Below are 72,089 nucleotides of genomic sequence, written 5' to 3'. Positions count from 1 at the left end.
ACTTAAAATTTTTTGGTATTCTTTTATGTTTTCAAATATCTGTTTAATAATATTGAATTAATGTTACATATTATGTATGATCTTCTTTTTCTTAGTTGTTTGGAGGGCAGTAAAGCCATGAACTGAAGATATTAGACTTTCACCCTTCATTTTCTCTCACAGTGGCTTTGTATAAATGATACCTGTTTTTTTTTTTTAATTTAAAAATGTGTTTAATTTTCCTGGCCTGTAAATATCAGGCTTTGTGTGTGTGTGTGTATGTAATGTAGTTAGCATTTGAGTGACTAACTAAAACTCATAGCTTAAGAGTGCCCTTTTTGGGCCAGGTGTGGTAGCACACCTGAAGTTCCAGCTGCACAGAAAGTTCTAGGTAGGAGGATTGGGGGCTGAAGCTGACCCAGGGCCAAAATGCAAGACCCTATCCAAAAAATATCTCAAATTATCACTTGGTAGGCACCTGCCTACCCTGCTTGAGGCCCTGAGATCAAATGCCAGAACCATCAGCAAACAAAACAAAACAAAGAGGGCTCTCTTTTACTGGCACAGTGAAGTTTAATTTTTAACAGATTGTGCTTTCTGAGAGAGAGGTTGGTTTCTTCAGATCCTGTGATTCCCTTTGGTTTCTGTAGGTCTCTGACTTTCCACCATTTTTCTCCCTTCCAAGTTCAAGAAAGTTGCCTTCGAAGTTGCCTTCCTCTCCCCAGAAGTGGCACCTTTCCGGAGTGTTCCATCTGATCCTGGCCTTGTCAAGCCTCTTCAGGGTTTCTCAGCAGTTAGTGCTCGGCCTCCGAATCACAGCCCTATTCTCAGTATTTTCCCACTCAAGATGAGGCCCTCTCTTTGTGAGGTGGTGGCTTTCATTCCTGCTCTTAGGGCCTGGACTCCTCTACTCCTCCCTTTCCATTGCAGTCCTCACCCGACTCTGCCCCACAGTGGGCTCAGGAACCAGTTTTGCTGGTAGTAACATGCTTAATTTCCCTTTTTACGTGTGAATGAAAGCTGTAGACTCTCTGCCTTGTAGTTATGATGTAGACGTGGATTGTGTGTGATTGAAGTTGCTCTGCTTGCCAAATTTTATAAGTTCTATAGGTTGTGGAAAAAAGATTTGGATATAGATGACTATCATTATCCCATGGGAACCCGGTAGGGTGTTAAAAAAGTATTGATTTACTTATTTTGGATGCTTTAGTGCAATTTCTAGTAATGCTTGAAGGACTACTCATGTTTGTGAGCAGGGCACTGTCAGGCATCTTAGGAGCTCTGTGTTCAGGGAGAAGGGGTGAAGCTGCAGGGAGAAGCTGGCCATACTGGGGTAACGCTCATTTCCCCAGAGTAAAAACCTCCATGCTCCTCTCTGGGGGATAAATGCCTGGTTTTGGTTTTGCCCATGGGGGTTATTCAGGGAGGAGAGACTGGGGGTTCATTTCTATTCTATACACATTTCCAATTAACCGTACATATGTCTCTTGCTCCCTGTGTACTATGCCTGTTTTTTAAAGACCTGAGTCTTTCTGATGTTCTGCAGGATTGAACAGATCCTGTCTGTATTTTTAAAACTTCTGCGCCAGTATTTTAATCTGCAGCCCCCTTTGCCCTGCATCTTTAGCTATCATTCCTCCTTCTGCTTCCTGTCTTCCAGAAGTTTATCAAAATCTCACATACGTTGATGTCCTGTCTTTCATTCTCTTATGGCTATAGTGTATCAGTTTTTGTTCTTTCACTTTAATTTTAGTGAGGAAGTGGGAGGGAATAGGAATAAGCAGAGATGGTAAATCTTCCATCTTTAAGTAGAAATCCCTTGGGCTTTTGAGAAAAACTTCCCCATCAGAAAAAGAGAGAAAATGGCAGATGGCTCTGTGGTTTGGAGGTGGCTGGTGCTGGATTTGACCCTGACCTAGCTTCTGGGCCACACAGCAGGCTGCTGTGGTTGTGTCTGAGAACCAAAATTCTGCCTGAGGTCTACATGGCACCTGTGCTGGGGTGGAGTTCAAGGCCATCCTCTGACCCTGGATCTGTAATTTCCTGTTCTACACACTGTTGAAAAATACCATTAGCATAACAAAAATGTGGTTATGTGTTACATTAAAAATGGTGTCACTAAAAATGGTGTCACTAAAAATGGTGTTTAAGGCTGCTTTCTACCTGGTCCTGATCCCTTCTGAAGGACTCACCCACCAGACTGGACTTGGTGTCCACTTTGTTCCCCTCAGAGTCAGGGGAGGTCGCTTGTATGTGTGATTCTGGCTTCTTTCCTTTACTTGCTCAACATGCTAAAGCCCCAGCATGCTTTGCTCATAAACGCCCAGAATTACTGAGAAAAAGAAACCCAAGTACACTAAGAAAACAGCAAGGCAAAGGCAGGGCTGGAGTCCCAACACAGACTCAGGTGAGCTGAGCTCTGTCATCACAGTGTTTGGCTTGGATGCTACAGCAGGTCAGTCAGTCCTCCTAGATTCTTGTGGAGTGGGAAGAGCCTGTGTCCTGGGCCTTTCTATAAAACCACAGCCTTCTGATTTCTACGAAACCAGCTGCTCTCCTGTGGCGGATTGTGCACATATTGGCTTAGATCCTCCTGGGCATCCTGGACCCTTTCTTAGACAGGGTCTTGCTATGTACCCAGGCTGGCCTGAACCTCTCAATCTTCCTGCCTCTGCCTCTAGAGTGCTGAGAAAATAGGCCTGTGCTACCATTCCCGGAGGACACGGTCAATGTGGTTCCAAGGGTCCTTTCTCTGGACTTCAGGCCAATGTGCACTACCATCACAGACATGCGTGGTGCAGTGGAGACAACCTATGTGAACTTGGGCAAGTCATTCTCTTTCTGTGATCCTAAGTGGAGGCCCATTAGCTGTGGGGCTTAAATGTGGTAATATTTGTGGTGTTCTTGTATTGTACCAACCACAAACATTTCTCCAACAAATGTAATTTTGCTTCCCTTTCCCCAGTGACCTGCTGGTCTCTGATGTGCCTTGCTTTTGACCTGTCTGTCTGGCTCTTGGGACATGACAAAAGCATATTCTGTAGCTGGATGCCATGGCCACAGCTCAGGTTCTTGATGACTTCTCTTGTCTTAGAGCATCTAAGTCTAATCTCTTGAGTATGTTTGTTGGCTCTGGGGTCTGTGCCAAATTTCTGGGGCTCCTCCACCTCTGTGTACTCCAGGCTCTCTGCCTGACCCAAATAGAAAATCGTCTCCCCCATTTCTGCCATTTAAGTAGGGTAGGAAAGATACTAATGTAGGGCATGTAACTCAACCAGCCAGGATTTAATCTCAGTTCTGCCATTGATTGGTTGTTACCTTTCAGAAGTTAGTGTTTCCTCATCTCTAAAATGCTAGAAATAGCACCTGCCTCACAGGATGGTGAGGACTAAATGAAGATGGAGTTTTAAGGTTTTTAAAAACTTTTTTTTTTTTTTGTGGGACTGGGGTTTGAACTCAGGGCTTCACACTTGAAAATCATGTGCTCACAAAGCAGGCGCTCTATGGCTTGAACCACATCTCCAGTCTAGCTGGTGTTTTATATGTGGGAAATTATTGGCGAGTGCTGTTATCAATTAAGACATGCTCCCTAGTGGGTTCTAAAGGGCTCTGTTATGTTAGCTAGAAAACACTTCAAACACATAGCTCCCTTATGGTAGCTCATAGCTCCAGATTGATTGAAACATGAGGAGATCAATGATGCTCAAGAACTCCGCCTCTGACTTTATTCACTCATTGTGTAAATATTTACTCACGTCTACATGTGCAATGGCTGTTCTAAGCACCAGAAATACATTAACAAAGCAAATAACATCTGTAGTCTTAATGGAGCATATATTACAGTGAGGGGAATAGGCAATAAACTTAACAAATGAATTACATCATTTACACTGGTAAATATTGTAAAAGTAGAAGATAAAGGAGATTGGAAATATTGGAGGAGGACTTTGCAACTTTACATATGGTGGTCAGGGAAGGCCTCATTGGGAAGGTGACTTTAGAGCCAAGATTTGAAGGAGGTGAGGGAGTGAGCCATAAGGTTTCATGGAAGAAGACATTCCTGTGCAAAGGCCCTGAGGTAAGATCAGGCTTGGAATGTCTAAGAAACAGCGAGCAGGCCAAAGTGGCTGAAAGGAGGTGAGAATGGGGGTGGTAAGAGATGAGACTAAGAGGGAAGGACAGGCCAGGTCTGAAGGGCCTTGTGGGCCAGTGTGATGATGGTTTGCTTGTGTATTTTGTTGTTAATTGTTTATTCAGTAAAAGAAACTATTCTTTAGCCCACATACTCAAGTTTCATAGTTCAGGAGCATAGGTCAGGCTGGAGGCATGGCTCGAGCAGTAGAGCACCGAAGTCCTGAATTCAAACCCCAGAACTGACTGCCAAAATAAAATTAAAAAAAAAAAAAGGCATAGGACAGTGACCAAATTCCATGAATTCAATCCAAAGAAATTTTTACATTCCAAAGCACCTTGCATTCTGAAAGACACCAGCCTTTTTCACCTCCTTAAAATCTTTCCTTAAATCATAATTTCTATACTAAGCTGCATATGCCTTCTCTTTTGGGATAACCACAGCAACCTTAAGGGTAGGACAAATGCTCCAACATTTGAGGTTTCCTAAAGCATTGAAAGCTGCAATGATCTATTATCCTTATCCCCTGACTTTAGTTTTTACTCTGAATGATTTGAGGACTCATTAGAAGATTTTGAGCAGAGGAGAGATTTTACTTGACTCGTGTTTTAAAGGGATCCCTCTGGCTGATGGGTGGAGAAGAGATTTGGGAAAGCAAGGATGGAAGCAGAAAGACTAGTTAGGTGTGAAGTGATACTGGCTTGGGTCTGCATAGTACCAGTGGAGTGATGAGATTTGGGATGTATTTTGAATGCAGAGCAAAAATAGATATTCGATTGGATTGGATTTTGGGTGAAAAAAAAGACGCATCAAAGTCCAAGGTTTTTAGCTTGAGCAGTAGAAAAATAGAATTGCCATTAACTGAAAATTACAGGTTGGACAGATTTGGGTGAGAAAAATTAGGAATTCCCTTTTGGACAGATGAATATGTAAATTTGGAGTTCAAGGGAGAGTTCAAGACTAAAGATGTAAAATTGGGAATTGTCCATATCTCAAGGTATTTAGAATCATAACATTGGCTGTGATTGCCAAAGGAGTTGGCACAGAGAGATGTGACAAGGTGCCCAGGAATATGGCAAGGTGAAAAAGTAGAAGAGGAGCCAGCTAAGTAGACTGGGAAGGAGCAAATCACAAGAGTGGGGTCTTGGAAGAGCGTGTTTCCAAGAGGAAAGGGTGGTCAACTGTGCCACATGCTGTTGACAGGTCCAGTAATGAGGACAGAGAACTGGGAATTTGCAACATAGAAGTCACTGGTCAGAGTTGTTTTAATGTTGTGTTAGGAGCAAAGGCCTGAAGTGAATTCAATAGCTAATTGGAGGAGAGTGATTGGGATGATAGGTAAAGCTTTCAAATGATTTTTCTATGACAGGAAGCAGAGAAATGGGATGTTGGCTAAAGGGAAAGGGAGGTCCAAGAAAGTTTTTCTTTGTAGAGACGTGAAATAATAGTATGATTGTATGCTTATGAGAAAGAGTCAGTAGAGAGGGAAAATTTGAGCTGGGCATGATGGACATGCCTGTAATCCAACACTCTGGAGGCTGAGGCAGGAGGATCATGAGTTCAAGGCCAGCTTCAATTTATAGTTTTAACTATATAGTGAGACACCATGTCAAAAGAGAGAGCAGTTGAAAACTTGTCAGAGAGGGGGAGAGAGAGAGAGAAGAAAAAAAGGAGGAGAAGGAGAAGGAGAAGGAGGAGAAGGAGAAGGAGGAGAAGGAGGAGGAGAAGAAGGAGAAGGAGAAGGAGAAGGAGAAGAAGGAGCAGAAGAACGAGGAGAAGGAGGAGGAGGAGGAAGAGAAGGGGGAGATTATTAGTGGGGAGATATCCTTGTGTAGGTAGCAGATTGGCTTTGGATAGCATAGGTGATTGACTCATAGTCAAAACAGATGAGAGAGTGCACTGCTGGCACAGATGCCATCCCATGTGGCAGTGTGGATGGTGGTGGTGTGGAAGTCCAGGATAGTTCTCTTTCGATGGATTTCATTTCCTCAGTAAAGTGGGAAGCAGCATCACACGGTGATGATAACAGGTGAGAAATAGTCATCTAGGACAAGGGGGAGTGAGAGGACTGGGCAATAGCATGGTTGCCAGGCCACTTTCAGAGCGTCTTTGAGACTCATGGCCATGAATTTAGGATGACAGCGGTCATCATTTTTGTGTCTTTTTCTCCGGCAGATTCAGGTGCATGAGGGCAGACATGAAACAGGTAGAAGGTTGGATTTAAACTGCTTTGTGATTTTTGCCAAGAGAAGAGCATGAAATGGAAGAGGGGCAAAGGAATTAAGATTGTGCTAAGTAGCGCAATTGTACTAATTGATGGAGGAATTTCAATGTGAGAGAGAAGAAGGGACATCTGGGGACTGAGAGACTGGGAAAAGGTGGTAGGAACAATGGGACTTAAGTCCTTGTGGGTCAAAGCATTGCTGGTCTTTGGGTAATAAGGAGGGTGGGCTAGAAAGACTATGAGGTAGAAACTGGGATGCATAACTGAGATTGTTGGCATTAGTTTTTGGTGTGTAGTTGTCTACACAGTGGTCATGAAGTGAGTGGTGGAGAAGGAATCCAGTGTATTGGTACTTTCTGACTCTTCTCACACAGCACTACATCTGTCTGTGTGTGTGTGTGTGTGTGTGTGTGTGTGTTAGCAAGAAAATAGACTCGCTTGATTTTCTTACCATTATAATAAAAAGATAAAGACTTTAAATCTACACAGCTCATAACTCCCATATAGAGAAAGGATGCTCAATTTCTGGCAAGCATGACTTGGGTTTTAAATGTTGGTGGATTTCCATGCAGATGTGCCCAGACAGCTGTTGGAAATATGGTCTAAAATATGGGAGTACCATTGGATTTTTTTTTTTTTTTTTGCAGTACTGAGGTTTGAACTTAAGGCCTCATGCTTGCTGAGCAGGCACTCTACCACTTGAGCCATTCCACCAGCCCTGGGAGCAGCATTGGAGAGCTGGAAATATCTTGCAAATGAAAAGTTGAAGCAATGTGAGTGGACAAGACTGGAGAGAATGTGTTTAGCAAGAAGAGGGCCAAAGATGGGTCTTTCAGGAGAACCCACATTTACAGGAAAGGAGGAACCAAAAGAGCTAATGAGAAGAAGAGGGATGAAATGTAGGAGAGTCAAGATGACACAAGGAGGAATGAGTTTTCAGAGTAAGGGAGTAGCCATGCATGACAAGCAGTGCAGAGTTTGCAGGATCAAGACAGGCAACAGGCCACAGACTGGCAGCTGAGAGTCCACAGTAATCTCTGAACTGGCTGCTGCCAGGACAGGATGGGTTAAATGGGGAGGCGAGGGTGTGGAGGCTGGGTGAATGGACTCTAGTAGTTTGAGGGACAGGGAAAGTGAATGGAAATCCAGATGAGGAGAAAGAATCCATGTAAATGGGAGACTGTGGGGAAAGGGATATTTGAAGCCAGTTTCTAAAGGCAACAGTCAGAACACAGGGGAGGAGTACATCTAAGCAAAGCAAACACGTCTTTGGAGGCAGAAAGAGGCTAGAGTTGAGAGAGGGAGGGTTTTAGGCAAGTCAGGCTAAGAGCCATACTGACTGATAAAAACTGACTGCCCCTTGCCACCATTCTGCAGCCTGAGCCGCAGCTGGTCTCATCCCTTGCAGAACAAAGCCCCACTGTCCCTTATCTCCTGCCACCTCCCTTTGCCTGTCCCTAGCCCTTGCTTTCTTCCAAATGCTACTTAAGGCAAGACCTGCTGAGAGAAGCTGCTGCGCCATTTTTTCTTCTCTGCCAGCCAGCCTGCTTAGTAAACTTTTGGACATGAGATACCTCTCGTGAGCCTCCTTTGTGTGCGGTATGCAACGTTTTCCTAACACTGACAGTGTACCAACAGCCACGATAAGATTGTGCATAGCAAACGTACCCCCTGTTTTGTTAACCCTGCTCTCCTTACATTTTTATCCTATACTGTCCTTTCCTTCCTCTTCACTAAGTGTGGTCACACTCTAACTCTTTGTTTTTTGGAATTCTCATTTTCTTTCTACCATGCTGGTTGCAGGCAAGGAAATGTCACCTCCTCTTGGGACAGGACTGTTTTTTACTATTTAGCTCTTCAAGCATCAAACTTTAATAATTTTTACCTGTTTGGAAGGGGCACCTGTTAGATGTTGCCACACTTCCTTGCTGAGGTGGAGATTGCTAGCTAGCTAGTGTTAAATTAAATTAAATTTGGCTTTAAGCTGCCTCCATGTGTAGTGAACTGTAACCTAATTTAATGTGTAAACAAACTACAGTCTAACTTGACAGTATGTTTTTGTTTGTTTGTTTTTGGGAGCATTGGGGTTTGAACTCAGGTCTTCCCACTTGTAAGGCAAATACTCTATCACTTGAGCCACTCCTCCAGTCTTTTTTGCTCTGGTTATTTTGAAGATAGGGTTTTTGGTTTTTGCTCAGTACTGAGCTCTGGACCTCAGGACTCCTATTTTAAACTTCCTGCCATCAATAGGATGCTAGGTGCATACCACCATACCCAGCCTTTTCTGTTAAGATGGGGTCTTGCAAACTCTTTTTTTTTTCATTTTTCTTTTATTATTCATATGTGCATACAAGGCTTGGTTCATTTCTCCCCCCTGCCCTCACCCCCTCCCTTACCACCCACTCCCCCCCCCTCCCTCTCCCCCCCCTCAATACCCAGCAGAAACTATTTTGCCCTTATCTCTAATTTTGTTGTAGAGAGAGTATAAGCAATAATAGGAAGGAACAAGGGTTTTTGTTTTGCTGGTTGAGATAAGGATAGCTATACAGGGCATTGACTCACATTGATTTCCTGTGCGTGGTGGGTGTTACCTTCTAGGTTAATTCTTTTTGATCTCACCTTTTCTCTAGTACCTGTTCCCCTTTTCCTATTGGCCTCAGTTGCTTTAAGGTATCTGCTTTAGTTTCTCTGCGTTAAGGGCAACAAATGCTAGCTAGTTTTTTAGGTGTCTTACCTATCCTCACCCCTCCCTGGTGTGCTCTCGCTTTTATCATGTGCTCATAGTCCAATCCCCTTGTTGTGTTTGCCCTTGATCTAATGTCCACATATGAGGGAGAACATAGATTTTTGGTCTTTTGGGCCAGGCTAACCTCACTCAAAATGATGTTCTCCAATTCCATCCATTTACCAGCGAATGATAACATTTCGTTCTTCTTCATGGCTGCATAAAATTCCATTGTGTATAGATACCACATTTTCTTAATCCATTCGTCAGTGCTGGGGCATCTTGGCTGTTTCCATAACTTGGCTATTGTGAATAGTGCTGCAATAAACATGGATGTGCAGGTGCCTCTGGAGTAACAGTCTTTTGGGTATATCCCCAAGAGTGGTATTGCTGGATCAAATGGTAGATCGATGTCCAGCTTTTTAAGTAGCCTCCAAATTTTTTTCCAGAGTGGTTGTACTAGTCTACATTCCCACCAACAGTGTAAGAGGGTTCCTTTTTCCCCGCATCCTCGCCAACACCTGTTGTTGGTGGTGTTGCTGATGATGGCTATTCTAACAGGGGTGAGGTGGAATCTTAGTGTGGTTTTAATTTGCATTTCCTTTATTGCTAGAGATGGTGAGCATTTTTTCATGTGTTTTCTGGCCATTTGAATTTCTTCTTTTGAGAAAGTTCTGTTTAGTTCACGTGCCCATTTCTTTATTGGTTCATTAGTTTTGGGAGAATTTAGTTTTTTAAGTTCCCTGTATATTCTGGTTATCAGTCCTTTGTCTGATGTATAATTGGCAAATATTTTCTCCCACTCTGTGGGTGTTCTCTTCAGTTTAGAGACCATTTCTTTTGATGAACAGAAGCTTTTTAGTTTTATGAGGTCCCATTTATCTATGCTATCTCTTAGTTGCTGTGCTGCTGGGGTTTCATTGAGAAAGTTCTTACCTATACCTACTAACTCCAGAGTATTTCCTACTCTTTCTTGTATCAACTTAAGAGTTTGGGGTCTGATATTAAGATCCTTGATCCATTTTGAGTTAATCTTGGTATAGGGTGATATACATGGATCTAGTTTCAGTTTTTTGCAGACTGCTAACCAGTTTTCCCAGCAGTTTTTGTTGAAGAGGCTGCTATTTCTCCATCGTATATTTTTAGCTCCTTTGTCAAAGATAAGTTGCTCATAGTTGTGTGGCTTCATATCTGGATCCTCTATTCTGTTCCACTGGTCTTCATGTCTGTTTTTGTGCCAGTACCATGCTGTTTTTATTGTTATTGCTTTGTAATATAGTTTGAAGTCAGGTATTGTGATACCTCCTGCATTGTTCTTTTGACTGAGTATTGCCTTGGCTATTCGTGGCCTCTTGTGTTTCCATATAAATTTAACAGTAGATTTTTCAATCTCTTTAATGAATGTCATTGGAATTTTGATGGGAATTGCATTAAACATGTAGATTACTTTGGGGAGTATAGACATTTTTACTATGTTGATTCTACCAATCCATGAGCATGGGAGATCTCTCCACTTTCTATAGTCTTCCTCAATCTCTTTCTTCATAAGTGTATAGTTTTCCTTGTAGAGGTCTTTCACATCTTTTGTTAGGTTTACACCTAGGTATTTGATTTTTTTTTGAGGCTATTGTAAATGGAATTGTTTTCATACATTCTTTTTCCGTTTGCTCATTGTTAGTGTATAGAAATGCTAATGATTTTTCTATGTTGATTTTATATCCTGCTACCTTGCTATAGCTATTGATGATGTCTAGAAGCTTCTGAGTAGAGTTTTTTGGGTCTTTAAGGTATATGATCATGTCGTCTGCAAATAGGGATATTTTGACAGTTTCTTTACCTATTTGTATTCCTTTTAGTCCTTTTTCTTGCCTAATTGCTCTGGCTAGGAATTCCAGTACTATGTTGAATAGGAGTGGAGATAGTGGGCATCCTTGTCTGGTTCCTGATTTTAGAGGGAATGGTTTTAGTTTTTCTCCGTTAAGTATAATGCTGGCTGTAGGTTTGTCATATATAGCTTTTATAATGTTGAGGAACTTTCCTTCTATTCCTAGTTTTCTTAGAGCTTTTATCATGAAATGATGTTGGATTGCAAACTCTTTTGCCTTGGCTGGCCTCAAACTGAGATCCTCCCAATTTCAGCCTCTAATGTAGTTAGGATTACAGCTTGAGCCTCTTCACTTGGCCTAAACCGTTCATATTTTTGATGAGCTTCTGAAAATCACATTCTAACTTAGACCTTTCTCATGACTTCAAATTAACTTTTGAATTTTCTGTATGGGTCTTTGGAACATCTCAAAAGGGTACTTCCTTTTATTAAGAGAGTTATATTAAACTAATTGAACTTATTTGATATATTAAATTATATGAGAAGCATTGTCAAATAATAAGTTATGCTAAACCTTCTTTGAGTTATATTTGTATAGCTTTATCATTTTGTATTTTAGAATTTTATGAAATTCTTAGAAACCTAATATCCCTGATGCATTATTGTGTTGGTCAGCTTGCCATTGCTGTGACAAAATACCTGAGACAAATAACTTGAAGGAGGAAAGGTTTCTTTTGGCTCACAGTTTCAGAGATTTCAGCCTAAGATGGGCCAACTCCATTGCTTTGGGCCTGAGGTGAGGCAGAATATTATGGTGGTGGGCACTTGTGGCAGTCAAGAAGCAGAGAGAGAGAGAGAGAGAGAGAGAGAGAGAGAGAGAGAGAGAGAGAAAGGGGCAAGGACAAGCTCCCAAGTACCCACTCCTTTGAGCTATGTCCCTATTCTAAGTTTCCGTCACCTTTCAAAAGCCCATCAAATTACGAACCTGTCAATGGATTAATCCACTGATGAGGTCAGAGTTCTCATGATTCAATCACTTCCCAAAAGTCCATCAGCTGGTGACCAAGCCTTTAGTACATGGCCTTTGGGGGCATTTCAGAGTCAAACCATAACAATATAATATTAGATATTATATTGAATGTATATTATATTAAAATGTATGCAACAAAAATAAGAGTTCCCTTGTCAACTGCAGCAGCTCTTATCAGATCTTTAACTATGGCCATCCTAAATCTGTCATTCACAGACAAATATTGTTTATTTTGCTACTTTCCTAAGCATCTGTAAGCCTGAAGCATTTGTCCTCAAGGAGATTCATGGAAAAGACTCTGGCAAGTACAAGTGTCTGACAACTTTAAGAGCATACCATTGGCCTGGGTAAGAATTCCCAGAAACTCTAATGAAGAAACCGACTGGGTCATAAAACTGCCAACCCAACATTAAGCAGAATTAATTAACTTCCAAGAAAATGATTTGGCTGGTTTTCATGCTAAGAGAGCCAGTACTGATATCCTAAAGTTTTGCAATTTGAATGAATTCCATTAAGACTGACCCAAGTCAAATTACCTATGGTAACCCATTTCATAAACAGTGCTCTACAGCTGAATTGGGCAACTATGATTGGTATTTAAGAGGATGTAAATCCAGTATGAGGTGTGCACTCAGAAAGAGCCTGGAGAGTTGCCTCATCCTTCCTGAGTCCTTAAAACTGTCTTTTTAACAGGGCCTGGTGGTGTGCAACTGTAAACTCAGCACTTGGGAGGTTGAGGCAGGAGGATCATGAGTTTGAGGCCAGTTTGGGGTACCTAGTGAGACCCTGTCTCAAAAGAGAAAAAAGCTTCCATTGTTAAAAACTCTCTATTGCATGATGAGTCATGGAAGAAATAAAATTATCCAAACGTATGAAAAAATATTGGTGGGGTGACTAGTCTAAAACTGTTTTAGTTTATAGCCATTGTTTGGTTTGTCAAACCCATAAGTCTGGTAAAACAATAAAATTCTCAGGTGATACAATTTTGGCACCTATTGGGTCATGGAAACATTACAGAGGGATTTATTCTGTTGCCATCTTTAATGCACATTTCCTTGTTGTACAGAAGCATCCCATGCAAGAAGGCTGATGCTGTAACAGTAACTAAAAGATTAGAAAATATGTTTCCCTTCTGAGGCACTTCTGGACAAATCTCTGATAGTGGAAGTGCTATTTCATTGGGCACGTTGTGAAATAGTTAAAGTATTACAAATACAATGACATTAGGCAAAGCCAACTGAATAGATTGCCTCAGTCGAAGGTATTACCCATTGATGGCCATCAGATCCACTCCCACTGGAAAACATAGATTAAGCCCTTACGAAATGGTTACTGAGGGCTGGTGGGGTGTGGCTCCAGTGGCAGAGTGCCTGTCTAGGATGTGCAAGGCCTTGAGTTCTAACCCCATGATAGCCAAAACCAAAAAAGGTTTGGTATGATATGGTTACTGGAAGGCTTATGCCCTTATAATAGAACCTCATGCTTTTTCCACTCTGCTTTTTTTTTTTTTTTGCAGTACTGAGGTTTGAACTCAGGGTCTCGTGTTTGATAAGCAGGTTTTCTACCACTTGAGCTGCACCCCTAGCCCGTTTTGTTTTAGCTTTTTTTTCTTTTTTTTAATGGGGTCTCAAGTTTATGCCTGGATAAGCCAGGACCTCGATCCTCCTATTTACTCTTCTCGCATAGCTAGGGTGACAGGTGTGAGACACCAAGCCTAGTTTTTATCAGTTGAGATGGGGAGTGGGACCCTGGAGAACTTTTTTGCTCAATCTGGCCTTGACCCCCAATCTTCCTGATCTCTACCTCCTGGGTAGCTAGGATTACATGTTAGGTCTCGACTTGACATCACTTAGGCCATCTTAAACTCTGCTTGACCCTAGAGTTGTTTGGCTCCCGTAGAGGCAGAGCCCTTCAAGGGAAAAGTCTTGTTTCCCAGCACCTGTGGAGAGCACAAGGCCTAGCTCCTTGAGTACCCCTAGCAGCTCCTATTCTTGTCATTGGTCCATGACTGAAATGCCCTGGTTCCCAGCATCTGTATAGACCCAGTTCCTTGACTGCCCCTAGCAACAGATGATGGACAAGTCACAATGAAAAATTCCCTCCACCCTTTACCAGGTCCTTCCTTTCCTATAAAACTCCCAGTCTGTAAGTGGTAGTGGGCTCTAGCTCTCTTATTAGAGACTCCCTCTGCAGGTTTCTTCTCCTGAATAAACTTGTGCTGATGGTGAGCCAACTCTTTATCTATCTCTCTGTGCTTTTCAGTCTAACATTAGAGACGTGCTGGCTCTCTCAGTCTTTTAAACTCTGACATGATTCACTCGTCCAAGGTTTTAATGCATTATGCTAGAGCATATAGGTAAAAGAAACTAACTGATGACAACTGGACTTGTCTTGATTTAGAACCCAGATATTGGTCTTTTGGAAACACCACTAGATAAAGGCCTTCTTTGAACACCATTGGAAGGGACCATACCAACCTCTTTACAGCAAAACTTCGGGGTCTTGAGTCTTGGATCCATATCTCTCAGCTCACAAGGGCTCCTCCAGACTGCTGGAACTGGGTACTTACTGGAGAACTTAAGGCAAAACTGACCAAGAAGTTCTTCCCCAGAAGTGGCTAGCATCCTAAGACCCTTTTTCCAAAACTGTGGATCAAAACCTCTCTGCCATCATGAAAACCTCACGTTTTTCCCTTCCTCCCTATTTCCTACTGTGCTAATGCCTTCCCTTTCCTTGCAGGAAGATCCATGGGACCACCGTTGGTGAGAGGCTTTATAGCAAAGGCCTCTAGTAAGAAGCCAGGGACATTGCTGGATTTCTGGGTAAATGCTCCAAACTTGGGAAACAGATCCACCAATGCCTGTGCTTGCAGGGGTCACTGTGCAACCCCAAAGGAAGAGTGGAAAGCTGTCGCTCAGTGATACGAGTTTCTCCAAAAGCAGAGCCTGAAACAAAATCTTTCATGTGGGCAGATTATGTGGGGATGTTGCTTCAGGGAGCAAGAGGAAAGAACCAGAGTGAAGCAGGGAAGGAAAAATGTGTCAGTGAGTTGGCCACTGCTATGGGTGACTGGTGCTCACCCTAGGGGACTTTATAGAAGGCCTCATCAAATGCACCTCAAAGATGTGTCTGCTTGGGGGATGAAAGAGAAAGAATTTATCGATTGGTTCCTCTCCCTGCTGGTTTAAGCCTTAGGCTTGAAGACTAGGTCTGTGAGCTTTAAGCCTCCCTGAATTTTGGATTGTGATTTCCAGGTATTAAATGGTATCAGGGATAGACAACAGTACATAGCACTGGGCTCAAGGCAAGCCACTGTCAGACTGCACAGGTAACTGGTTGACCTCTGTGTAAAACTAGTTGCCAAAGCAGTGCCTGGAAAAAAGAGTGTGGCCAAGAGAACTTGAAGAAGTTCACAAGAGGAGTCCAAAACAGCTCACTCCTGTGTGACCTACATTGTTCTTGCCCTCCATAAAGACTAACCCACCACAAAGTCCCCAGTCATCTCTGTGACAACTTCATACCAGACCAACAGCAGAGCAGGCTGTGGTCCTTGCCAGTGCAGCTGGTCCCAAGATGAAACTGATGTTTATTATCTCTTCCCAACATCATTGTAGACTTTTCTTCTCCATCAGCCAGCACTGATTGGTGTGGCTTTGTTGCCTGATGGGGAGATCTGGTCCTTTATCCCCAAGGAGTTTAGCCTCAGCTGCCCTTGGTGGCCAGCAGCTGCTGTAGTATCTTGTTGGCCAATGATTAGCAGGCACAGAAGCTCTGAGTATCATCATAATCCTCGTTGCTCCCCTCAGATAGCAGCATCTCTATTGCTTCAAGGAAATTCGAATCAAACATCAACCTCTGACAGCAATCTTTGCTTGCTTTCCCACTGGCATAGGATTCCCAGAGGTCCAGGTCATACATAGAGCTTCAAGTTCAGTAGCAGCCTTACAGTGTTGCCTGGTGAGGTATTTTCCCACTCCTCCCACCTGCAGGTGCCTGGGCCCCTAACATAACAGAAAAAAGGACTGTAGCAATGGAAAACACCAAGTGTGTAAGTGGGCCATTGTGGATGACGGTGGCAAGACCAGCCCTATTTCTCCCTCTTACTCCTTGGACCCATGTGGTTCTGTTACTGAGGAAACCATCCACTGGCCAGTGAAGACATCTCATCGTGGAGTATGCACCCCAACCCTTAAGTGACAGGCTGCTATCACTAAGCTGTGTTTTAGTGAGACATTAACAGTCATTTTCCTAAGCTGTTTGCTTCTGGTGCTGAAGAACATGGTAAAATCAGGTTGTTCAGGATCTGTGGAGGTCTTGGGGCTGTGTAGCCATTGCACACTTTACCAAAAGAGGGGCTTCTTAGTAGAAGTATTATTTTTTTTGGCAGTACTGGAGTTTGAACTCAAGGCCTCATGCTTGCTAGACAGGTGCTTGAGCTACCCCGCCAGCCCTAAAATGGGCTTCTTGTTCTGAGATGATGACATATTCTCACTGTGCTAGGTAGGAATTTGGTAAGACTTATGATGGCAGTACTGTTTGAAGAACTATGGACAGGGAGGGGCCCCAGAGAAAATACACTGCCCTTTGGGGTGAGGAAGGACAGTCAGGAAGAAAGCCAGAATGATTATTCTGAGGCTCCTGGAAGTGTGATCCAAGTTTTCTGAATTATAAATTTGAATACGGGAGCTTTCTCTTCAGGATCAGGAAAGGTAGCCCACAGGGGATGTATAGGCTGAGTGGAGAACCCAAGGAATGGATTCTGGAGGGAGACTCCTACCACAGGGCTAGGAGCCAGCCCTCATTGCAGAAGGCACATCCAGGGCCCATGGGACAGTGGGAATGCTGGCTGTGTGCTATGCCAGCCTCACTGAGAGGCATCAAGGGCCCAGTTTCCTCCTTGTGTAAAATGGGGCAATTATTTCTACTGGTAACAGTAGTAATCAGTTATGTATGTAAAGAGCATTGCCTGGTATGCACACTAGGCTTTTGTTTATTTTTGAAAGTAGCTTTGCTGAGTGACTAAAGAGGTCAGAGTTGATGACTTCGACTGCCTTTGGTTAGTTTTTTGCCAATTCTCATAATGTCGGTTGTATAGCTTCTATGTTATAGTATAAAATTAAAATTAAGTTTCTCTTTGCCTTCATTAGAGTCTAATAAGTATAGTAGGAGACCCAAGGAGCTTGGAGGGCTTGGGAAAGCTGCACATGGAGAGGTGCCACAGCTGCTGGCTGCTGTGTGCTACAGAAGCTGCCTGCAGCTGGAATTAGGTGTTGCCCAAGTCTCCTGCTGAAGGAGACTGCTGGGAGCCCCAGAACCTGTAAGGGGGTACCTTCCTGTTGCATCCTCCAGGCCCTCCAGTGAGAAGGCTAAGCATTGGGGCAGCTGGCAAAGGGTTGATGTCGGGGTCTGGCTCCGTTATCACAGTGCTGAGGGGCAATACTTGATCACTAGCAGGCAGAGCATAGAATCGGGGATCCCTTAATTATATCTGTTTTAATCCCTTTGGTAGCTGAGTTCCAAACCGAGCTTCCAGAAAGGAAAACCTTCAGGCACAGGAAGGAGGCAAAGGGACACAGAAATTCACAAAGATTGCAGGTCAGCTACTGGAAAAGGCTTCTCTCCTGGCAATTCTCTTGGGGAAGGGAGGAGCCCACAACAATTTTTTTTTGTGCTTTGTTTTTGTTGTTGTGTTTTGTTTTTATTGATACAGGGTCTTGCTCTGTTCCCCAAGCTGGTCTTGAACTCATGATCCTCCTGCCTCAACGTCCCAAGTGCTGGGATTATAGGTGTGTACCACCAGCCTTACAATAATGTTTGAGCCCTCAAATTAGATGATTGGCCTAAAAACCCTACAGCTAAAATTTATAAAGGTTAAGTTAAAAGTCACCTGCAACTCAACTAATACACACACACATACACACACACCTCAACTTTGAGTAGAAGGTAAAGTTGTTTCTATCTTTCAGAAATGTATAAATGATTATAAATTATGGTGAGCGGCCTAATGTTGTAGGAAAAAAACTCAAATAGCAAGGAATGATATTAGGAAGATCAGAAAAAAATCTAATTGAAATCACTTTTTGATTCCACTGAGTTCTGATATCGTTCGTCCTAAGGAGAATTGGTGAGGTGGTGAAAGCCGCCAAGTGTCAGCTTGTAAGCAGTGGGATGATTCTTTCTCAGTAGTGGGCAGGAGACCCTGGTGGGGTAGGGAAACTCCTGCTCTCATGGGTAGGAATGAACAGTGGAATTTATTTTCAGAATTACTGACAACATACACAAAGGTGTCGACAGCATTTAAACTCCTTAAAATATTTCATACAAACAGTAATTCCTTTTCCAATGTCATTATATTGTCAGTGCCACAGCTCGAGTCTCAGCTGTGATGTATTGGCAACATGGGTTTGTAGGTCATTAAAAAAAAATGGCACAGATGTTTAGCATATTACAAAGAAAAACATTTTGTGAAAATTGTGCGTTGTTTGTTCTAGGTTCTTTGCTGTTGCTTGGGGTTTTCACTGTTACTCTGATTTAGTCCCAAGTAGGACTATATCACTGTTGAGGGCTTCTCTAAGACCTTTTATTCCCTTATTTTACAGTTTTTTCTTCCAATCCAGCCTCTATTCTCCTCCACCTAATGAAACAAGTGGCATACATGGACCCCAATGAAATAGACACTGTCCAAGATTCAATCGTGTAAAACGTATGTTCTGTTGCTGTGATGTTAAGAAAAACACGCTTTTCAGGAGGTCTAGTCTATCAAATCAGGGGCACATTGTCTACAAACTATCCAACGGAGCAAGTGACAATTGAGTTACTTCCAAGCATGTTCTCTCAGCGACCTGTGATCCCCCCATGTCCTGCCCTGCACTAAATTCCTACAACGATGCTGCCTGGGACTTTGCTGCAAACACCATCACACATTCAGTCAAGCATCTTTCATGCATTCTGGGAGCCCCACACAGGTATTCAGCCCCTCTGTGTCTGCCCACACACCTACCTGCGCGAAGAGGAAGACAATGGCTAGGGTTTAGAGCCCAGTGAGCCGGCATGTTCCAGATGTTATCTTAATCTTAGCACCCAGCCTGCAGAATAAATGTTATCATTTCTTCAGGTTGGAGAACTGGGGCTGGATGGGGCCCAGAGTGAACCCATTGTATTAGAAGATGTGTTATCTTGGGTTTGTTGAATATGATCTTCACAGTCTTCACAGTCTTTCTTTCTTCTTTCTTTCTTTCTCGTCTTTAATTCATTTATTCACATGTGCATACATTGTTTGGGCCATTTCTCTCCCCTACCCTCTGCCCCCTCCCTCTTCATGGTCTTTCTAAGTACCTGAACACATTGAATAAATATTTCAAGATGGGAGACATAACTTCTGAGGCATTTAATCATTACCTTGTTCAGTGCCAAATGGAGGGAAGTTTTCAACACTACTCTTAAAAAATAAGAATATTATCCTTTCTTATTTTTCCTCCCGAGAACCTGTAATTTGTTTAGTATGCTATTCCCGTTTCCCTTACAGCTATTCCTTCTCTTATCATATGCTAATGAACTTGGTGAATACTACATATCTTAACATATCTAATTTTAATTCTGATCTTATCTGGAACCTCTATCTTGCATTCTTCCATATTTTTGTAAGGAAACACTTCCAATATTATTACTTTTAAATCTGACTGACTCATGCAAGCATATGACTCCATTACGTATTCTGGTAAAATTGTGTTGGATCATTTACATGTGGAAATTGACATTATTTTATCATCCATCATTTTCTTTCTTCTTTTATTAAAGTTAGGGTATGAAAAATGACAGTCTCTGACACCTGGGTGCTGGCCTAGCACTTCCATTGAGGCTGCAGTGTTCTCTTGTTGCACGTAAGCAAGTTCTCAGAACTCCACTATCAGATAAGGTCACTGACGGTGGTGGTTCTAATAAACAAGAACACTGTGTAATGCTGTCTGAATCCAGACAGAACATGTGAGTTCTGCAGACTACAGAGATGGCCAAACATCCCCTGTCCTGGCCAGTATCAGAGTCTGCTGCTGTTTTACAATTGTCCATTTAGCCTTGGGCTAGCCTTCCATACTTCTAGATAAAATATATTAAATTTCCAAACATAGAACATTTCCCACAGTCCAATCCAAGGCAAAGTGGTGCTTCTGTGAGTCTTTCCAAAAGTTGCTTAATAAAAACCTAAATTCTATAAGAAATCCTTTCTAATACCCCCTTACTGAGATGCCCTGCTTTCTTCTTGGTGTGAGCGCTCCCTCCTTGCAATGAACAATGAACCATGCTGTGTTCCTGGGTGTCTTTGGTTGGGAGTCATTGACAGATATAAGGGTGTGTTTGTACTTATGTGTAGGTGCATTATATTACCTATGAATTCCACTTCAAGATAGTAAGTAGACATTACAGAGCTTTCGTTATAAAAAGACACTGTGGAGGGTTTTTTTTTTTCCCTATAATCCCAGGTCTCAGGAGGTTGAAGCAGGATGATCTCTAATTCAAAGCCAGTCTGGGCTTCATAGTGAGATCCTGTCTCAAAATAAGTAACATTAAAAAAAGTTTTCTGGTGGGGAGAAGGGGGAGAAATGACCCAAACATTGTATGCACATATGAATAAAAGAAAAAAAAAGTTTTCTGATCACAATGGGTAAATCATGGTGTGTTATTGTTTGCATACACATCTGGAGTGTGAAATTAGCTTTTGCTGGAGATGTTATGTAAATCACACCCCTTTCCCAATTGTCCACAAACTAAATACAGAGCCAATTATTCTGTTTTGCAGCTTAAGAAAAATCAACTGGGAAAGACCAGCTATGAGTTCATCTTTCCTTCTGGTCTCCATCCCTTTTGTCATATTGGACATTATTGTCTGGACAATAAATCTTGTTATTCCATTTAGGAATAATCTATCTCTATCATCTATTTGCTTTTCAGATGTGTGCTTTTCCTTCTGTCAGCACATCTGTTGTCTCCACCAACCTGCCAGGACCTTACTGTTAAATTGAAGAAGTTTTTATGACTTTGTGGAATTAAATTGCCATTTTTTTCTTACTTTTCAAAAGTTAGTTGCTAAAAAGGAGGGAAAAGACACGTAGGAAATTCTGAGAAACCTGATGACTGAGATAAATGCTGTTTTTGGAGTGGTAAGTGTGCTCTGCATCTGTCGACTTTTGCCACTTGCTGTTCCCTTGGAGCATGCGTGAGAGCAATTTATCAAAGAAATTTTGCTTTTAATAGTGTGCAGTGGGAAGTAGTTTAGATTTTCTGGGGCTAAACGTTAATATATGATTTAGTAAGTTCATGGTGTATTTCTATCCAATCATTCTTCTACCCCAGATTCTTAAGGGCGGGGATCTTTGTTTTCTCCTCTGATGCCTCCATCCGGGAGTTTAGAAGAAGATAAATAATTACACGTGCATGAAATGACTGAAACAGCCAATCATGCAATCCATCGTTCATCTCCCTCCTCCTTCCCTCAACTGAGTGTGTGAACTCTGATCACCAGGACCCGTTGGCCCTCGCCCAGGATGGCCAGCGTGGAGGAAGGGCTGCCTCTCTGGGACCTCCCCTTGGCCAGCACGTGCTGAGCGCACCCTGGCCTTGGAGCCTGTCCCAGGCCCAGAGGCGGGGCGCTTGGCACAGGGCGCCCGCTGGAGAAATGGTGGCTGCAGCCTCCAGGGCTGTGTGCCGCGGTATTCACAGCCCCTCTAGGGAAGAGGTGATCCATCATCAGGCCTGAACCCCCCATTTGACAAAGAGGTGGCAGCGGAGTGTAGGGGACTTAACAGGAGACAGGTTGGCAGAACGAAGCTCCTTGCTCTGTTTGCCAGCTAGTTCTGTGCCCTTGGCAACTTTTATACTTTAATTTCAAAATTTTAAGAAATCAAGTGCATTATCTATTTCCTTTCTCTTGTACACAAACAAAACAAAAAACACAGTAACAGCAGCAACAACAAAAATCCTGTCACAGCCCCCACACCTCCAGAGTCTGTTGCTGGGCGTGGACAGGTGATTGCAAGTGTGAAGCTGTATCTCTCAGATGTTCTTAGATTTCCAAGGGGAAGCTAAGAACTTTCTTTTAAATTAGAGTAAATTAATTGTGCGAAGGGGTTTCATTGTGATATTTCCATATGTGCATACTATAGACTTTGATCAAATTCACCCCTCTATTGTACTCTCTTAACACCCTTCCTTCTTCGCCTCACCTTTTAAAACAGCATTTAATGGGTTTCATTATGATATCGTGGAGGTCCTCCTCGTGGGTGTCAGCTGGAGAAATGGTGTGCTCTCCTTTCCCCTCCTGTTGGTTCCCCCAACCAGGCAGTCCCCTCCTTTATACTCATGTCCTATTATTAGTATCATTTTAGGTCTTGATTCCACATATAAGCAAAAACATGCAATATTTGACTTTTTGAGCTTGGTTTATCTCACTGAACATGATGACCTCCAGTTCTACCCATTTTCCTGCAAACAACATAATTTCATTCTTCTTTATGGTTGAATAATACTCCGTTGTGCATATATGCTACATTTTCTTTATCCATTCATCAGTTTTTGGGCACCTAGAGGATTCCACAGCTTGGCTGTTGTGAACAGTGATGTGATAAACACGGGTGTGTAGGTGACTCTCTTGAATGGTGACTTATACTCCTTCAGATATACGCCCAAGAGTGGTGTAGCAGACTCATATGGTAGTTGTTTTAGTTTTTTGAGGATCCTCCATTCTGATTTCCATAGTGGCTGCACTAAATTCCATTCCCACAAACAGTATATACAAGCCTCCTCCCATTCTTAACAGTAATTATTGTCCTTCCTTCCTTCCTTTCGTGGTACTGGGGTTTGAACTCAGGGCCTTGCACTTGCAAGGCAGGAGCTCGACCACTTGAACCACTCTCCCAACCTTTTTTGCTTTAGCTATTTTCCAATAGGGTCTTGAGTTTATTCCTGTGCCAGCCTGGACCTTTATGCCCTATTTAAGTTCCTGCATAGCTGAGACGTTAGGTGCATGTCACCACACCCAGGTTTATAGTGGTTGAGATGGAGACTCATGACCTTTTGCTCCAGTTGGCCATGCATTTCTCTAGATCTCTGCCTCCCAAGTAGCTGGGATTACAGTTGTTTGTTTTCTTGATGATAGCCCTTCTGATTGGCATGATATGAATCTCAGTGTAGTTTTGATTTGCATTTTCTTTTGAATAAGGATGTTGAACATTACTTCATGTGTTTACTGGTCATTTGTGCTTCTTCCTTTGAGAACTGTCTGTTCAATCAATATGCCCGTTTATTAATAGCATGATTTATTCTTTTAGTGCTTAATTTTTTGAGCTCTTTATATATTCTGGATATTAATCCTTTGTCTAATGAATAGTTTACAAAGATTTTTCTCCTATGAGCTGTCTTTAGGAACTCTTTTTGGAAGACATGGGCGAAGGCAGGTAGGGCAGGGCCCCCCAGGAGGGGAGAAGGGATCTACATTCTCAAAGAATTTCAAATAGAGGAAAAAGCAGCCTGCTTACTGAGAACACCCTCAACAGTGCAGCAAGCATCACCTCTACACTCCTGGGGAAGGCAGCCCATTGTAGTAGGGAGCTGAAGGGGAAGGAAAGAAAAGGAGAGGGAGGGAGAGAAAGAGGACCTGTGGGAATCCAGGCAGAAGACTGAGAGAGGCTGTAAGGGAAGGGATGGGAGACCATGAATTTAGGATTGTTAATACTTCTGTGATCCTGTTGTAGTCACTGGTCAACAGAAAATTCCAGATTCTTATATCTTGCACGGATGCACCCAGGCAGGATATGTAGGCGTAGGGAGGGTGATAATATGAGTTTATTAAAAGTCAGGGAAAGGAGTTACAAATCTCTAACCTGTGGAAGTGGAAAAACCTGAGCTAGGGTGTGACTAATATTCCTGTTTCTATCTGAGGGATAATGGAGGTACAATCACCCCAAGGCTTTGTTTTACTATTTGCAACAGCAAAGGGCAGCACTGGGCTGAGACAAAGAGTTTAGCATGGAATGTGCTAAGGATAAGTTGCATAAGGTCTGAGGTTCCATGGCCTATTTTTCTATGTCCTGGCCTGCCTCCATCCCTTTTGGCTTCACAGGCCAGCAAAGAGAAGGGAAATTTGATTGGTTTTCCACCTGGCGTATGGTAGGCATTCAATAACCAGGGCTAGTGAACTAAATAGCTAACTCCGGCACATACACTCATCAGATGAAAGCAATGCTTCTTGTGGTTCAGGGATGAATATTTAGACTCATCTTGCTGAGGCACTGGTAAAATTCTTAGCTGTATGACTTAGGAGGAATTCTTTGTCCTAAGAATGTTTAATTCTCCTTTTTCTCCCATCATCCAGGCACCTTGTTGATGCAGATTGAGCCACACTGTGGGGCAATGCAGGAGCAGTTTCACTAGTCTTGACATCCATTCCCTCCCAAAGTCCCAGGGCCATCTTTGGAAGGAATGGGGAACAAGAAAGGGGACTTTGCTGGCTATTCCCTTTCTGGAAACATCAGTGTTTGGTGTCTGTGTAAAAATACACTCCTGGCTTTTCTTCCTCGTCACTGGCTACTTTTTCTTGGTCTGCCTTATGAGTGTTTCTCTTCCTTTTTCCAGTCAGATTCAGTACCTCCCAGAGTTCTGTTTTTTTTTTTTTTTTCAGAACTGGGGCTGGAGCTCAGGGCCTCATGCTTGCTAGGCAGGTGCTTTACCACTTGAGCCACTTGGCCAGCCCTGGAGTCCTGTTCTGATCTCTCTTCCCTGCACCCTCTCCCACATAACCTTATCCAGCTCTATGGCTTTAATGGCCATGCCACTTGCTATGATCCCCAAACTTCCCTTTTACCCATTCCCTTCTCTTGAACTCCACACTTTTACTAGCTGCTTCTAGAACACCTCAAACTTTGTATCTCAACCAGAATTTATCTCTTCTCCCTCAGCTACTAGATTCCTCCTGGGTGCCCAAGCTTTGGCTTCTAGCCTTCTTGCTCACCCTACCAACCTCCAGTCGAATGTCCCATTGGAAATCATCTGACTCAACTCTGCAATCCCCTAACTTTTCCTGTTTCCGCTCATCCAGCCACTTTCAGCTGCTCTGTCAGCTTTCTTATCCGTCTCCCTCTTCCAGATTCACCTTCCTCCAGGCCTTCCTCCATATGCAGCCATATTCCAAAATAGATATGTGATCATCATTTCAGGATAAAACCAAATTCCATAGTGGCCTACAAGGATATAAACCTTTGTCTGCTTCCCCGCCTTCGTGGCTTACCACTCCCCACTTAAACACCAAAGTTCTATTATTCACTTTGGTTCCCTTCCTTGAATGTTGATACTCTTTCTATGGTCTGGAACTTCTCCAGAGCCCTGTTCTCTTGCCTAAACATTTCTCTATCCCTCCTCCTCTGGCCATGCCCATTCTTCAGGTCCCTGTGGGAGACATCACTTTATAGGGAGATTTCTTTAATTTTCTGGTTTGGCTTGGCTGCCCCTCATCGCGAACTGTACTTAACTTACTAATTAGTGACCTTTCTCCTCCCATTGAACTGCAGTCAGCTTGAAGGTAAGGTCCTGACATCTGGGCCACTGCCTGATTCTCAGGATCTACTAGGAATCTGACATATAATAGATGCTCACTTAAGATGATGTTCTCCTGTTCCATCCATTTACTTGCTAATGACCAAATTTCATTCTTCTTCATGGCTAAATAAAATTCCATTGCATCTAAGTACCACATTTTCTTAATCCATTCATCAGTAGTGGGGCATCTTGACTGTTTGCATAACTTAGCTATTATGAATAATGCTGCAATAAGCATGGGTGTGCAGGTGCCTTTATTGCAACCTGTCTTACATTCCTTCAGGTATATCCCTAGGAGTGAAATTGTTGGATCATATGGCAGTTTTATTTTTAGTTTTTTGAGGAGCCTTCATACTGTTTTCCACAGTGGTTGTACTAATTTGCAGTCCCACCAGCAGTGTATGAGGGCTCCTTTTCCCCCATAATCCTCGCCAACATTTGTTGTTGCTTGTGTTCTTGATGGTAGCCATTCTAACAGGAGTGAGGGGGAATTTTAATGGGGCTTTGATTTGCATTTCCTTTATGGCCAGGGACGGTGAGCATTTCTTCATGTATTTTTTGGCCATTTGGACTTCTTCCTTTGAAAAAGCTCTGTTCAGTTCATTTGCCCATTTCTTCATTGAGTCACTGATTTTTGGGGGGAGTTTAATTTTTTTTTAATTTATTTTTTTACATTTATTCAGATGGGGAGTTTAATTTTTTGAGCTCCTTATATATTTTCATTATTAATCCCTTGTGAGATGTATAGCTGGCAAAGATTTTATCCCATTTGGTGGTATTTAGTGAGCATTTGTTTTCTTGTGCAGAAGCTTTTTAAATTTCATGTAGCCTCATTTGTCAATCCTTTTTCTTAGTTGCTGAGCCATTTGGGTTTTATTTGGGAAGTGCTTGTCTATACCTATTAATTCCAATTTATTCCTTGCTCTTTCCTGCACTAGCTTCAAAGTTTCATGTCATATATTAAGGTCCTTAATCCATTTTAAGTTGATACTTGTACTGGGTGAAAGGCATGGATCTAGTTTCAGTTTTCTGTATGCAGATATTCAGTTTCACAGCAACATTTGTTGAAGAGGCTGTTTTTTCTCCATCATATTTTTTGGCACCTTTGTAAAAAATCAGGTGGGTGTAGCAGTGTGGATTCATAAGGGGTCTTTTATTCTGTTCCACTGGTCTTCATATCTGTTTTTGTGCCAGTACCATGCTGTTTTTATTGCTATGGCTCTGTAGTATAGTTTGAAGTTGAGTATTGTGATAACTCCAGCATTGCTCTTTTTCTCGGTATTGCCTTGTCTATTCAAAGTCTTTTGTGCTTCCAAATGAACTTTAGTGTTGATTTTTCAGTCTCTGTGATGCATGTCATTGGGATTTTGATGGGAATTGCATTGAACATGTAGATTGCTTTTGGTAGCATAGCCATTTTCACAATATTGATTCTACCAATCCGTGAACATGGGAGATCTTTCCATCTTCTGTAGTCTTCTTCAATTTCTTTCTTCAGTGGTTTATAGTTTTCCTTGTAGAGGTCTTTCACATCCTTTGTTGAGTTTATTCCTAGGTTTTGTTTTTTTTGAGGCCATTATAAATGGAATTATTTCCCTATATTCTTTCTCAGTCTGTTCATTGTTAGTATCTAGAAAGGCTACTGATTTTTGCCAAAAGCGACATGTTTTCTATCATGTGTGGACTATAGACCTAATACAATTACAGAAATATTATGAAAAACAGGTCACACTAAGAAGAGGTCACATACAAGAGAGGGAAGATAAAAGAAGGAAGTTAAGAAAGTGAATATGGTTGATGTACTCTGTGTACAAGAATGAATATAGAATTTTTAAACCTGTTGAAATCACCATAAGAAGGGGACTAAGGTAGAATGAAGAAAAATAGAGGAGATGAACCAATTCAGGTTATAATACATATATATATATGTGGAAATGTCACAAGAAAACTTCCTGTGTAGCTATCTTAAACAAAAATGTCATTTTTTTTCTTTTACAAATTAGAGAACAGGAAGTAGATAGGTTCTTTTGGTGGGGGGTTGGTATCAGTGCAGTAGGGGAGGAGATGAGGAGAGTGAATATAGTGTAAATACTGTGTACACATGTATGTAAATGGAAAAATGAGATCTGTTGAAACTATTTCAGGAATGGGGGATGAGGGAGAAAAAGGAGAATGAGGGAGGAGGTAATTCAAGTATGATATATTTAATATATTGTAAGAATTTTTGTAAATGCCACAATGTACCCCCACATAGCACAACATTAAAAAAACCCAACAACAAAAAACAGATGGTCAGTATATACTGAATAGCTGCTTGGATGAATAAACAAAAGAACTGATTGAGCTGATGGCAATATGAAAAGACCAACCAAATGAGAACTGACAAAGGCTATTTAAATATTCACAGCTTGCTATTGCAGGGGAGGCAGCCATCATTGAGTCAGTTTGTGTTTTGAAGAGGATTAAGAAAGCTTTCTGGAGAGAAAAAAGGGAGGTCTAGGGTGCCCTAATTGCAGACTGTTGGCCTGGGTAAACTGGAGGCAGTCTATGGGTTGCATCCTATGGGTTGGTTAGGGTGCAAATTTGGCTTTGTTAGGTTAGGGTATAAATTTGGTCCTAAGTTGAAAATGGAGCAAAAATTAGGGAAGCTGTCAGTTCTTATTAACCAAGAGCTTGCCAGCTGGTTCCAGTCGCTGAAAGTTGTTGTTTGGCTTCCTGGACTGGTTACTAGAGACACTAGCTGACTGATTTTCTACACACCTACAACTGTGTAACTATAAATTTTAGACAACAGGTTGGCTTCCTGGGCTGGCTACTGCAAATAATGGGCTGGCTTCCTGGGCTGGTGCTGCAGATTTATATAGGCTCTGGACATTGCCTGTTCGTATATTCAGTCTCTGAACCTAACAATTATTCAGTACTTCACACCAAGCTCTGTTACAAGTGTTGTAAATATGTAAATGAAGTACCTCATTTACTTCCCATGATATCTCTTTGGGGGAGGTATGCATGAACCCCAATAAATTTGGTGTAAACCAACCTTTGTACTTGGATGATAAATGTGACCTAAAGTGGCCTCTTAGCTTGATGTGTAAACAAATGGTAACATAACTTAAGAATATACCTTGTAAGTAACTGAGTCTTAGTCAATCATAGCAGTTGAATCTCCAGCCAATCAGAGACTGAAAGCTGCCAATTCATAACCATATAAGGCAAGTGCCAACTACAGCCAATCAGGTTATTTCTGTAAGTTACTTCCTTTTCTTTGGCTATATCTATAATCTACACATGGGTGGGGGCCCATTCTGAACCATATTTGGTCTGGAATGCTGCTTGGTTCTAGAACCTTTTGATTTTAATTTTTTATTTTTTTGCTCAAGTAAACTTTGTTAAATTTGGTCTCTGTTTTCTGTAGGGAGTGGAGTATGAGAAGCCTATGAGAACTTGACATAGCACAGCCATGTCAAATAATCTGCAGGCTGAGTTGGCACAGCCCCAGCCACAAAAGGGGGTGAGGGCAAAATACAGCACAGCTGCTTTTCCTAAGAAGTTTACATTCAGAGAGTAGCGATGTCATGCGCTCCCCCCTCCCTAGAGAACTGTTGCTCCACCTCTTTGTTTGCCACAGTATATAATAAACTAGCTGGAGGTGGATGAGGCTGCTGGCTGTTGGCTGAAGCTGAGGCTGATGCTGCGGACGGCGGTTGTGTGTCTCCATCCCAGGTTTCTGCACTGATAACTCTATATATAGGTTTTAAGAAAGCTATGCTAAAGAGAACATGGGACAGTGCAAGTCTAAGGACTGAGACTTTAAGAGTTATGTTAATGCAGTTTTTAGATTTTGTGCAGGAACTTGAAAAGAAGTAAAGGAATAGGAAAGAATAGAAAAGAAGTAAACGCTGCTGTTGTGTGTCTCCATCTGAGTGCCCAGCCCACCTGACCCCAGCTTTCTGCATGTTTGTCTTCTGTCTTTTGTCCTTTCTTAATCTCCTGTCTTCCTTTTAACAGCATTGCCATCCCAGCTTCATCCTGATCATTTCTGCCTTTGAGGGCCATGTTTATCCATAGTTTCTGTCTTCTGCTCCTCCTTAATGCCTTTAGGTCATCCCTGAAAACTCACTGAGGAACTGGGCTCTCTGGAATCTCCTCCAGTCTAGGGTTGCCATCTTCCTGACATGTCATTGTCCTTTTTCAGTTTCTTCCCACAACACTGGTTTCCCAGTTCTTGGTATCTTTATCTTCAGAATTTTCACCTCCAAATCTCTTAATTTACTGCTCCTTAGTCACCAAGGGCTTGACCTCACCAGGAAAGTCCTCATCTTTGATATATAAGCCCTATCATTCATCCAATGTGATTAAAATAACTTCTTATCATTTTTCTTTTCGGGCAGTACTGGGGTTGGAAACTTGCTAGGCAGGTACTCTACCACTTGAATCATAACCCAAACCTTTTGTTTTTAATTATTTTTCAGGTATAGTCTTGTGCTTTTTGCCCAAGGCCAACATCAGATTACAATATTTCTATATACTTCCTCTTGTGTAGCTGGGACCACAGGCATGCACCACTACATCTGGCTTATTAATTGAGATGGATTCTCCCTAACTTTTTGACTTGGTTGGCCTCTAACCTGAATCCTTTAGATCTCCACCTTGGGAGTAGCTAGGATTACAGGTATGAGTCACCATATCTCACCCTGTTAGCTCCCCCAGGTAGTAATTAGTTTTGGATGACAGCATTAGGTAGGTGTCTAAAATGTAAACATTAATAATAACTTTTAAAACCCTCTGAACATTATTTTTTAATATTTAAAAATAACTCACATCTGCACACCCCTGTTTCTCTCACTGGAAAGACTATGGGAAGGGAAAAAGTAATTCAGATAGGGCTATATAGTTATACAGTAGTCAGAGCCTTAATATGAAATTCCTTTAAAATGAAATTATTATTGTTATTTTGGAAAGTCTCCCAAAATCACAATGTATACAGTTGGTGTAACTCATGTCTGAGTGGTCATGTTCTGATATGCAATATATGATGATTAATTTTATGCTAATGGGGCTAGGCTGTGGTACCCAGTTGTTTGGTCAGTCATAAAACTGTCTAGCTGTTGCTATAAAGGTATTTTAGATGTGCTTAACATTTAATTCAGTAGACTCTGAGTAAGCAAATTGTCCTCTCTATGTGATAAGCCTCATGCAATCAGTTGAAGGTCTTAAAAGAAAAGACCAGGGTCCTCTAAGAAAGGAGGATTTCTGTTTTCAGACTGCTTTTGCTCTAAAGACTGAAACATTGCTTTTCCTGGGTCTCTGGCCTACTTGCCCTCCATGCAGATTTTGAACTTGACATCCTTCAGTGTTTATCATCTATCATCTATCTATCTATCTATCTATCTATCTATCTATCTATCTATCTTTCTATCCATCTGCATCTATCAATCATCTCAACATCCTATTTTCTCTGGAGGACCATGACAATACACTAAGCAAGGGCCAGATGTGCAGACAACCCCAGTTGCAGGACAACGGAGGTAAATCTGCATAAATCACATCAACCTCCTCCTGTGGCCACCCATTCTGTACCTTGAATTCCTCTTTCTCAAGCAGGCCAAGGCTCTGACAATGCTCACTTACATTTGTTTGTTTTTGTGGTTCTGGGGATGGGACCCAAGGCCTCACCCATGCTAAGCGAGTGCTCTACCACTGAGCTACACCCTCAGCCCATCATTTGCATTTGTAATATACTTTAGCAGGTGACTTTCAGCTAGTGCAATGTCATTAACATTCAAAGCTTCTTCTTCCCAAGTTGAAGAAGGAAGAGTGTTGACAGGTGAAGACATGTGTTTATTGCAAGGCATCCTGGAAGCAGATCTGTGCTGAACCTCTGGGGTGAAGGCAGAGTCAGGTTTTTGAATGCTAAAGCTGATAAAATTTGGAGAACCCATTTTAGGGAAAAGAATATTAAAAAAAGAAAGCTCACTTTTGGCGAATTTTCTGTGATATGGGAATTGTCAAGATCATGTGATCATGTGGATACTCTGCCAGGGTCTTCAACAGAACATTTAGTGAATGGCTTTGAAGTTCAAACTTTCTTAGTCTTGGACAATTCTGCTTCTGCTTCTGGGCTTTCTTGGGTTGGTTCTTGCGGCTCTGGGAAGGGAAGTCTGGGACTGGCTTGAGGAAGACACATTTCCCTTCCTCTGAGACCCACTCTGTTGCCCAAGTAAGCCTTATCAGTACGGGCTGCTAGAGTCTGGCTGCTCCCTCCCTTTGCAGGCTGCCGTCTCTAGTGCTAGCCAGGGACCATGGTCCGAGCTCTTTTGTGTGCTTCTTCACAGGGCACCAGAGGAACGTGCAAGTGATGTGTGCAGTGCCTCATCTGCCTCCTGGCAAACATCTCTATGCTTCTTCAAGGTTTCCATTCTTTTTTTTTTTTTAATTTTTTTTATTTTTTAAGCTTTCCATTCTTCAAGGAAACATTTCTAGCTGTCTGAGGAGCAATTGCACGACGGCGGCTATGATACTTCTCTTCTTAGGTCTTTCTTGCGCCTCTGGTCAGCATCTCCTCCCTTCTTGCTGACTCTTCAGATGACTCATGCTATCAGAAGCAAGGGCTTTCTCATCGCACCTATGGTTAAGTAATTTTTATGCAGTTTTCCCTCATTTATCTCACTGAATTTACTAGTGTCTCCTTCTGGGAGAAGACCAATAACTGGCTAAATTTTTCTGCAAATCCCAGGAAGCTGACATCCTCAGGCTCTTGTCCAGCTCTGATGCTTGGCACCTTCAGAGTGGTGGAGGTCACTGACATCCCCTGTCCCCCTTTCGTAGCAATTCTTCCCCCACTCTGCTTTCCCCAAGTGAGATCTGGCCAATTCTTTGTTCCTGCCCAGAGCATTCACGCTAGATGTAATACGTGTAAGTGGGCTTTATTGAAGGAGTTAGAACAATGAAGCTTTTTACACCAAAGCAAAAACCAAACCATTTTAAACTATACGTAAATCATCCTCATTTCTTACACCCACCTTTGGGAATTCCTCCTCTCTCCTGACTTGAGCTAAATTGTTTGCCCTGCTTTTTCTTGCCACCAACCCCTCCCCCCTTTCTTTCTCAGTAGACAGAAGTAAATTTCTTCAGTCTAGCTTTTTATTTTGGTGGGGGATTTTGAACTCAGGGCCTACACCTTGAACTGCTCTACCAGCCCTTTTTTTGTGATGGTTTTTTTCAAAATAGGGTCTTGGGAACAATTTGTCCGGGCCAGCTTCGAACTGCAATCTTCCTGATCTCCGCTTCCTGAAGAGCTAGGATTACAGGTGTGAGCCACTAGCCACTAGCACCCAGTTAGTTTTTTTTTTTTTTAAAGCTACCCAAGTTATCTCTCTTGCTATGCTTAATGTGAATAAAAAGCAGAGAAATGAAGAAGACAGCTCAACATTCTGCACTAATGGACCCACTGTCTTTCATAAATTGAAACACTTTGGCTGCAGGCCCACACTAACTCTGCCCTAAGACAGATACACTGAGTCTCCAACAGCTCTCCTTCATCTCCATCTTCTTGGATCCCAAAAGCTGTTACAGAAAAGCTCTACTTGTTCTCTACGTGTGAATGCCAGGAGGCATATGAATGAGACAAACCCAGGGAGAACAGAGTGATAGATAAAAAGTCATCCTTGGAGCTGGCTATATGGGGTCAAGGAACACAATTTTCATGCTGTGTACACAGTGAGCACTCTTTAAGTCCTCACAACAAAAGGCAAAGCACAAAAAGATTCTGTTCCCAGACACCTCCATCCTGCATCATGGTCTCTGCCTGGAGCTTCCTTAGCTTGTCACCACTGGATTCTATAGGGCACAGCTGGTACCTGGCACCCAAGGCCTCTGTCCCACAGGAGCAGTGATGATGCCAGAGGCTGCAGAGGCCATAAGTGGCAGCCAGCGTGCCAGCCCCTAAGCCCAGGTGCCAGCAGAAGAACATGGAAAGGAAGGCCAGGTCCGAGGGGTTGTCTGCCAACAGGGCTGTCCAGAGCGGGGCACACACATGAGCACATAGAGCTGTAGCATCCAGTTGCTAAGCACCAGAGCCACCTAGGTCCTGAGCACCCAGAGTGGGGGATGCTCAAGTGATCCAGACCTCGATGTTGAATACCAGGGCTACCAGGAAGGCAGGCACCATGAACAGCACGTGCACTGGGATCTCTATGGCATCCTTGTTCTCAGTGTGGGCTGCCATCATAGGCATCAACATGTAGAAGGCCAGGGCTGCTCGCTCCAGCTTCAAACTCTGCTGGGCCAGACATGACTGACTTACAATGCCTACCACGCCACTGAACAGAAAGAACCAATACATGGCTGTCCTTGAACACAAATGGCTGCTGAGAGTCCTCCCAGTCTACCGTCACCAGCCAGCTTGTCCCCAGGGAAAGACAACTCACTTAAGATGCCAGGAAGAGTGATAATCACCTTCACTATTCTTTCCAGTGGTACCTGCTGCCACCACCTGTATCTTCGCTTCTCCCGTGGGGACAGAGGTGGCTTGAGGATCCTCTGACTTCAGAGAAGAGCTAGGGACACCAACACTGAATAGTAGATTGAGAAGGAGAGGAAGATCAGAGCTGGCAGCAGGTGTCCTCTGAGGCTTCTCATGGCTTTCGTGTGTGTCATGATAGATGGGAAGAGAGCTGGCCATTAGGCAGCTTCACTGGCTTGCCTCCCAAACCTCTGAACCACAAAGCAAGGGCCTCATGAACCTGGCCTCTTGAGCCTGGCCTGTCCCTACACACACAGAAAAGAGTATCCTTTCTGCAGACACTGTGCAACTCTCAGGGTGGGACATCTGTGAGAGAGGGCTTCAGTTATATTATTGGATTCCTGGCTGAAATCTGCCGAATCTGGGATTTCAGACTCCACATTCTCTGCAGGCATCTGTACCTCAGATGCTGTTCTGACCTTTCTTTCCTGGGCAGCTCATTTTCCAGGAGTACTCGAGCCCTGCAGAGAGAGGGCAAAGAAGAACAGAGGGCTGATTCTGGGAGTGGCAGTTGGTACCAGGCATGTTATCTATTTTTCTCTCATGTAAATTCCTCATCAGCTCTATGAGGTAGGTATGGTGAAACAGGTGAAATTAAGGCTCAGAGGGATGATGAAACATGCACAAAGTGATAGACCTAGCAGCTAGCAGAGCAAGAGCGTGGACCCAGGTCTACTGCTCTTACACAGTCCAGAGTTTGTTCACAGCAAAATGATTGAAATCCAGCTCCAGCACTTGCAGGTCACATGACCATGGGACAGTTACTTTGTCTTCTTGAGCCTCTGTTTTCTAATCTATAGAATGGGAATAGTAATTGCATCATAGTTATTTTTTTCAGTACTAGGATTTGATCTCAGGGCCTTATGCTTGCTAGGCAAGCACTCTTAATACTTGAGCCACTCTGCCAGCCATGTCATAGTTTTTTTTGTGAATATTGAATAGAATGATGTATGTTAAGTGTCTGAGATGCAGTAAATATGCAACAAATGGTAATGAGTATTAATAATTTTACTTTTGCTATTGCTAGTATTCCTTGCTAAATTCCTTTGATTCTGAAATTGTTTGAGTATTTATATGAATGATACCAAAGCCCAAATCATAAAAAGATAGAAGAATTATTTTAAATTTTTGAAAGTTTTTGTTATCAAGGAAATTTTAACATTATATTTATTTATTAAAATTACAGTTAAATACAGTGGGGATACATTGAGACACCTCTTTGAACATCGACTTAATAATGAAAGACAGGACTGTAAAATAGGTACAGTGGGGGAGGTATTTGTGTGTGGGGGAAGGTGAATGAAGGAGATGAAGGTGAGGGTATATGGTGGATGGACTTTGTATACTTACATGAAATAGAACAAAGAAACCTCTTGTAATTGCTTTAAGTAGGGTGGGGAGTGGGTCAAGGGGGAGAGATGGTGGGTGATCTAACCAATGTCAAATGTAAGTCTATTTGGAATTGTCACAATGAATCCCCTCATTCAATGATTATATCCTAATAAATTTTTAAAAATTATATTTAAAACATTTCAGAAGAAAAATTATAAAATTTTACCCCCTATGTAACAAAGTACTAGACTTCTGACAATATAGAGCTCTTACAAGTAAAAAAAAGTTAAAAATGAATACCTCAGTAGAAAAATGGGTAAAGGATATAAAGTAACTATTCTTACTAAGAAAAACTACAAATGCCTAACAAACATGAAATTTAAGATAGTAAGTCTCACTGTTAAGATAATGAATAATAAAAAAAAAGATAACGAATAATAATAAAATCAGCATCTTACTTGTTACAGACTGAATGATTGTGACTCCCCAAAATTCATGTGTTGGAACTCCCAGTGTGATGGTATTTGGAGGCGGGGGCTCTGGGAGGCAATTAGGCTGAGAGGGGCTATGGGTGTAGGACTCCCAAGATGTAGTTGTTGCTCTTAAAGAAGAGGAAGAGAGAGGCTGTCCGTGAGCCCACACTGAGGAAGGCCTTGGGAGCACACAGCAAGAAGGTGGCCACCATCTGCAGCCTTGCAGGAAGCCCTCACCAGAACCCAGCCATGCTGGCACCCTGATCTTGGATTTTCAGCCTCCGGAGTTATGAGAAATTAATGGCTGTTGTTTAAAACACCCATTCTATGATATTTCGTTGTAACAGTCCAAGCTGACGAAGACAGAATTTGGGTAGCAGAAGTGAGGTGTGCTGTAACAGATACCTAAAAATGTGGAGGAGGTTTGGAGGTGGGCAGTAGGTAGAGGTTGTGAGAGTTTTGAGGTGCATACTAGGAAAAGATGCAATTGCCTCAAACTGATTTAAAAAATGTTACTGTGGTGCTGAGGATCAAACTGGGGCCTTGTGTATGCTAGGCTGAACTGACTTTTAGTAGTGATTCTGGTGAGCCCTCACCAGAAAGCTTCTGTTTTCTGAGAAAACACACAACTCTGAACAGGATGCTGATACGAATGTGGATGGGAAACGCCATTCTCGGAGGTCTCAGGCAGAAATGAGGCACGTGTCACCAGACAATGGAGGAAAAGCCATCTTTGTTATAAAGTGACTCAAAACATGGCTGAATCGTGTTCATATTCTAGTGCTTCGTTGACGGTACAACTTGCAAGTGATAAAATTGGATATTTAGCTGAGGAAATTTCTGAGCAAAGTGTTAAAAGAGTGACTTGGTTCCTCTTGACTGTTTATAGTGAGAAGGGAAATACGAAGAAGGAATTGCTAAACAGAAAGGCACCAGAGCTTGAAAGGTTTGTAAAATCCTCAGCCTACTCATGTTGCAAACAGTGGGAAAGCATGTTCTGAAGAGAGCACCAGGGCTGTGGCCAAACAACTTTTGAAGAGGAGACTGGTATGGGTGGGAGCATTAGACCTAATGGGCCACTCTGCAGAACACTGTCAGTTTGAGCTGAAAGGGACAGACATGAGATGAAATGAAGAAAGGCTGTTCGTTCCACTTCTCACCTTCCAGTTGCAAACACAGAATGGCTCCTGTAGGTGAACCAGGAATCATCAGGGTTGCCTCCTTGATTTCAGAAAGGACACTATCACCTTAGTGGTTTTTTTTTTTTTTTTTGAGACAGGATCTTACTATGTAGCCTAGGTTGGCCTCAAACTTCTGATCCTTCCATCTCCATCTCCCAATTAGGATTATAGGTGTGTACCACCATATCTGGCTTGTCAGTTTTAATAGGCAGAACTGCAGCTGCGCAGAGCCTGAAGAATGTGGCCACTTGGAGTCTTGCCCTCCAACTGGCAAGGGTGGCATTGTTTTTGCCCTGAAAAGTTATGGTGGTGGGACCCCTACCCTGTGGGTTCAGAGGACAGGGCATCCAACTAAAGAGGATAATTCTTTAGCCTTAAAATATAATATTTGCCTTGCTAGCTTTTGGACTTGCTTGGGTCTGCTGTTCCTTTCTTCCTTCTGCTTTCTCCATTTTGGAAGGGGAATGTCTAGCCTATGGCCCACCATTGTATTTTAGAAGCACACAACTTACCTGGTTTCACAGTTCACAGCTGTCAAGGAATTTTGTCTCAGGATGAACCCTATCCCAGATCTCACCCATATTCTGACTGAGATAATACTGAGATGAGCCTTTTGATCTTAGAGTCAGAGCTGGAATGAGTTAAGGCTTTTGTGCTGATGGGACAGAATGAATATATTTTCCATGTGAGAAGTACATAAGCTGTGAGGTGGCCAACTGAATGTTCGTGCTCTTCTTCTCCCTGAGTTCATAAAGCTCGTTCGTTCCTCCATGTGATGCATTTAAAGGGTGAGGCCTTTGTGAAGTAATTAGGTTTAGATAAGATCATGAGGGTGTGATCCCACGAAGGGATTAGCATCATTATCAGAAGAAGAGAGCTCACTTTCTACCTCGTGAAGACACAGTAAGAAAACAGGCAATATGGCCAGGCAGATGGCCCTCGCCAGGAACCAAATCTGTTGGCATCTTGATTTTGGAGTTTCAATCTTCCAAAACGCTGAGAAATAAATATGTGTTGTTTAAACCATCAAGTCTATGGTATTTTGTTATGGCATCCTGAGCTGACCAATGCATTGACCCATGAGTTAAGAGTGTGTTATTTAATTTTCTCAAATCTATGAATTTTCCAGTTTTTTTGTTAATGGTTCCTAACTTTACCCCATTGTAGTTGGAGAAGACACATTGTATAAATCTATTTTTTAAAATACATTGAGACTTGATTTGTGATCTAAACTGGTCTGTTCTGGGTGCTGTCCCTGTGCCCTTAGGAAGGACATGCATTGTGTTGTTGCTACGGTTCTGTGTGTGTCTGCAGATCTGCAGTTCTCTATTTCCTCACTTATTTTCTCTTTGGTTGTTTTATCCACTATTGAGAGTAGGGTATTGAGGTCTCCACATATTATTGCGGACCTATTTTTTCATTAATTCTATCAATTTTTGCTTCACATATTTTGAGGATTTTTTGTTTTGTTTTTGGTGGTTTTTTTTTTTTTTTTTAACTCAGGGCCTTACACTTGCTAGATAGGCTCTCTTACCACTTGAGCCACTCCACCAGCCCTATTTTGAGGGTCTGTTATTAGGTAAGTAAATGCTTATAATTATTACATCTTCTTGCTATATAGATGATACAATTTTTTTTGTCAGTACTGGTGGTTTGAACTCAGGGCCTCATGCTTGTTAGATAAGCACTTTACCACTTGAGCCACTTCACCCTAAATAAGCATTTCTTTTTCTTTTCTTTTTTGCAGTACTGGGAATTGAACCTAGGGCCTCATGTATGCTAGGCAAACACTTAACACTTAACCACTGAGCTATATTCCCAGCCTTTCTTGCTATATAAAGCTTTTACTAATATATAATTTGGAACTTGTAATTTTGTTTTTTGCTGTTGTGGATTGAAATCAGGGTCTTGTGCGTGCACTCCACCACTGTGTTACTCCCCAGCCTTCTTGCCAAACTTCTTTTTTTGGTGCTGTCCTGGGGTTTGAAATTCAGGACCTCCATCACTTGAACCATACCCCCAACCCTTTTTGCTTAGTTATTTTTTTGGATAGTCTCACATTTTTGTTTAGGTTGGCCTCAGACTACAATCCTCCTATGGATGCTGGAATTACAGATGTGTGACACCATGCCTAGCTTGTTGGTTGAGATGGGATCTTGATGACTCTTTTCTTGGGCTGGCCTCGAACCTCAATCCTCCTGCTTTCTGCCTCCCAAGTAGCTGGGACTCCTGGGTGGTTGGGATTACTGGTGTGAACAAGCACACTTGACTCTTCTTGTAAAACTTTGATTTAACATCTATTTTTTTCTTATATTACTATAATCATCCAGTATCTTAGCTGCAATAACAGAAAACCTGAGACTGGGTAATTTTAAGGAATAGATTTTTTTTTTTTTTTTAACAAGGGTTGTTACTATTCTGCCGGGCTGGCCTTGAACTCCTAGGCTAAATGATTCTCCTGCCTTAGCCTCCTGAGTGTTGACGGTCCCACCACTGTGCTGGCTCTTCATTTCTTGATGTGTGCTGTGAGTCTTAGGATCAGCTATTCTTTTTTTGTTGCTGTTTGTTTTTGTTTTTTTGAGAAAGAGTCTTACTATGCAGCCTTGGCTGGCCTTGCTCCTTGATCCTCCTGCCTCAGTCTACAGAGTGCTAGGATTACAAGTGTGTACCACCGTACCCCGAATTTTTTTGTTTGTTTAAGGTTTATTTATTTATTTATTTTTTGTGGTCCTGGGGTTTGAAATCAGGGACTCACGCTTACTAGGCAGGCGCTCTATCACCTGAGCCACTCCACCAGCTCCCCCAGCATATTTTTTTAAATGAAATCTTTACTTGATTCATAATTGGAAAGGAAGTTAACTGATATGTTTAAATGTTGTCATTTGTTTTTAAGAGTTTATCTGAGGGGAAAAAATTAGGGAACACCAGATTGAAAAGGTTAAGTATTCTGACAACAAAGCCGTCAGACACAAGTATTTATGGGGAGATGAGGAAACCAATTGTTTCAGTGGTTGTAGTTACAAAGCGTGTTTGTTGTTGTCTCACTGTTCTCCAGACTGGGAAATCCAAGAGCCATGTGTTGGCATTGATGAAGGTCTTTCACTGCATCCTCACATGGAGAACGGAAGGGCAAAAAAAAAACCAATGAATTCTGTGTCCCCATATGGTGGACAAGCAAAGGGCGAACTCCCCTCACCAGACCCTTTTGTACAGGACCTAATTGCATTCCTAAGGGAGGAGCCTAGTGGCCTCACCTCTCAACTATCCCACTGGCAACACCTGAATCTCAGAGAGGATATAGTCAAACCATAACACCCAGTAATGTTCTTTTCTTAGCCAGAATTGGACTTTATTTATTGTCATCATGACTGTGATAGGGCACTCCAGGTAGTAAGGTAATAGGTCGCTTGTCTTTCTTTATCTACCTTTTTTGGCATTTTACAATGAACAGTATTATTTTTGCAGTCAGAAGCTATCTGAAAACTTGAAATCAATTCTGTAATTATTTAATATGTGGAGAAAAGGCTTGCATATGAAGACATCAAAATGTGGCATTTTTTGAATGGTAGTTTTATGGGAAATGTTTGTGTCTCCATTTTTTTGAGTTTTTCGAATATTCTATGCTATTTTTATGTTATGATAACGTTGTTAGTATGAAATACCTTGTAAGTGCTCTTCTCAGTCATTAAAATATTTCTTTATACAAGTATATTTATGTGCCTAGTTATTTACATACACTGATATGAAATATTGACAACTGTTTTTGAGACAGGGTCTTGCTATGTAGCCCAGGCTGGCTTTAAACTCACCATCATCCTGCCCCATCCTCCTGTGCACCACCATGCCTGGCTGGCTTTTTTTTTTTTTTTTTTTGCTGTTACTGGGGGTTGAACTTGGGCCTCGCACTTGCTAGGCAGGCTCTCTACCACTTGAACTACACCCCCAGCACTTTATGCCTGGGCTGTTCTGGACTGTGATCTTCCAATTCGTGCTTTGCCAAATAGCTGGAATGACAGGCATACACCACCAAGCCCAGCCACTGATTGAGAAGGGGTCTCACAAACATTTTCCCTGAGTTGGCCTTGAACTTCGATCCTCTAGATCTCCTTTATTTCTCAAGTAGTTAGGATTACAGGATTGTACCACCACCAATGGCCTGGCTGACAACTTTTAAAGACACCAAAACCCACAAAGACACGTGCAAAGAGTAATATAACACAAAAAATGCCAATTTATAATTAAGTGTTAACATTTTGTCTTGCTCATTTCCAAGGTTTTAAAAAAAATAAGTAAATGAAACATTCAAATCTTTCCAAGCCTACTGCTGTCCCTCCCTTCTTCTATACGGTGAACCAACATCATGATTTGATGGGGAAGTCTTCCTGTCATTCCGTTGTTTTAGATCTAGCTGATCATTTTTATATATTGCTAGTTCTGCAGAAATAAGAAATAGAAGCTCTTCCTTGAGTAAGGCACTGGTCATGCCTCAATTAGAACCCATGTAAGTAAAGTTCCTTTGTAATGAAGTCAGTGCAGTTAAAAAAAAAAAAAAAACCTGGGGGAGGGGATTCAGGAATCATGCAAAAATACAGTTGATGGGAACCATATGTCTGAGTGGCCATATTCCAGCAAACGAGGCGAGTGCACAGATGTGCTGGTCTTAAATTCCTCCCAATTCCTATTTTGTCTGAGGAGCAACTAAAGGTAAACAAAACTAACTTTTATCAACCGCCCACACTAAATGTGGCCACCAGTCCCTAGTGTGTCTGACTCTCCCCATTCCCAAATCGGTGGTCACTAATCGTCCACTGCTCTGAACCTTCTGGTTTTCAAAAGGAGACCTTGTCTGTTAATCACTTTCACTTGGTGACTGATAGACTAATCTTTAGCAGATGAGCTTTAGTCGCTGTGATGTCTCAATCAGTCATGGGGAGCCTCTCATCTCCAGCGGGAAAAGCAGAGGCTCCAGACTTGCCCACAGATAAAGGAGTCTCAGGTATCAAGCAGCAGGTGCTGAGCTGTGCTGTTATTGGGAGGGAGGATTTCCAGACAGTAAATCTGACTTAGGCCCCCTCCCTCAGTTGTTTGTAAGTCTGCCCATTAGAAACATTGAGAGCTTTAAAAAATAACACTAATCCTGGGGCTCAGCACCCCCCCTCTCCACCACCACCCCCGCCAAATTCTGACTAAATTGGCCTAGGGCTAGGCATGGGTATTCATGCTTTTAAGCTTCGCCTGAAGACACGAAAGGACAAACACTGTGTAATTCCACTTATATAAGGTCCCTAGAGTAGTGAAATTCACAGAGATATCAGGTAGAATGGCAGTTTGACGGCTTTGCAGGACGGGGGATGGGGAATTATTACTCAATGGGTTCAGAGTTTCCATTTGAGAAGATGCAAGACCTCTGGAGATGGGCGGTGGTGACGGATGCACAACAATGTGAATGTCTTAATACCACTGAACTGTGCACCCAAGAATGATACCGTTTATGTTAAGAATGTATATTTTACCACGATTTAAAAAAGTGAAGAATGAGACATGCCCTGGTGATTCTAACATGCCACTATCACAGGCACCTCATAACTGCCCCTCCCCCAGATGATTGTTGGCAGGGAGGGTCCTGGAGTTGGCTCCCTGTTCCCTTGGGAGGCTCAGCTGGCTGCTTTTCTGGTTTCAACTTTTATTGCTACTGGAGAACAAATTGTTTACTTGCCTTTAATATTTGGTCTGTCTCCTGCCCAGTACTGGTCCTGAAAGCCTTCTCCATGCCCTTATAGAACTTCTGCCTCTAGCAGCAATAGTTCAGAATAAGTGACCGAGTGGCAACCACTACCAGAAGGGGTTTTATTCTGGTCTGTACCGATATCCACATTCACACAGGCTGCATTTGATTCAGCTCCAGTCTGACTCATGCAGGTATAAATCACGCAGGAATAACCCGCCAGCTAATGTTGAGTAGGGCTAACATATGTCCATAGGGATGACTTGTTCTTTCATCTTCTCTAATGAAATGACATGCTTATCTAGTTCGTAATCCAGATGTTAACAGAGGTCATTTTGTCTTTTGAAAGTATATAAAGTTGACTGAGCCCCTGCCCCCCACACTGGAGGAAGTCCAATTCTCTGTCCAAGGTTTCTGAACATTCCACAGCGTGGGGGCTTCCCACCCACCTGGCTCCGAGGGTCTGAGTGTGTTTGGGTGGTACCTCATTTGCAAACACTTTTTTGCAACAGTTTCTTGTGCTCCGTTCTTGTACTAACCAGAGAGGAGACTCAGCCTCTTTTCATTTATTCCACTTCTACCATCTGGGAAACAAAAGCAAACCACTTACAAATGGCATTTGTTTGCACAGCAGACTTTATTATATGTGTGAGGATGATGATCAAGTATTGCATCATGCCAAAGTAACATCGTCAGTATTACTGACGATATTTCTGCTCTCAAAAATCCTTTGCACTGGGGATGTGGCTCAGTGGTAGGGACTTGCCTTAGCAGGCTGCAGAGTCCTGGGTTTTATTTCCAGAACAGCCAAAAACAAACAAACAAATAAACAAAACAAAACAAAACAACGACCTGGGAATTGAAAGATCTACACTGAAAACTGTAAAGCACCAATGAAAGAAGTCAAAGAGGATATACAAAAGATGGAAAGACCTTCCATGTTCATGGGTTGGAGGAATTAATATTGTCACAATGTCTACACTACTAAAAGTGACCCATGAAGAAAATAATCTTAGATAAAGAAAGGAACAGAACTGGAGGTGTCACACTATCTGACTTCAAAATCTACTAAAAAGAGCAGGGTGTGGTGGTGTACACCTGGAATCCCAGCACTCAGGAAGCTGAGGCAGGAGGATTCTGAGGCCAGCCTAGGGTATGTAGCAACACCCTGTCTCAAAACACAACAAAACCCAACCTAAACCAAACCGAACACATTTTCTTAATACCTACCATACTACAAAGCTATGGTAACAAATACAGCAAGGTGCTGGCATAAGACACATAGGATAGTAGAACAGATACAAAGTCATGTATTTATAAGCCAACTAATTTTTACAATGATACATTGGAGAAAGAACATATATCGGAGAAGGAATGGTCTCTACAATAAACCATACTGTGAAAACTGGATATCACTATGCAGAAAGAAATCAGACCCCCTGCCATATACAAAAATCAACTCAAAATGTATCAAAGATTTAAATGTAAAATCAAAAACGATGAAACTCCTAGAAGAAAACATGGGGAAACACTTTAGGGCATTGACCTGGTAAAGATTTTTTTTTGGATATGATCCCATAAGTACAGGTAGCAAAAGCAAGAATTAACAAATGAGGTTACATCAAACTAAAAGGCTTTTGCACAACAAGATAAACAACCAACAGAGAGAAGAGACAATCTCCAAAATGAGAGAGAATATTTGTCAACTATTCATAGAGAATGAACTCAATTCAGCAACAAGATGCCAATTAATCCAGCTAAAATGAGCAAATTGTCTGAATAGAAATCCCTGAAAAGAAGATATACAAACGGACAAGTATATAAAAAATGCTCTGGGCTAGGGATGTAGTTCAGTGATAGAACACCTGCCTAACATGCGTGAAAGCCCTGGGTTCAATCCCAGCATACACACACACACACACACACACACACACACACCCCGCTTAGCATCACTAATCATCAGGGAAATGCAAATAAAACCACAATGAGATGTCATCTCACATCAGTTGGAATGCTTCTAATCAAAAGACAGAAGATAATACTTGCTGGTGAGGATGTAGAGAAAGAAGAACTCTCATACACTGTTCATAGTGATTTAAATTAGTAAATCACTCTGAAAAACAGCATGGAAGTGTCTCAAAAGACTAGAAACAGAGCTATCATCTGATCCAGAGCCCCACTACTGGGCATATATCCAAAGGAAACAAAATCATAGGAGCTGTGCTCCTATGCTTACTGCAGCATGAATCACAAGAGCCAAGAAATGGGAACGACCTGGGTGTCCATCTGTGGGTGAACAGATAAAGAAAAGGTGGTATATGTGCTCACTGGAATATTATTCAGCACAGAAGAGAATGAAATCCTGTCATTTGCAGCAATATGAGCAAGCCTGGAAGACAATACATTAAGTGAAATAAGCCAGGCACAGAAAGACAAAATGTCACATATAGAATCTAAAAAAGTTGATCTCCTAGAAGTAGGATAGCGGTTACCAGGACCTGGAAAAAGGTGGGGGCAGGGAGGATAGAGAGAGGTCCAGGGGTGCAGGGGTACAGGGGTACACTTGGATAGGAGAAATACCTTCTAATATTCTGTAGCATAGTAGGGTAACTAGTTGACAATTCATTGTATATTTCAAAATAGCTGGTAGAGAGGATTTTGAATGTTCTCAATATAAAGAAATGATAAATGTCTGAGGTGATATCTGTGACAATCTTTGATCTGATCTGTTATGGTTTGCTTTTAAATGTCTCCAAAGGCTCAGGTGTTGAAGGCCTGGTCCCCAGCTAATGGGGCTACTTAAGGTGGAATCTTCAGGAAGGGGGCCCAATGGAAGGAAGTGAGGTTGTTGGGGGCATGCCCTAGAAGGAGATACTAGGACCCTGACCCCTTCCTTTCTTTCTCTTTATCCTTGCTTCCTGGCCACTAGGGGGTGAACAGCTTTGCTCCCCCATGGAATTCCCACCATGGTGTTCTGCCTTGCCATAGGCCCCAACTCAATGGGGCCAACTGCCCATGGACGGAAACTTGTGAAACCATGAGCCGAAATAAATCTTTCCTCCTTGAAAGTTGTCCGTCTCAGGTATCTTGTCATGGTGATGGAAAGCTGACTAATGTAAGATTATCGCATATTGTATACATGTGTTAAAATATCATACGAACCCCCCCCAAAATATGTGCAATTAGGTGTCAATTAAAAGGTTTTAAAAAGTAAAAAAAAAACTTTCAGTAATATCACATGAGTCTATTCTCTTCTTATAAAGTCCCCAAACTGGCAAAAACTAACAAAATCAGGTTAATGGTTAGCATAGGGGGAGCCCTGAAGGGTTTCTGGCAAAATTCTACATTTTTTTCTCTTAATACTGAAGTTTATTAAAGCTTTTAAAAATGTTCAAGAGACAATTTTATAAAATTTTACTTCTTGATTGGATGCTGGCTACCCAGGTGATCTGAGGAAAAGCCATTGAGCTGTACACTTGTGATGTGTGCATGTCTCTGTATTTGTTAAAGCTTACATGAAAAACTAAAGAACAAAGAAGGCTTTTAGCAACCATCTGTACAGGCATGTGGCTTGACTTCTGTCCACCCCAACTCTCGCTTCAGAACCATAAAGAGTTCTTCCACCCACCCAGAAGCTGTATTGCAGAAGTCAGTCATGGCCACAGGGTTGAGGTTTTTATCTATTAACAGAGTTTTCAGGAAGGACCAAGAGAAATGCAGACATGCCCATATGTTGTCAATGGTGAGCTCTGTGTAGACGGCACCCCTCACAAACTCTTCGTATATACTCTCATAGCAGTCACACCAGTGAGAACTAGAAAGATTCATCCACCTGACAATTCTTCTACCTGTCATCCTTATTCCCTCCACTCCTCCACAGCACGGTGTTGTTTGGAACCCCCACACCAATCCGAAGAAAGCCATCCCAGGAGCCTAACAGCCTCTGGGATAAAAGAACATAATTTGGATATAAGAAACCAACCTGGATCTCAGGACACTTCAGTCTGCCCACCTACAGGCATCCTCAAAATGTCAGTCATGGGGCCAAAAGGTCAGCTCAGTCTGGATACCTCCATGCTGCAACCCAAAGTCAGCTACCTGTCCATCGCTGGGGCTCTGGAGCACAGGGATGCCCGACACCTGCAGCATTGATGGTGCCAGAGGCTGGAGAGAGTGCAATCGTGGCAGCCCCAAGGTCAGGTGCCAGTAGAAGGTGACAAGGCTGGGTCTCCAGTGAGTGGGGACCATCATCACATGTAAATTCTGCAGTGAGGTCCTGATCATCTGACTCCCCACACCTTGAACACCTACATCAATGGCTAAGACCCTGCCACAGCTTCATATGCTAGCCACGCTGGTTTTCATAGCCACTACACACTCAACAGGGAGAATTCCAAACCAGGTGAACTGAGGCACCAGTGCATGGAGTAGGACCAGTTCCTCAGGGGCTTCTTAGCCCGCTGCCAACATCTGCCTTGTCCCTGGGGGGACAGAACTCAGTGAGGATGACATGAAGGAGGCAGCTGCTTCTCCCGTCTCTCCCATGAGTACCCGCTGCTGCTGTGTCTGCCCTCACTGGTCCCTTTATAGAACACATTCCAGCAGGACAGGGACACTAGTCCTGAGGAGAAGAGCACAGGACTCCTCACCAGGCCCCACTTCCCCTTTCCCACTTCCAGGAGCGCAATGCTGGTCCAATGGCATGTGAACAGGTAGGCTTACTCTCAAGTAGCTGCTCCAAGGGGACAGGAGGAGGGCTGCTTCCCTACTGTCACTCATGCTTCCTTTAGTGCCAAGTGTGCCTTGGCACTAAACTAATGCATATGAGCGGTAGGTGCCACGGCGATTACCATCAGTATTATGACCATGGCCCAGTACACCAGGTCTCACCAGCCTAGAGCCAAGTGTGATCTGATTAACATGGAAGCCACACTTCAATGGATCTTAGCCCACACCTGATCACAGACAGCCTTAGGATCTCACAGAGTCCTCTTGGGTCCTGTGCTGAGACACACTGGACTCCACCTACCTGAGAATCATTTCTGGTGGCTGCTCTGGCAACAGGTGGCTAGTCAGGGACAGAAGTTCCACCCATGTGCTGTTGGGCACTGATTCTGCAGCTGCCACCCTCAGTGGCCACCCAGGGAGGATCCAGCCAGCTAGGCCAGAGCCTTCCCGCTCTGGCTGTGCCTGTAGTATCTTCTTTCCTGTGGGGACTGCTCTTGATGCTGGCTGAACTGGGTCTCTGGGGCTGCAGCTCCCCAGACAATGAGCTCAACAGCTGTTCTTGCTTAGCTTTACAGATCTGCCAGTTGTCTCCAGGGAACGATGTTTGTGCCAAGGGAGATGGAAGCAACTCTCTTTTTTGGGCAGTACTGAGAATTGAACTTGGCCTTGTACTTGTAGGCAAGTCTCTACCACTTGAGCCATGTCCCCAGTCTCAAAAGAACTTAGTTACTTTTTTCAGATAGTTTCTGAGGCTTTTGCCTGGGTGGGCCTCGGACCACAATCCACACACCTTGGCCTCCCAAGTAGCTGGGATTAAGGCCCTGCTGGGCCTGAGGAAGCAGCTCTTTTCTCAGTGGAGAGGGGACACCTGGAAGTGTCTTTGAGTTCAGCAGGGTTCCTCTGTTCCATGATACTGACTGTTCCTCTAGGTCCTCCATCCCCACTCTTTTGTCCTACATCATAGACCTGCTGCTGTGGTAGACTGCGTGGGGTCAGGTTGAGGACCAGCCCCCTTGTTTTTCTGAAAGTACAAAGTCCCTTGGCTTCCCAGGGTTTGAAGTGAATATTGTTTGTGGGATGAGATGCCTTCCTCTTTTATAGAAAATATTCTCTTTAGTGTCACCTTGTTTCTTTTTACAATGGGTACTCTAGTGGAGTTAAGAGCTAACTGTGAAAGAAGAAATATATACAAGCCTGTAATTCTACTCGGGAGCTGGAGATCAGGAGTTCAGGCCAGTGGAGGGTGGGGGGGGTGGGGGATGGAGAGTTTGCAAGATCCCATCTCAACTAATGGCAGGATGCAGTAGTACACACCTGTTGTACCAGCTACACTGGGAAACACAATAGGAAGATGGCAGCCCAGGCTAGCCCAGCATAGAGATCCTATCTCAAAAATAAGCAGAACAAAAGGGGCACAGTGTGAGCAGTAGAGTGCCTGCCTAGCAAGGCAAGGCCCTGTGTTCAACACCAGTACTGCCAAAAAATGTTCATTCACATACCTAGGATGTAATACAGGTTTTCTTCTACTCCGTGTGTGTGTGTGTGTGTGTGATGTTTTGCCTTGCTAGGTAGGCACTCTACCATTTGAGCCACTTTGTCAGCCATTTTTATTTCTGACATAGGGTCTCACTTTATGCCTGACCTGGATTGCAGTCCTTCTATTTATGCTATAGCTGGGATGACAGGCACACACTTCCATGCCCAGCTTTTTTTCTTGAAATGGGGTTCCCAAACTTTTCACCTCCTCTGTGATAGAGCAATAATGTCGCCATTTTTTGAATCGGTGGCCATTTTATCCTCAGGCTTTACTTCTTGAGAATGGAGCCTCCCCCAGGCAACTTCACCCCCAAGGGCAGCTCCACCCCTAACGGCAGCTCCCCAGTGCAAGCTTCTCACTTCCTCATTCCCTGCCTGCATAAAAGGCCACACCTGGCCAGGATGGCTGCTGTGCCATCTTTCCCTGGCCAGCCTGGCAGCTTGAGTCTGTCATTAAACCTTGTTCTTGGACGTGAAACTTTTCTTGTGAGCTTTCTTTTGTTTTTCCTAACAGTCTGGACTTCAACCACGATCCTCCTTTGTCTCCCAAGCAGCTAGGATTACAGGTGTGAGCCACCACTCCTGGTGGAACTTCTTTTCATTGTTGTTGATGCTATAGAGTTTGAACTCAGTGTTTCGAGTTTGGAAGATGGGCACTGTACTTAAGCCACACCTCTAGCTGTGAACTTCTTAAAGCTCCCAAAAGTTCAAATCATGTGGGAAAATTACCAATTAATTTAGTATGTTTGATTACATAAAATGAAGACTTTCATTTTATGAAGGACATTACAGGAAAGCTAACTGGCAATATATAAAACTGACCAGGTATAAAAATTATCCTAAATGATAAAAAAAAATTCCTGCAGATCAATAAGAAAAAACCCTCATCAACTTCAATAGAAAAATGGACAAAAGACACGAACAGGGAAGCAACGGATGAAGAACCTAAAAGCTAGTATGCATGTGACACGACACTCAAACCACTGATAATCAGAGAAGTAAAAGTGTCTATTTCCATGTATAGCATTTATACTTAGCGGACTGGCAACTGTTAGAAAGCCAGGTAAGAAAACTGAACCAAGAGGAAATTAATCACCTGAATAGACCTATAACACAAAATGAAATTGAAGCAGCAATCAAGAGTCTCCCCAAAAAGAAAAGTCCAGGACCTGATGGATTCTCTGCTGAATTCTATCAGACCTTTAAAGAAGAACTGATACCAACCCTCCTTAAACTGTTCCATGAAATAGAAAGGGAAGGAAAACTGCCAAACACCTTTTATGAAGCCAGTATTACACTTATCCCAAAACAAGGCAAAGACACCTCCAAAAAGGAGAACTATAGGCCAATCTCCTTAATGAACATTGATGCAAAAATCCTCAACAAAATAATGGCAAATCGAATTCAGCAACACATCAAAAAGATTATTCACCACGACCAGGTAGGCTTCATCCCAGGGATGCAGGGGTGGTACAACATACGAAAATCAATAAACGTAATAAACCACATTAACAGAAGCAAAGACAAAAACCACTTGATCATCTCAATAGATGCAGAAAAAGCCTTTGATAAGATCCAACATCATTTCATGATAAAAGCTCTAAGAAAACTAGGAATAGAAGGAAAGTTCCTCAACATTATAAAAGCTATATATGACAAACCTACAGCCAGCATTATACTTAACGGAGAAAAATTAAAACCATTCCCTCTAAAATCAGGAACCAGACAAGGATGCCCACTGTCTCCACTCCTATTCAACATAGTACTGGAATTCCTAGCCAGAGCAATTAGGCAAGAAAAAGGAATAAAAGGAATACAAATAGGTAAAGAAACTGTCAAAATATCCCTATTTGCAGACGACATGATCCTATACCTTAAAGACCCAAAAAACTCTACTCAGAAGCTTCTAGACATCATCAATAGCTATAGCAAGGTAGCAGGATATAAAATCAACATAGAAAAATCATTAGCATTTCTATACACTAACAATGAGCAAACTGAAAAAGAATGTATGAAAACAATTCCATTTACAATAGCCTCAAAAAAAATCAAATACCTAGGTGTAAACCTAACAAAAGATGTGAAAGACCTCTACAAGGAAAACTATACACTTCTGAAGAAAGAGATTGAGGAAGACTATAGAAAGTGGAGAGATCTCCTATGCTCATGGATTGGTAGAATCAACATAGTAAAAATGTCGATACTCCCCAAAGTAATCTACATGTTTAATGCAATTCCCATCAAAATTCCAATGACATTCATTAAAGAGATTGAAAAATCTACTGTGAAATTTATATGGAAACACAAGAGGCCACGAATAGCCAAGGCAATACTCAGTCAAAAGAACAATGCAGGAGGTATCACAATACCTGACTTCAAACTATATTACAAAGCAATAACAATAAAAACAGCATGGTACTGGCACAAAAACAGACATGAAGACCAGTGGAACAGAATAGAGGATCCAGATATGAAGCCACACAACTATGAGCAACTTATCTTTGACAAAGGAGCTAAAAATATACGATGGAGAAATAGCAGCCTCTTCAACAAAAACTGCTGGGAAAACTGGTTAGCAGTCTGCAAAAAACTGAAACTAGATCCATGTATATCACCCTATACCAAGATTAACTCAAAATGGATCAAGGATCTTAATATCAGACCCCAAACTCTTAAGTTGATACAAGAAAGAGTAGGAAATACTCTGGAGTTAGTAGGTATAGGTAAGAACTTTCTCAATGAAACCCCAGCAGCACAGCAACTAAGAGATAGCATAGATAAGTGGGACCTCATAAAACTAAAAAGCTTCTGTTCATCAAAAGAAATGGTCTCTAAACTGAAGAGAACACCCACAGAGTGGGAGAAAATATTTGTCAATTATACATCAGACAAAGGACTGATAACCAGAATATACAGGGAACTTAAAAAACTAAATTCTCCCAAAACTAATGAACCAATAAAGAAATGGGCATGTGAACTAAACAGAACTTTCTCAAAAGAAGAAATTCAAATGGCCAGAAAACACATGAAAAAATGCTCACCATCTCTAGCAATAAAGGAAATGCAAATTAAAACCACGCTAAGATTCCACCTCACCCCTGTTAGAATAGCCATCATCAGCAACACCACCAACAACAGGTGTTGGCGAGGATGCAGGGAAAAAGGAACCCTCTTACACTGTTGGTGGGAATGTAGACTAGTACAACCACTCTGGAAAAAAATTTGGAGGCTACTTAAAAAGCTGGACATCGATCTACCATTTGATCCAGTAATACCACTCTTGGGGATATACCCAAAAGACTGTTACTCCAGAGGCACCTGCACACCCATGTTTATTGCGGCACTATTCACAATAGCCAAGTTATGGAAACAGCCAAGATGCCCCAGCACTGACAAATGGATTAAGAAAATGTGGTATCTATACACAATGGAATTTTATGCAGCCATGAAGAAGAACGAAATGTTATCATTCGCTGGTAAATGGATGGAATTGGAGAACATCATTCTGAGTGAGGTTAGCCTGGCTCAAAAGACCAAAAATCGTATGTTCTCCCTCATATGTGGACATTAGATCAAGGGCAAACACAACAAGGGGATTGGACTATGAGCACATGATAAAAGCGAGAGCACACAAGGGAGGGGTGAGGATAGGTAAGATGTCTAAAAAACTAGCTAGCATTTGTTGCCCTTAATGCAGAGAAACTAAAGCAGATACCTTAAAGCAACTGAGGCCAATAGGAAAAGGGGACCAGGAACTAGAGAAAAGGTGAGATCAAAAAGAATTAACCTAGAAGGTAACACCCACGCACAGGAAATCAATGTGAGTCAATGCCCTGTATAGCTATCCTTAGCTCAACCAGCAAAACCCCTTGTTCCTTCCTATTATTGCTTATACTCTCTCTACAACAAAATTAGAGATAAGGGCAAAATAGTTTCTGCTGGGTATTGAGGGGGGGGAGCGGGAGGGGGTGGAGTGGGTGGTAAGGGAGTGGGTGGGGGCAGGGGGGAGAAATGAACCAAGCCTTGTATGCACATATGAATAATAAAAGAAAAATGAAAAAAAAAAAAAAAGAAAGAAAGCCAGGTAAGGCCAAGCTAGAAGGACTTGGTGCAGGTAGATGTCAATCATTCATCACCGAGGGAAGTGTAGATGGCTGTGACCACTCTTTTTTTTTTTTTATTCATATGTGCATACAATGTTTGGGTCATTTCTCCTCCCTTCCCTCATCCCCTCCCTCACCTCTAGTGACCACTCTTGAAAGAAGCCTGACTCTACTTGGTCAAATTGAGTCCTATGTGTGCACACTCTCTGGTCTAGCAAGTCTGCTTCTGGATATATATCATTGGGAATCCCCACACAGACCCATCATGGAAGGCATATAAATATTTTCATCACAGCAAAAGGGCAGCCTGAGTGTCCACTACAGGTGCTCATGATGGGGTATTATGTGATAATCAGACATGGTGAGTTAGATATCACATAGCAACATGGTTGGATGTTAAAACACAGAGAAGAAACAGAATAAGATATTAGATAGTGCCTGTCACATAAAAATTTAAGTATATGCACATAAACCAACAATACAAATTTTGGATATGCACATTCAAACAAGGGTACCCACTGACCTAATTAAAAAGTTACCTGTGGAGGGAGAGAATGAGAGTAGGGACAAGAGATAAAGGGGAATAAAGGAATGAATAAAATAAGGAAATGTCTTTGTGCAGGCCAACACTAATAATACACAAAAGACAGAGAAACAAGAATAATTCAAACCTCTTCAAACCAAGCGAACAAAATGAAACAAGAACAGCCACAACAATAAAAGAGAAGAAATGACAGGTACACTAAATCTTGACTATATAACAAGTGGTGTAATGTGGGGGTCGCATGAGACAAGGCAGGGAGAGACCCTGTACAGTTAGGAGAATCAGAGCTGACTTCGTGGGGAAGGCATCACGCACGTTTGGGTTAATGTAACCACTTAAACACAGCCTTCTTTCCCAGGTGGCTTGTGTTGGAGAATTTCACTCATAGAAGAAGCTGTCATCATGTGAATAAATGAATAATTAAAGAAAGAAGAAGAAGAAGCTGTCCACCCATACGTAGAGACCTTGGGATCAGATCTATATCACACTACCATGTGGCGAGCTCAGTTCTCACACCAGAGAAGCTAGCTTGGGGGTGGATGATAGAGAGTCGGCGAGATGGGCCAGGTCATATCCAGGGGCTCATTCTACATCTCTGTCCGTATTGCCCTCTGCAATCCCCTTGAAAAGGTCAAGTATGGATGAATAAAAGGAAGGATCCAAGTCAGGAAAGAAGTGGTACAGGAAGCGTGAGATTCTCTGTCACCTGCTTCCAGCAATGGAAGACTCAGGAATAAACCACTGTCCTTCTAAAAATGACTACAAAGTGAGAAGAGACAGCAAACCATGTTAATAATGCTGAAAGCCTTACTAGGAGTGCGGTGAGAGAGAGGAATTAATAGAGTAGAGCAGAGATGGGAAAGGTCCTGAGCTGAAGGACCTCTGCATCTCATCGGAGGCGTGTTCATCCTCTGGGAGAAGGCGGCTAACAGGTCAAGATCTTTGGGCCAGTTCTATGATGTCCTGGAGATATGAGAGTCACCTGCTGCTTGCCCCCTGCCCACTATGTGAACCATGTGAAGTGAGCAGTGCTTTGGGGGAGTTCCTAGAGCAGGAGACACCATGGTCCTCATTGTCCATCAAAGTAGAAATCTAGTACAAGCCTACCCTCTGCTCTAGGCACAGACTCCATAGGGGTGCATCTGGAGAAGGGGTGGGTGCTGGCTCAGAGGGAGGTCCTGTAGAAGATTCTCAGTTCCTGTTCCTGATCTGTTCATGTCCTCAGGTGTTGGGAAAAGGAAGGAAGAGCCTCTCTGGAAGAAGATCCTGGGTCTCAAATTAATTGTCCAGCTAGTCACTTCAGATAGAATGTCCAATAAGCACTCAGGCACCTGAGGCACAGCAGACAAAACAGCATGAGGCAGAATCAACAGAAGCCACAGACCATAGAAACCCACCCACTGGAATCACAGACACTGGAGTTACTCTGTACAGCCTGTAATAAGACAATGCTTACTGTATCCATGGAGATAAAAGCTAAATTACAATTTTTATGTAAGGATGTGGAAATTTTGAAAGCAATCCTAAAGATTTTAAAAATACCAGTTAAACATTGCAGAACTGAGAAAAGTACCATAACCCATCTAAGAACTCAACAGAATAGTTAATACCAAATAATCAGTGGAAAGGAAGATGAGTCAGAAGAAACCATCCAGAATGTAGTCCAGAGAGGCATAAAGACAGAAAATATAGATGAGATAGAAGATACAGGGAGACAAATCTAATGTGTGCTTAATTGGAGTTTCAGAAGAGAAAGAATGGAGTCTTGGCAATATTTGAAGAGATAATGGCTGAGAATTTCCTGGAATTGATGAAATAACCCAATTTACCAATTCAAGAAACCAAAGCAGAGATTCCTACTGGAAACAGGAATCCAGAAAATATGACTGATTCCTGTTGCCTGGAAGAATCTCTAGGAAGCAGGCAGTTAGGCCTGGAATCTCTTCCTGTGGAGCTCTCCTTTCGTGGCAAGGTCTGGATGCACTTGAGGGAGCTGGTGGATTCCTTTACAGAACAGTTTTGGGGTTTGGTCTTTGCTTGTTATTGAACATGAGAGGGGTTTGACCTTATTGAAAAGATGGGGTGGGGAGGGAACCAGTTCCGAGTAAGAGGTTGAAGGAGGGTGAGGCATGAAGCATTTTTAGAGGACACAGGCACTAATACTATGAATAATGTGAGAGCCGTCAGAGTTGTTTCAGGAACTTGTCACGTCACACATCAACACTAATTCTTACAATCCTTAACAATGAGCATTTCTATTCAAACATAACTAATAAGTCCACTGGTGATCAGAAAAAAAAAAAAGTCTGGATCTATGGCTAAGTTAGTACTGGGTTCCAAATCACTTCTGATGGACTGATTTGGAGCTTTGGGGTCTGTGCTTTTTCTGACCTACCCTGCTGCTTCCAGAGCCCCAGTGGGCCTCAGAAAGGCCCTTCCTCTTTAAGACTGGATGGAAGGGAGAGGAGGATTGCAAGGTGGAGATGTTGGTAAATCTAGAGAGAGGAGTCATCAGTTGAAGTGATTCAGGTTTGAGCTTGGTCATTCCTAGGAAAATGGTAAGGGACACTGTATTCAGGCTTTGGAGAATGTGGGAATTCAACAGAGAAATAGCTAGCAAAGAACCTACCACGGGGGAGAAAGAAGAAAGTAGCTAAGGTTAAATAAAAGAGAAAGAGGGCCCCAGGAGACTGAGTATCACCAGTGCAGGAGGACACCGCAGGTGACACACTGAGTAAGTGAGGGGAGGTGGGCTAGGACAGTGACATCGGCAGATGGTAAGATGGGGAGATAGGGGCAGCCAAACCATCAATGACCGCCAGAAGAGATGCCCCCAGTGCAGACCAAGGACACTGAGAAACGAGAAGTTTGAAAAGAAACAGTATATTTCACAGTCTCAAAATATCTTTTCCCCTAAATACTGATTAATTACTAAGGGAAAAAATAGTAATTTTACCGCGTAGAACCCAGCAGACGTCTCCTTAACCAAGTGATTGTTTTAGCGAAATGCTGTTTAGTGAAAGATGTAATCAGACCAAACTCCTGCCAGTGTCTGCAAGGATTAGCGAAAGCAATGACAGTTTTTATAGCCTTTGAGGTAAGACCAACTATATACCCAGTGACCTAGACCAAAAGAGCTCCCCCCAACCCCACCTCGGTGCAAAATTAATCTGTGTGAACTTGCCACCGAGTCTCCGGAGTGTCCTGGGTCACTGGGTTAGCACCTGTGCTTTTGACAGAAGTCTTCTGTAATTAATGGAGTGATTCTGGAGAGGGGGTGTTCAGGAAGGTGGCAGCACTAGAAAACTGCTTTGGGGCTGGAATGCGGGGAGTTCCAGGTCTCCATCTCTATCTGTTCATTTCCATGCCACACACTCAGACGTGCTTTTCGCTGGTTCCCTGACTGGGCTGCTCCTGCGGGTCTGGCCTTCTGCAGACACTGGTGGTGCACGTGTATGGGTGGGCCCATTTGGGGTGCACTTAGTCTTTTGTAGTGAAAAGAATCCGCTGCCTCTCCCACCCTGGCTGGACTGAGAGCAGCACCCGGCCTCCTGCTCCTGCACCCTCCGCTCCTTGCGCAGAACCAGTCTATGCGGACAGGGGTCCCGCAGGCAGATAAAGAATGCAAACGCTCCTGGGAGTCTCTTCTGGGAAGCGCACCACTGCCCTCTAGTGGGAGAGCTTTGAACTTCCCTGAGGTCCCCTACTCCGGCTTGGGCAGACGGATTAAATCCCAGGTGCCAGATCAGGTGCAGCTCAGCCTCTGCTGTGCAGAGAGCTGGACGCCGCGCAGCCCTGGGAGGGCAGAGCGAGCGAGGCTGGTGCAGACCCGAATGAGCCAGGCCCGAGTCAGAGCCAGCCAGGGGGCGAGCACGTCTCCTCCTACATCATCTGCCCGTTGTCCTCCCCTCCTTCCAAGTAGACCGGCACCATTGATTTTCATTATCTCTAAGGGAAAAGAAGGGAGAAGCAAACGTGTAGGTATATGCCAGGAAGACTCTCTTAGTCATCCGGAAATGCAGTAATTCTCAAAAGGATCTAGAGTGATTGCAAAGATTTATGAGGAGGGAGAGAGAGAGATGAGCAGAGTCTTAATACTTTAAGACTCTGGCAGTTATTGAACCAGAACAGAAATAGGATGTTACACTTCCAAATGGGACTGGAGAGGTGACTCAGTGTGTTTTCTAGGCCAAGGTTCATCCTAGCACTGCAAAAATCAAACATCCACAAAACTTAAAACACTTTTAAATCATTGGAGCTATAAAAAGAAGAAGCCAAGGAAATTCTGTCAGTCTTTCAAGAATCAGGAACAAAAGACAAAGGGAATTAAACAGGTGGTAGGACTTCACCTGTCCCTGGGGCCTTGGGGCAGGAGTTAAGCATTGTTAGAGCGCTGTTAAAAACTGGTAAAGCACAGTTATTGGTAGCTTTGTTATAAGCACCCTTTTGAAAGTTTATTTTCCCTGTAAATGTGCTGAGATGTTTGGGACTCAGGAGGGTTGGCTCCTTAATTGACAGTTGTTAGACTCTTCCCCAGGGTCCTGGCTGTTTTAATTGAGGGACTCCCAGCCAGGCAGCCAGACTGCCCTATGCCAGAACTGGCCACTTTGAACCCAAAGCATGGACTCCTGGTTCCTGAAGGCACTGTCAAAGCAAACAGCTTGCACCAGACTTTTGCCACCACAGGCCCTCAGTGAACTCCAGAATATCCTGCAGCATCTCCACCTAGGCCAGAGTGGGAGCATTTCCTGAGGGTCTAGCAGAAGGCCTGTGACTCATGCACACACACTCCTTCATTCACATAAGGGACTACCAAGACCAGTGACAGGGACTTGTGCCGTGATTAGTGCAAACACAATCCTTCACATGGCAGGAAACTGCCATGATTGGTGCAGGCATCCTTGTCACACCCCCTTTCTGGTTATGTGAGCTGGCTGCTCAGCTCATTTTGTGAGCCAGGAAACACTCTCTTACCCTGCCCCTGGTGTTGCAACAGCAGGTCCAATAAAGACTTCTCTGGGCCTAGTGTTCAGTGGCTCATACCTGTAATCCTAGCTACTCAGGAGGCAGAGATCAGGAGGATCATGGTTCAAAGCTAGCCTGGGCAAACTGTTTAAAAGATTCTATCTTGGAAAAACTCATCACACACACAAAAAACGGCTGGTGGAGTGGCTCAAGGTATAGGCCCTGAATTCAAACACCATTACCACAAAAAAAAAAAAGAACGAAAAAGACTTCTCTGGAGTAATCTGCCTTGTTTACTTTTGATTCTTGCCATTAGTAGAGCTGCTGAGCTGGTATGGAGAACAGGAAGTGGCAGCAGAGATTGGGTGGTGAGAGCAGCAGTGGGGTGGGAAGCAGTTCCTGAGGTAGTAATGCCTCTGGGAGAAGCAGAATCAGGATGGCTAAAGTTGACCAGGGGCAGAACTGACAGAAGCTCCCAATTGAGACAAACAGTTTTGAGAGTGAAAGTGACATCAGCAGGCAGTGGTGAAAATGAAAGTGAATGTGACATCTGAAAATGACATTTGAGCACAGCCAATGGTGGCAGAGACACCTTAGGTTCCTGACTGCTGTGGTAACACTTCAGTCTTGGGCTGACTGCTGAGGCTCAGGCCCCTGTGCCTCACCCTTGCTGTCAAAGACCCAGGGTCACCTTCAGCTATCTGCTATCATCCACTGCTGCTGCTTGCAAACACCTGCCAAGGGCCCTGAATAACTGGAGGAGCTTCTCCTTGCTTACCTGGATTTTCTGTCTGCGTAGAGCAGAAAGACTCTGGCCAGCTAGTTTATGGCAATGGCAAAAACATAGATAAAAGAAAAAGAAACACATGTCGTGTTGCTGAGGGTTTGGATTTTGCCCTGGGTTCAGTCCCTGGATTATAGGACAGATGGATTAAATTACCCCACTTAAAAAAAAACAAAAAAGCTTACAACAGCCTACCTATCTATTTTCTGTTTGTAAGCTACCTAGATAAAACAAAATGACATTTTAATTTTGAAAATAAAGAGGTTGGCAAATATGGGGGCCAGGAAACAGAACATTCCCACATCCTTTCACTTGGGTTTAAGCTCCAAAATACACCTGTCACCCGCCCATTTGTTTTTATGCCAGCGCCACTCCCTAAGCCCCACCAAGGTGACGTCCAGCTAGGCTACACCAGTAACTCTCTGACTGGTCTTCCTTAGCTCCTTTGCTTTCGTCCCTACAAAGCAGGCAAAATATTTTCAACATAAATCAGGGCTGGAGATGTAGCCCAATGATAGAGCGTGTGCTTAGCACGTGTGAGGTTCTGGATTCCATCCCCATACTGGAAAAGACAAAAGAAAAGAAAGCATTAATCTGATTTTTAAAACAAATGTGCCACAGGTCTTTTTTTTATAATTATATATATATTTTTTATTGTTTTATTATTCATACAGGCATACAAGGCTTGGGTCATTTCTCCTCCCTGCCCCCACCCCCTCCCTTACCACCCACTCTGCTCCCTCCCTCTCCCCCCCACCCCCTCAATACCCAGCAGAAACTATTTTGCCCTTATCTCTAATTTTGTTGAAGAGAGAGTATAAGCAATAATTGGAAGGAACAAGTGTTCCTGGTTGAGATAAGGATAGCTATACAGGGAGTTGACTCACATTGATTTCCTGTGCGTGTGTGTTACCTTCTAGGTTAATTCTTTTTGATCTAACCTTTTCTCTAGTTCCTGGTCCCCTTTTCCTATTGGCCTCAGTTGCTTTTAAGGTATCTGCTTTAGTTTCTCTGCGTTAAGGGCAACAAATGCTAGCTAGTTTTTTAGGTGTCTTACCTATCCTCACCCCTCCCTTGTGTGCTCTCGCTTTTATCATGTGCTCAAAGTCCAATCCCCTTGTTAAGTTTGCTCTTGATCTAATGTCCACATATGAGGGAGAACATATGATTTTTGGTCTTTTGGGCCAGGCTGACCTCACTCAGAATGATTTTCTCCAATTCCATCCACTTACCAGCGAATGATAACATTTCGTTCTTCTTCATGGCGGCATAAAATTCCACTGTGTGTGGATACCACATTTTCTTAATCCATTTGTCAGTGGTGGGGCATCTTGGCTGTTTCCATAACTTGGCTATTGTGAATAGTGCCGCAATAAACATGGGTGTGCAGGTGCCTCTGGAGTAACCTGCCACAGGTCTTTCAATGGCTTTTTCTGTCATTCAGAAGCTCCACCTTCTTGTTGTAGCCAACATCCTCACTCCTACCTCACCTCCTGCCTCCCTCCAAGATGACTCTCTTAGTGTTCTTCAGACCCACAAACCCACATGCTGTTCCCTCTAGCTGGAATGCTGTTCCTAGTGGAGATCTTTCTTCTCATTGTTTGGGTCTTAACCTAGATGTTCCCCTACTGAAGAACCTTCTGGGCTGGCCTGTGAAAAGTCAGGCCTTTTGCCTAGCTACTCTTTATCACTACTCTATTTATACCACAGTATTTCCTGCAATCTGGAAATATCTTGTGTATGTATTTTCTTATTCATTTCTTCTCCAGTGGATTTTGGTCTGTAGTTAGGCCTTGAACTTGTGATGCTCCTGTCACAGCCTCCTGCATGCTGGGATTCCAGGCATGTGCCACCACACCTTGCTCCAGGAGAATTTCTTTATAAACAGTTTCTTGGTTCTTCTTGGTGTACAATGATAACACGCAGGTAGAGATTTTTTCCTGCTCTTCATGCAGGTGAGCATTTGAAATAATGTTGAATTATAACGATCATGATGAGCATTCTTTCCTATACCTACTTTTTATGGAAGTAGTTCCAGGGTTTCACAGTAAGTAGTAGGATATTTGCTATTGGCTTTGGTAAATATTCCTTATTCTATTTAAAATTGCATTCTTGTATTTCTTTTACTTTCCCAATCTCTTCTGGAGTAACAATTTGAAATTTCAATTTCTTTTGGTGTCAATTGGTATATCTCTTGGGATTCAACAAAATTTCTCTAGACTTTCAAGTTGTTTGGAGTTGTATGTAATATTGTCTTATAATTATTTTTCTCTTTTGTACCTGACATTGTATTCCTTCTTCTGTCTAATATTGTTTGAATTTGGTATCTCTCACTTATCCCTTAATCTATCTTATTAAAAACTAGATTTGGCTTAAAACTACAATGTGACTGAACAATACTTTTATATCCTAAGTATAAATTCAAGAGATTGGAAAGCAGAGATATTTGTGTACCAACGGTCATAGCAGCACTATTCATGAGAGTCAAAAAGTGGACACAATCCAAGATATCATAGGTGAGTGGATTTGGTATATAGATACAATAGAATATTTTTCAGTCATAAGAAGAAATGAATGCTGAGGATGGGGTACACACCTATAATCCCAGCTTTTAAGAGGCAGAGGCAAGGAGCATCTCAAGTTCTAGGAGAAGGTTAGTGACACCCCATCACAAAACAAAATCCAAACCAAAGGGCTGGATGCATGGCTCCAGTGTTAGAGTATGAGGCCCTGATTTCAATCTCTAGTACAGCCAACGATACTAATATAATGAATATATTATTACACACACACAATTTTTTTTTAATTTAAGACATTAAAAAATTCTCCTGCCTCTTCCTTTCTCTAGGCTTTAATAGTTTTTAATCTAACCAGAGAAAATTAGCAATATAATAAACCATCTTCCCATGGCAGCAGTCTACCTGCTGATTCAAGGTCTTAAATACTAGAAGTTTCTCAATTAAAATAATAAAGGATTTTTTCAATTATGAAAGTAAACTATAGAGACTGCTAAAATTTTGTAGAAATACAGAAACAAATTATCCAGAAATAAACTTAACAAAGTGTGTTAGATATACATCAAAAACATGTAAAACTTAATTGAAGGATTTTGAAGAAATAAATGGGGATATGTTCTATGCTTATTAATAAGAATCCTCTGTATTACAAAAATGTCCACTTTCAGCTGGGCATGGGGTGCACATCTGTAATCATAGCAAGAGGCTGAGACAGGAGGATAGTGATTTTGAGGTCAGCCTGGGCTACTTAAAAGGATTCTGTGTCCAAAAAAAAAAAAAAAAGAAAAAAAAAGATGTCTGCTTTCCAAAGTTAATCTATGAAGTCATTGTTGAAATCAAAATCCTGACAAAAATTTTAAAGACCTGAGAAGTTACCTCTAAGTGAATATGAAAATGTAAAGGACCCCAAATAGTTGAGATAGTGAAAAATGTGGGACTATATTCTTATCCAGAAATAAGACATTATCAAATTACAGGAATTTAGAGAGTACAGTATTGCCAGTCCAGACAAATGGAACAAAATAGCAGAAATGGACAGCACACATTGGGAAATCTGACTTAGGACAAAACCAGCTTTGTCAGGAGGGGATGTCCTATAAACAACTGGACCATGGACAGATCATCTCTCCTGCACAAAGAATCAAACTCAGTGGGTGTAAGTCCAGATCTAAAACAATTAAAACTATTAGAAGAAAATGTAGGGACACTTATGACTATGAGTCAAGAAAGGGTGTTTTAGGTCTGGGAGTGTAGCTCAGTGGTAGGAGCTTCTCTAGCATGCATGAGGCCATGGACAGCACCCCTCCCACACACACACAAAGTATTTTGACCAAGTTACCCAATGCACAAACTATAAAGAAGTAAGTTAGAACATACTAACATTTAAATTTTTCTGTGCCTCAAAAGACACCACAAAAAGTTATAAAATAAGCAACAGAGCAGGGTGTGGTGGTGAACACCTATAAATCCAGCCCTTGGGAGACTGAGGCAGGAAGATCACTTAAACTCAGGAGTTCAAGACAAGCGTGAGCAACATATCAAGATTTCATCTTTAAAAAAGAAAAAGAAAAAGAAAAGCCACAGAGTGAAAGACAGTATTTGTAACACATCCATCTGACAATGATTGATACATAAAATATATAAAGATTTCTAAAATGTCAGTAAGCTAAAAACAATCAATCAATAGAAAAGTAGGAAAAGACTATGGAATAAAAGAATAAAAGTTAAAAATGATCAATAAACATATGCACAAATGCCTCACCTCTAACCCTACAGTAATCAGGGAAATGAAATTGGAGCCATGAAGAAATGTCACTCTGTACTCATTAAATTAGAAGATAATTGGTAGATGTGACAAGAGCAGGGGTCGATGAGGACTGGGAGCACCTGCAGCTGGTGCCATCACTTTGGAGAACTGAGCAGTGGCTTCAGTTCATGGAATTCAGGCATCCCTGCCACACTGCAGCCCAATGCTACCCGTGCTCTGCAGAGACTCACAAGTGCACAAGGAGACTCTGACTACACGTTCATAGCAACACTGCTTACAGTAAGAACAGAATGGGAACATTCTAAACTTTTCTCAAGAAGAAAAAAGGTTAATTTTTTTTTTTGAGACAGGGTCTGGCTATGTAACACAGGCTGGCCTCAAACTCCTGAACCTCCAACCTCAGCCTCCCAAGAGCAAGTGCCACCATGCTCAGCATGCTAAATATACTTAATCTGGTACCAACAATATTACACAATTCTATAGTGAAGATGAATTTTATTACAAGCAACAATAGGCAAACATGGAGCCAGGCCCTGTTCTAAGATCTTTATAAATATTAATTCATTTACTAATGAACCAGGCCTAGACTTAGCAACATGGATGAGTCCCAGACTACATCATACTGGTCCACACAAGCAAGTCACAGGAGAAAACGCTTGACTTACCATGTGTGTGGTTTGAACATACTGGCAATTATTGTTAAAACAGTACCATGTAGTGTTTAGGGATTCATTTGTGTACCTCAGGGGTGAGGATAAGCGCTGGGAGTAGGAAGAGTCCCCGGGGGCATTGAGGGGACGTTTCTAATGCTTACTGATGGGTAAATTATTCTCTCTATCTTGATATATCTCTGAAACAGCTCATAAAATATATTTTTTTTAAACAGGGAAAGTCACTCGCTCCCATTTAGCTTATGTTCTTTCAGGTCTTGTTTTTTATTTTTGTGCTACTGGGGTTTGAACTCAGGGCCTCAGTGCTCTGCCACTTGGGTCACTCCACCAGCCCTATGTTCTTCCAGCTTTTCTTCTATTTTTATTTTACATACCTGCGATTATCTCATAGATACAAATTTATATTCTATTTCTTTCATTTAAGAATGTTTCCGCATATTTTTAAAAACTCTTCGAAAAACGTTCTTAATGAGAATGATATTCCATCTTGTGAATGACCATAACATAGATCCACGCCCGGCTTGGTGACTTCAATTTTTAAATCCACTGTGCCCCATGTTTCAGTACAAAGAACATCTGTGTGCAAAAAGCTTTGGGGAAATATTTAGGAATATTCCTTTGTTATATTTTCACTAGGAGAGTTACAGTATCAAAAGCTATCAGCATGCAGACGCTTACTCTGTATTAATTACATTTTGCCAAAAGAGTTGGGTCAGTTCACTCCCCTCCGTCTCCCAAGGCACAGGTCACACACACTTCGGGGTTACGAAATTCTAGTGTCCTTGAAAAACATCCTTCCTCTATTGACGGTGAGGATGCAAGCGCTTTGTCTTGAGGACGCTCCCCCAAACACACATCAAGTCTCTACAAACGCAGAGTCGCTTTACGGGCGGAGGGGAGGCGGACCGCAGAGCCTCGGCAGTGTCACTCAGGTTTGGGGACCGAGCGTCCACTCCGCCTAACCGTTCGCTCTGATCCGAGGGGGACGAGGACGCCGGGGTCAGAGTTTGCGTGTCACTAGCATTCTCTCTGCCACATGAGCCGCCTTTCCACCCAGTGACACTCTAGCCATTGAAGTCGCTCCCACAGAGCGGGCACACAGGGCGCATTCACCCTCCCCAGGCTGGGGCGCCCTCTCCCCGGGCCACACACAGCCTTTTCTTCCGAGAGGCCTGGAATTTGGGGGGAGGAGGGAACTGAGGAAGTGGGGAGGGCAGGGAGAAGCGAGGGGGGGGGGTGCAGTTTCTACACCAGGTGTGGGGGCGTGGGAGGAGTGGGAGGAGCGGCTGAAGGGAGGGAAGGCACCGACCAGAGAAGGGAGAGGGGACAGGCAGGGGAACCGCTGACGGGCGGAGGGGAGGCGGACCCACTGTCGCGTCCCAGCTGTGAGAAGCAGAGCCTCGGCAGTGTCACTCAGAAGGTCTGGGGACCGAGCGCCTTACTGTGCGCTCTGATCCGAGCGGGACGAGGTAGCCCTGCTGGTCAGTGTCTGAAGAGTCACCAGATCCTAAAGCAACCAGAGTTTGGTGACAAGGAAAATCCCCTAGAGGGAGAGATGAAATAGGTAATTGGGAAACTCTGCGGCCCATTAAGTGCGCCATGCACTAAGGCGATGCTCCCCAAACTGGATAGGACATGCAAGTCGTCTGGGAGCTTGTGAAAACGCAGCTTCACCTTCAACTCTGGCACCCTGCCTTTCTCCCCAGCTCCCAAGCCTGTGCTGCCGCTTCAGGACCACACTCAGAAAAGCAGGAGAGTAAGGAACTGGGTGTCCTGTGGAGATATATTTAGTTCATACAGCACAGTGGAAAAATAATATGTATGGAATGAGCCCATTCTGGTTTTTTTGTCTCGCTCAGCGCTAGAGGCTCATGCCTGTAATCCTAGCCACTCAGGAGGCAAAGATCAGAAGGATCGCGATAGAAGCCAGCAAATGGTGTCTGAGACACTATCTCCAAAATACCCAACATATGCAGGACTGGTGGAGTGATTCCACTGGTAGAGCACCTGCCTAGTGAGGTTGAGGACCTGAGTTCAAATCCCAGTACCGCCAAAAAAATTTTTTTAAAAAGTTTGTGTCTCATACAAATGCACAAATACATATGCATACATAGAAAAAAAAAGATGCAGAAAACCAAAAAAATCTTCCAATCTCCAGGAGATGGGTTTGCCAAGTGATCTTAATTCTCTATGTTTTGCATCTGTTTTCTGAATTTTCTTCAAGAAATGTATGTTCCTATTGTAATGTATGATACCTATGGTATTTTGAATTCATAGATGCTATTTATTTTAAGGAGAAATCAGGCAGAAGTTTCCAGATTTTCCTCAACTGGAATCTATGGCTTCTCTGCCCCAGGCTCCCAGAACATCTTCTTCCACACTGCATGGGGAGAGACCCTCAGCCATTACTCCTGTCATCTGGGCTCACCTTTGACCCTGCTGGTGCTTAGCAGTGACCTTTCAGCTTGCTGGAAAAGGTCCATGGAGGTAAACATGGCTATAGCAAACTTGAGGAGTGTTTAAATGGAAGGATGGAGCAAAATGTCCTCCGTGGCTGTTGTGGGTGTGTGTTGCTAGTGTTATGTGGGAGTGTTGAGCCTACAGAGCTTAGTGTTAATAAATGGCTGATATAAATGCCATCTTGCAGGTTATGGCTTCTTCCTCATCTCAACTTTGATCCTCTGAAGTAATATCTCATTATCTCCCAAAGACACTAGACCTCAGAGGAGCAAATAAACTTGCTCAAGGCCAACAGCTACTATGAGGCAGAGCACTGGGTTTTTAAACCCAAATGCCGGGCTCTAAAGCCTAATTTCCTTTTCTTATTCATGTGTGTGTGTGTGTGTGTGTGTGTATTTGTGTTAGTGTGGTGCTGGGGCTCAAACCCAGTTCCTCACACATGCTAAATACTCACTCTACCACTGAGTGACACCCCTAGCTCATAGCATCTAATTTCTTTCCTTCCTTCCTTCCTTTCTTCCTTTGAGATATAGTCTCACCATATAGCCCAGGCTCGCCTTCAACTCTTGGTCCTCCTGTCTCAACATTTTTAGTGCTGGGATTGCAGGCATGCACCACCACAACTGATTTAAGAACCCAATTTCTTAACCACTGTGCTGCTAGACTCTGCCTCAGAGCCCAGCCTCCAGTTCACGTGCAACCACAGGCTCTCACAGTGAGCTTGGGCCAATGACAGCTCTACAGTTCAGCCGGACTCTAGGGAGGGGAGGGCTGTGTGCTCCCTTAGCAAAGCTGGGCAAATGGGAGAGGTGCTGGCAATGATGGGGAAGGGGGAGGTGGCAATGATGTCTTTATTCACTTAAAAGAAGGACTGATAAGGTAATAAGAAATTTAGAGCCAGATTACTGGAGTTAACTGTATGTCCTTGAAGTGTTCTTTTTTCTCCTCTGGACTTCTCTATAAAATAAGAAAGTACTTTGTTAAGATTTCCTCTATCTTTGAAAAGGGCTAGTCTATTACATAAATTACATTTGTTAACTAATAATTAGTTTCCTCATTTTTTATTAATTAAAGTCATTTGTAACTACCAGAGCTTTTAATCAAACTGAAATGTAAATATTACCACACTAATGAGCTGCAGTTCTACTCAACAGAAAGGAAATTTGGCCTTTTAGTTTAGCTTACCTCTTTGTAAGAGGTTAATATTTAATTGTATTTAAGGCTTTTAGAACAGTGAAAAGAACCTGTAATCCTCTTAAAAACCTATCCTAAAGAAATGGCTTAAATTGCGGGGGAAAATGCGTTTACAATGATGTGTATTGCATTATTTATGATGACTTAAACAGTAGAAACACCCTAAATAATCACCTATAAATAAATTAGGGCACATTTGCATATTTGTACAATGGCATATTTTGCAGTAAAAGTTATGTTCAATCTTGGGGTAGAGAAAGATTTCCTATTTGGGCCACCAAACTCAGAAGCCATTAAGGAAAAGTTGACAGATTCTACACCATAAATATTCAAAAGGCTTGTCCTCAAAAGACACCATAAACAAGGTAAAAATACGAGTGACAAACTGAGATAAAATATGCAAGAGGAACAATATTAAACCCATGTATTTTTATTTCCCCTGTAAATCACATTCCTTCAGTTTCTCTCCTCCAAGGCTGAGCCACAAGTCTCATTGCCCAGGGAAAGAAGGGCAGGTACTACCTCAGACAAATGGGGCTCTTGGGAAACTAGTCTCAACCCCAACTTCCTTAACCCTTCCAGCAAGATGAGAGCCTCGAAAGTCAGACTTTGTGGAGAAAAGGAAAGAAATGGTTTTTATCCTGGGGCTTGCCCTGTAACAAACCATGGTGGGCATGAGCCAACACAAGAAGAAGTGAGAAATAACCACCCCTGCCCCGGGAGGACTGTGGGATGAGGGAAGATAGAGGGAGGAAGAGCAGCGGTGAAAGGTGTGTGTGTGTGGACAGTTCCAAAATTCTAGAAAGGTAAATTGAAAGAAACAGCAAAAGTTGGAAGAGGGGTTTCTGCCAACCCTGCTCTGTTTGGGATTTAGGAAAGGGAAGCCTTTCCAGGTACCTGGCCCTGTTACAGGATATGTTCTTTTTTTTGGGAGGGGTGGTGGGAGGGGATAGTTGCTCATAGATTTCACAATCTATTTCCTGTGGTGCCTTTTGGGGGTGCCTAGGAGTTACTTTAGGAGTCAAAACAATCCCAGGTGTTTGCAGGCCATATTTATGGGGGTTTGGGCAATAAAATTCCCTCCAAGAGTTAGTAGGCTTCCCATCTGTTTGTTTTCTATTGGTACCATGTGCAAATAACCATAACTACAGCTGGGAATGGTTTTTACACTGGAAAATTCTGTATCTTAATTTACTGGCTTTGACTCTGACCCTTTTGTCCTGGCAGGCAGTTAAATTACTAGTATACCTTATTAATCCTCAGGCTTGGTTGGATTTGGTTTTATCCTTAGTCTTATGGTATGGTCCTTCCTCCTAATTCTGAATTGGGGTTGGAACTCCTGTATCTCCCAACTCTAGCACTCTAGGCCTCATGGTGCCTTGCCTACACATGTCCAGTCCAACCCTTAGCCAAGGGCTGCAGGAGGACCCCAATGCAGGCTTCTAATGCCTTCATCCTCATGCTCTTTGTTACATTGTCCTGCAAATTCCAGTCAACCTAGTGTCCCTGAACTCCAACTTTCTGCCTCTTCTGCTCTGTAAGAAGGGCCTGCTGTACAGAGACTCCATTTCCTGTGCTGTGGCCCAGAAGGACCCCCAAGGGAAAAGCCAGGGCAATGAGGAATTCAACTCATATGTTTCCTATCTCCCAAGGGTCACAGTCTAGTACTGCCTGTTGTTCAATGCCTGAAAACAGTTGTCTCATATATTTTGTCTGGTTTTATAGTTATTTATAGGGAGGATAGTGGGAATCTGGTATAAGTTATTCCACCAGAGCTGTAATCAGAAGTCTCTCCTCCTTCCTTCTCTAGTGAGAGAATTTCATTTGGGTATATAGCTGTCCAGGGTACTAGACAACAGAATATGAGTAGAAGCAAAGGGGTGTGCCTCTGTTTCTCTTTGTTTTTTGTTCCTGCTAATAAGAATGTAGTGGCTTTGCTTATGAGCTGTCCATGCAAAGCTACTGTCCAAAATTAATGTATTTAAAGCAGAGATCTCAGACAGAAAAGAGAGAATGGGGCAGGAAAAAAAAGTATATAAGAAATATACTTGAGTGGCTCAAGTGGTAGAGTACCTGCTTAGCAAGCCAGAGGCCCTGAGTTCAAACTCCAGTAACAGCCAAAAAAAAAAAAAAGAAAGAAAGAAAAAAATAATGGCAACTTAAAAAAAAGAAGAAGAAAAGAAAAAAAGAAAAAAATGGCCAAATTTTCCCAAAATTTAATGAAAAGACCAATCTATAGATCCATGAAGTTCAATGAACCTAAGCAGGAAGAACAAAAGCAAATCATACTTGGCTCATTATAGCCAGATGCTGAAAAACAAATATGAACAGAAAATCATAAAAAACGGCCAGTGGTACAGCACCTGCCTCATACGTGCAATCTCCTGCATGGCAAAAAAAATAAAATAAAATAAAGTTAAGTGGCTACATAAAGACTCATGATATGTGAGTGACAATCAAAGGACTGTTCATTTCTCATGAGAAATAAGGGAGGTCAAGAGGTAATGAAATATCTTTAAATTGCCACAAGGAAAAACTGACAACCCATCATTTTATATTCTGTGAAAATAATGCTTAAAATGAAGACATCTAAAACTGAATGCTCAATGGGGCCTGGGCCTGGTGGTGTGTGCTTGTAATGTAGGCAGCAGGGTCATGAGCTCAAGGCCAGCATGGGCTACATAGTAAGACCCTGTCAAAAAAATAAAATAAAAATAAGATAAATCGCCCCAAAGCAACAATAAAATGATAGTGGAGAGAATTCATTGTTAACAGAGCTACAGTACAAGAAAAGATAAACTAGATCAACACACAGATCTATAAGAACACTGGAAATGAGAGCTCTGTGGATAAATATAAAAGATTATCTTTTTACACTAATTTTTAAAAGACATTTTAAAATTTGACTACTTAAAGGAAAAATAAAATTGGGTTGCAGAGATTATCAAATACGTAGAATCAAAATATATAACAAGATAACACAAAATATGTGGAAATAAAAAAAATTATACTGTTCCTACACTTTACATGAAGTGGTATAACTTTAACTACAGTACATTGTGATCATTTATGGATGCATATTGGAATCCCTGTGCAACCAAAAATTATACCAAGAAGGATAGCAAAAATATAAAAGAAAGGGAATAATTTTAAAAAGTCTAATTAACTCAAACAAAAGCAGGCCAAAAGGACCAAAGGAACAATAGCAACATAAAAACAATCAAAAACAGATGAGACAAAAAGAAAATTAAAAACAAGGTAAGGAATTTAAACCTAGCCATAAATATACATGGGACTAAATGCTTCAATTAAAAGGCAAAGACTATTAGGCTTATCTAAAAAATCCAGAGTCAGTTATATGTTGTCTACAAGGATGAGCTTGAAGGAAATAGGCACAGGTTGAATTTAATAGGAGGGAAAAAAAATCAATCACCTATATATTAAACAAAATCATTTAAAAAAATCTACTGTGCCTATATTCATATCAAAGTAACAGGGATCATAAGCAACATATCATAAAAATAAAAGGGTCAATTCATTAGAAAGATATAAACATCCTAAATATATATGCACCAAATAATAGAACCTCAAAATACATGAAGCAAAAGTTTCCAGAACTGAAGAAAGCAATAAATCCATAATTACAGTTGGATATTTTAACATCTTTCTCTCAGTAACTGGTAGACTAAATACATAAAAAGACATCAGGAAGGAATAAATTTGAACACTGTGAAGTAACATGACTTAATTGGGATTAAATCCAATAACTGCACATTCAAGTGTACAGAGATTGTTCATAGCACAGACCTTGTGCTGGACTTCAGCCTGTCAGAAGAATGCATTTGTATAGTGTAGACAAGCTCTGTCCACGACAAAATTGAATGACAAATTAATAGCAATAAGATAGCTATAAAATTCCCAAGAATTTGGAAATAAACAAGATATTTGTAAGTAAATTATGGGTCAAAGAAGAAATCACAAGAGGAATTAGAAAATATTGAAAGCTGAATGATAATAAAAATATAAAACAGAAAAATTTGTGAGATATATCTAGGCAGCATTTAAATGGAAGTTTATAGGTTTAAA

General features: G+C 42.4%; 1 pseudogene; it reads right to left on the bottom strand.

The window, feature by feature from the left end:
* Nucleotides 1–33,237: 33,237 nt before the first annotated feature.
* On the bottom strand, nucleotides 33,238–34,139 carry LOC109698127 (transmembrane epididymal protein 1A-like; annotated as a pseudogene).
* Between the last annotated feature and the right edge of the window lie 37,950 nt (nucleotides 34,140–72,089).

This window comes from Castor canadensis, chromosome 5, assembly GCF_047511655.1.
Source record: "Castor canadensis chromosome 5, mCasCan1.hap1v2, whole genome shotgun sequence".
Classification (NCBI taxonomy): Eukaryota; Metazoa; Chordata; class Mammalia; order Rodentia; family Castoridae; genus Castor; species Castor canadensis.
This window is presented reverse-complemented; position numbering and strand designations above follow the sequence as displayed.